General features: G+C 42.6%; 3 protein-coding genes across 15 annotated transcripts; all 3 read right to left on the bottom strand.

The window, feature by feature from the left end:
- Positions 1 to 809: 809 nt before the first annotated feature.
- LOC115606589 (SERTA domain-containing protein 2-like) lies at positions 810 to 15,431 on the bottom strand. Of its 10 annotated transcripts, none has more exons than XM_030482762.1 (5): positions 15,252 to 15,420; positions 12,498 to 13,372; positions 12,166 to 12,284; positions 8,622 to 8,746; positions 810 to 4,468 (listed from the first exon to the last, which is right to left on the bottom strand). In XM_030482762.1, exons 2-5 carry the CDS (start codon positions 12,502 to 12,504, stop codon positions 3,613 to 3,615), a joined length of 1,107 nt encoding a protein of 368 aa, XP_030338622.1. In that variant the 5' UTR covers positions 12,505 to 13,372; positions 15,252 to 15,420; the 3' UTR covers positions 810 to 3,612. The 10 variants fall into 10 exon arrangements, 9 of the variants coding, with proteins under 9 accessions (XP_030338622.1, XP_030338625.1, XP_030338623.1 ...); XM_030482765.1 differs by having other exon boundaries at positions 12,498 to 12,652; XM_030482763.1 differs by lacking the exon at positions 15,252 to 15,420 and adding an exon at positions 14,220 to 14,741.
- An 8,657-nt stretch (positions 15,432 to 24,088) lies between these two features.
- On the bottom strand, positions 24,089 to 32,479 carry CDCA4 (cell division cycle associated 4). Of its 4 annotated transcripts, none has more exons than XM_030482757.1 (3): positions 32,366 to 32,479; positions 26,400 to 28,626; positions 24,089 to 26,253 (listed from the first exon to the last, which is right to left on the bottom strand). In XM_030482757.1, exons 2-3 carry the CDS (start codon positions 26,442 to 26,444, stop codon positions 25,498 to 25,500), a joined length of 801 nt encoding a protein of 266 aa, XP_030338617.1. In that variant the 5' UTR covers positions 26,445 to 28,626; positions 32,366 to 32,479; the 3' UTR covers positions 24,089 to 25,497. The 4 variants fall into 4 exon arrangements, with proteins under 4 accessions (XP_030338617.1, XP_030338619.1, XP_030338618.1 ...); XM_030482759.1 differs by having other exon boundaries at positions 28,546 to 28,626; positions 32,374 to 32,473; XM_030482758.1 differs by having other exon boundaries at positions 28,546 to 28,626; positions 32,366 to 32,470.
- Positions 32,480 to 47,080: 14,601 nt separating this feature from the next.
- GPR132 (G protein-coupled receptor 132) lies at positions 47,081 to 50,488 on the bottom strand. The gene is made up of 2 exons (XM_030482971.1): positions 50,404 to 50,488; positions 47,081 to 49,339 (listed from the first exon to the last, which is right to left on the bottom strand). The coding sequence occupies exon 2, from the start codon at positions 49,313 to 49,315 to the stop codon at positions 48,233 to 48,235; it is 1,083 nt and encodes a 360-aa protein (XP_030338831.1). The 5' UTR covers positions 49,316 to 49,339; positions 50,404 to 50,488; the 3' UTR covers positions 47,081 to 48,232.
- Between the last annotated feature and the right edge of the window lie 21,012 nt (positions 50,489 to 71,500).

The raw sequence follows: 71,500 nt of genomic DNA, 5'->3' as shown, positions 1-71,500 counted from the left end.
TAGGTGCTAGCAAACATATGGCATGTGCTCACAGCAGTAATCCCCCCACCCCACCAGCCTGAGGAAGTGTTCTCTGGGCCATCCCTTGTTCTATGAGGACAGGACACACAAAGGGATGCGATGTTGTAGAAAAAGTTAGTCGAAACTTAGAGCTAACAGCACTAACATTAGTAACAGCTAGAGGAGACACAGGTAGCAGCTTAAATATTAAAAGGTGAAGTAGGCAAAGCCTGTAGATCGTGGTATATGAACTACAACAGCCATGTTACAACATGCCAAATGGCAAAATACAGAATTGGCCAAAACCAACCCAGGAGGATGCTGACAGCGTGTAAGAAGATGACAACTTGGCAGCTGCTTAGTAATGAGACTGCAAACAAATAAAACCAATAAAAAGCAAGATGACCCCAGACTATAATATTGCTATTGCTCTGAAGTAGCATGAGGGGTGGGGAACTTTGACTGTGAGGGTGCAATTACCCAGGGATTTCTTTGTTCAGGGTTTTTCTTCAGAGGCACCCAGCTCAAGCTGCAGCACTATTAATATAAAGTACTTTCATAAAGGAATCTTTCTCTTGCCTTAGGTGGAAGACATGTCGGCTGGCATGCCTAATTTACGTAACAGCGAAGCTGTGTAAGGTATCTAGTATTTCTGGTGAGAAAAGAAGGGTGTATGTGTGTATACAAGAGCAACAGCCTAGGGAACCCATTACATCTTCATGAGTGAAAGACCAAATGAAGTGTGGCAAGGTACCATGTTTTTCTGGTTTGGTTTTAAAACAGTCAAATACTGAAGGCTTCAGAATATAAATGGTTAAACTACAAAACTGTGGCTTTTATTTCCAAACGTACAATAAATAGGTCCACCACAACTAGCCTCTAACTTCATTTTACATGGAAGGATTTTAAAATTAATTTGTGCATATTTAAAAATTAAACTTCCCTTTGCACATAATTCCATACATAACCGAACTGCATTACACACCAACTTACGGTCTTGGCACTGTGATGCAAGCAACCAATTAGAAACAGAGCTTTGTAGCAAGCACTTCAACAAAAAATGCATTCTTAATTGTTGATAAAACATTTACCAACAATCTATTCTTTTTCCAAATTATAGGAAAACCTTCAGCATGTAAACGCTGAAGAACAAGTTGTCTTCTCTCACGTTTCTGTAGGGGCTGCAAGGTGAGTCTGTGGATTTAGTAAGTGTTCACTATTTGCTACATGATACAATTTTCATACCAAAATATCTTTACTGCATAGTAACATTCCATATTTTCAAATGCAAAAGAAATTAGATGCAGTCTTTTTATCACTCATCACTGAATTTAAAGACATTTTTAACCACAACTCTGTTTCATCACAGTGCAGAAGGCCCTTAATATTTCAAGGATTTATTCAGTCATATCTTTAATACAAAAGTAGAGGCTGAGGAAAAGCCAGAGTAGTCTATACACAATGCACAATCTGTGTACATTCTGAAGCTGTACCTCTTCAAGAACTATTTATACACTCTTCAAACAAATCCCTTTATCCAGCAATTCAAAATACTTTAGATCAGAAGTTTTATATTAGAATCAATACATTATATGCATATAAATACATTTATACCCTTCGGTTGCTAAACAACCCAGATGGCTGCGAGGATGTGACCCGAACTGGTTCTCCATTGGTTTGGGATACCAAACTGTAACGGCAGCTAACTGTTAACCAAAATAGTCACAGTAAAAAATAGAGATCTTTGCACAGGGTAGGTGTGCCACAGCATCAGTTAAGACTAGAAATAACTAACTCGGTGACGCCCTGGTCCCTTCAGCAGGGCCAGGATTTCAACTTTTGTAAGATGCAACACACAGGCAACAGTTTTTTCCTCTGCCCATGCCCCATTAATGAAAATCTCAGCAGAACAACAGAAAAACAAACCCAAAACAACAAACCAAAGCAAAGCTTTTACAACTGCAAATTTTCTTACAAGATAGGTGCTGCAGCTTTCAAGAACGAAGTAAAGGTTTTATAATTAAAAAATAGAATTAAAAAACAAACCCAAAAACTAATGTGCAAGTGTGTAATTCAGAAGACAATATGATCAATACAGACCTCAGTTCAAGCTGAAACAAATATCCAAACTGCCTTACAGAAAAATAGTTCTCACTGCAAATCTCATCTTCAATTGACGAGCGCGCTTATATATACTTATATACACACCTGCCATCCACACGCACCCCTCCTTCCCCGGGCCAGGCTGCAGCAGCAGCAGCAGCTGCCACTGCGACGTTCCGAAGCCCATGCAGGCCCCAGCCCTGGCGCTGTGCCCAAGCGGTCAGACCCTGAGCTCAGCAGTACCGACACAGCGGCACGATGGTACTTAGTCATCAGCACTGACTCACCACGCATCCATGAGTATTTCAGGAGCATTCAAAGCAGTAAGCACTGGCGTAGTAAGAAGTGTTCTCAACTTTGTTTCTTAAAGGATACAGCAATGTTGACTCTCTTGAGTATCCTCCAAAGGTGCTAGAAGTTTTAAATTGAAGCGTTTCTTTCCACAATACCAGGTATACAAATGTGTATCTTTTTAAATAATATTGCACATAAAAATCATCTTAAACTTTGTAGTGAAAGCAGGGTTGAAGGACAGTGTTTTCCAAAACAGATTAAAAAGCTACCTGTACATAATAAGTTTTAATTTAAAGAACGCCAAGATTATTCAAAATCTAAGCACGTAATACTGACAGAAAAATGTTAAATTGCACAATCTACATATAAATTACATTTGTAAATACTTAAAAGTTTTTAAACATTGAATACCCTTGATTTCACAAATCAGCTAGGTCACTGTCAAAAGATCACCTTAATGAGTTAGAAGTACTTTCCCCCAGAAAAAAAATAGAAACAAAAAAATCTGCAGTCTTAGACGAAGCACTGGAAAGAGTTAAAGCATTTCAGCTCAGAGGTAGTGCTAAACACATCCAACTAGAAGTCCATTATATTTGAACTATGATGAAATAACGTAGTAAAATGTAGAAAGACTATAAAATTTACAAAAATAAATAGTTCTGAATGCTTTAGAAAACGCAAGAGACTTCGTTGGCAAGTGTCTTGATCTGCTTTTCTGACCAAAAGAAAGCAGTGCGTCTCATTTTTAAAATATACCCATCTCTAGTAATGCATCTGCAATCCACACAATCCAACTACGCAACTTGACGGATGCCAACTTGGCATAGACTCTGATATTAAAAATAAAGTGGAGGCTTTGTAAAAGATCATCTCATATGAAATTTCTTTTGCATGTAAATTTCTTCTGACAAATTAAAAATTGCACATAAAAAAGTTTATTGAAAGAGGCATGAGGGGTGAGAAGGGTATGTGCCTATTGTTCCACACATGCCCTGGAAGGAAAATGATGATTGCACAGTTCTGATAAATAAATATTTCTTAAAAAAAAAATTTAAATCTGCCACTCTTTTGGTTTTGAAATTACTTAGAAAATCCCACTATGGACAAATTATTTTAGTTTGTGTTTTAAGGAATTCTTTACAACTTTTCCAGTGGCTTTTATCCTGAAACCAAACGAAAGTGGCAGTTAAAAAGTATCTTTGGGTAAAACAAGTATCAGGATCCAACAAGAATTTCCATGATGTGGTCCAACTCACTCAGATCTGTTCTACATATCTGAATGTTGCTTGCTGAAGAAGAATTACAAGATGGAAAGGTTTTCAATGGTTCTTCTGTAGCAAGAGATGGTGGTCTGGGCGACATTAGTGGAGGGCAACAGAAGTCTGAGTCATACATTGAAGTGTCAATATCTTCAAAAATGTCATCTATTGCCAAATCCTTCAAGTAACTAGTTGAATTTGAAATCTCAAAGGAACCAAACACACATTCAGCTCCCTTCAAATCCTGTCTATCATCTTCTAGTTTTAGACCAGTATTTTCTGGAAACTTTGGCTGGTCATCTCCAGTAGGAACCAGACAAGTAGGTGGGCTTATATCTTCTACAAAGTCTAAATCCTTCAGAATAGATGAAATAGCAGATGACATATCATCATCTGAAACTATCAGCAGGCTATTTTCAATTGGGTCTTCTACAGACCGCAAGTCGCAACAGTTAGACTCTTGCTGACTAATACCTGAAGGCAACTGGAGAGAAATCCCAGATGATTCCATCCCTGTGTAGCTGTGAGAACTAGGAGTAATGCCAGGGCAGACATTAATTGGCTGCTGATTACTCTCCTGTCTCATTTCCTCTTGTATTTGCCGTACTGTGTTGGCTATGAGGACAGAGCGGTGCAAGTTCGGTTCCACCAGCATTTTGTATGTCTGTAACTTGGTGAGGCACATATTAAGCACCAACTGCCTCTTAAGTGGGTATGGCAGATTTCGACTGGAATCAAAGGCACTCGAGAGACCAGCCATGTTCTCCTCATAGTCACTCAGCTTGCGTTTTAGACCTCTCCCCAACATGAACCTGAAAGAGAAAATTATGAATTAACCTTGGGCAAGACTATCACTTTTTCAAGATCTCAACACATACTTTTGAAAAGTCTGTGCTGTGCAATGTACAGGTTAACTTAGACTCTAACGCCATAGAGTATTTAAAGAATTTCATTGAGAAGATGCACTTTCCAGCTCTATTGTTTTGGAACAATTTATTTTTTTGTAAGAAAACATGAAAATAAACATAGTAGCTGTTTTGTAAAAAAAGATATATACTTCTAAGTTTTAGGTTGCAGGTTTACTTTTAACTGCACTATGAGAAAACAAATTTAATTATTTAAAATCTTTAATAGGTAAGCTTTTTAGACTCTTATTTAAATTACATAGCATACAAATTCATTAATGAGAAACATCTGAATGTCCACATGAAATAAATGCTTACACTAAGGACTATAATAACCATACAGACTATTTCAACATTTTCATTTTAACATTCATTCCCAGGTACAGCAGGTAAGACTTTAAAGCTAGTTTCAACACCCATTTTAATCCCTCTGAGGGTCTTGCTCAGTGTGTCTCCGAGAACTCTCTATAGACCTAATTTCTCTCCCTCATTGGTAACTTAAAGTTGTTTTACTGCAGTTGAACTGCATAGCCAGGCCAGCAACAGGGCCTCCCATGGGATCCGTATATCCATTCCGTAGCTCAGTAGTTTATCTAAATGGGAGAGGGAATTTGGCTGGACTACAGAGCTCACAGAATGATGCTCAGTGCTCATGGCTGCCGATTCACAACCTGCTACTGACTTAATGCTACGGATATCCAGCAGGAGGCTATCAAATGGCATTTTACAAGTGACCAATCTTGGTAAATAGCTAAAAGAAAAGAAATAGAATTTAGCTGCTTTCAGTCTGCTTTGTGTGCTTTTGCATTGAAATATGGTAAGCCTAGAACACTGTGGTACAAAAAACCTGTATGCACACACATCTAAAATACATGTTATCCAAACAATTGGAAAAAATGAAGCAGTCGTAACTCAGACACCCAATGGTGGATTAAGGGCAGATCCTTCACACACAATGATCCAGACCCTGCATGCTGCAGAGGGCCTCCCAACTTCCTTTTCATGTGAGCACTGGATACTGCCAGCAATAGCTCAGCTGATTGCTGCAGCTGCCAGCTGCTAGCCTGTTGCTACACTTTTGGAGACAAGGAGGAGGCAGCAGGATAAAGCCTCTTTTGCTTTTGGGACTCCTCCAGATCTGCAGGAAGCACGGCAAGGCTCCATGGCTACATCCATCTGCCTAGACAAGACTGTTGGAGAACTCAGCTCCTCTGGAGGAACAAAAAGCAAGCAAGCAGTGCATACTGCTCCACAGAACACACAAGAAAAACCAGACACTTGCTATAGGAGTTTAAGACTTCTTGAGCATACCCACTTTTTTTGGGGGGGGAAAGGGCAGAAGGAGAAAGAAGGAGGCAGACATAGCTGGATGAAATTAAATTTATCATAAAAATGCATTTATATGTAACAGGTCGTAGCAATCTGGCCTACAGTTCGGTTTACAACATGTTCACTATTAAAGCAGAACAAAAAAGCTTTCATTGTAATTTTACCAGTTCTGCATTTTTAAACATCATAAGGTGTCTGGATGTGTCTATTCACCTGGGTGATCTTACCACACCTATCATGCATTGCTCCCCCATTCCAGCACCCCACTTAGAGCAAACAGAACCAGACAGTACTGAGCACTCGTACAGTCAAAATCAGAAAGCTGAACACAAAGTTCAGGCACCAAATATAATAACAGAAAGTATTTTGGGGGGCAGTGCGTGTCAGGCATCTCAGTCAAACCATTGACAACACTGTCAGCGACTGATAATTTTAGATGCAATCTATGGAAAATCACAATTATGCAGGATTTTACAGTAGAACTGTTGCTAAATATACCAACTCATATCATGAAGACAATTAGTGTCTGCAAATCACAGAAAATTCACAATAAAATTAACAACTCTCCATTTGCAGTAGCATTTAAATGTTGCGTACTACATAAGGCACCACCCCATACCATTACTATAACGAATAGAAACATACATCAAAACGGCTATTTGGTCACTAAGCACCATCATTCCCACACACTGCACATTTGGCTCCACTACTTAAAGCAGACCAAAATTCACACTCATAAGGGAACAAAATTAACACCGTACAGGGAACAGCAATTCTGGCATGTTATACATTCAGAATACTTGGTTTTGACAATTTACTGCTTTTAATATATTTTAAAATACGTATTTACATTTCATTAGACACACACGAAATAACAGACTTTTCTATTTGAATTATATAAATACTGTTAATCTCTAACATCTCAAAAATGTGCTAGTATTAAAATTCTGTAAAGCAAGCTTAAAAAGCAAGCAACTATTGTACGCAAGGATATATAATTTCACAAAAACAACTTAAAATGAAATGCTTAACTTTTAAATTCATACAGCAGTCTAATGAAGCTAAACATTTCATGCTTGTATATGCAGCCACCCTCCTTTCCATTCCTCAAATCTTCTTTCTAAAATTTGTCCCAGAGCATTCTAGAAACATGTAACAAAGCTTGAGCTTGACAGCACTTTGAACTATAAAAAATGAAGTGCAAGAAACATTATTTGCTCCAACTTCAGATGTTTCTACTTAACAGACTGCCCACTCTCTAGATGTCAAAAGATGTATTTTGTTCTAAGTACACAAACACAGTCCTAGCTTATGTTTTAAAAATTCTGCCTGGTTAGTACGATTTCTGCCTAATTGCAAGGATCCCCAAGCCTCCCTCCAGAAGCAAGATGACTTCAGAGGTTACGTAAAAATTTGGAACAGGCTAATGAAAGCTAGAGTAGCACTGGTACAGTGGATTTAAAAATGACTAGTGTCATGGTTGCTACAGGAGACATTAAATTTCTGTTCTTGTCAAACACTCAGCTGCTGACCTACAAAAGATACAAAGCCCCTTTGTTACCAGCTAATCTACATTTTATCAGGCCTTTTGCTTTATTTTCTAACACAAAAATTTCTGACAGGGTCATATCCTTAACAACCTGCTCTGTATTTTTTAAGTAACTTGTCCTTTTGTAGCATCATGTATTAACACACACATCCCATATCCAAAATTCACACAGCAGTCAAATGCACTCTTTTGATAGCATTATTTTGCAATGTAGGATGTTGATCACATTATTTAATTATGACGTGCTTCTCCAATTTTTGGTACTAAGGAAAGCAAAGAGAAGTCCCCACAAAAATCCACAGTATCATGCCCAGACAAAATGACTGCTGCACAGTTGTCAATCCTTTCAATCAGCTGAGAGAACAGCACAGCCAGTTCAAACAAGACTAAGTTGGGCATAATAAAACACAAAGAGTGTCTAGAAACTGCAGTCTCCTTACTCCAGCCTAATTCCAGGAACCTATTCAGATCTTGAAAAAATTGGACCAAGTAACAGGATTTTGGAACGTGCCAATCTGATAACTCTGCAATTTGTAAGTAAATAAACTCAACAAAAATTAAAAGTTTATGCCAACTTCAAATGCGAGGTCTATACACAGCTGTCCAATAATAAAACAAACTGTAAGCCACCCTTCTCTTGAGCTCTTTCTTAAAGTTCAACAACCAAATTTTTTTGAGTTCAGATGCTCTACTTTAGAATCTTTTGTCATGAAAAACCCAAGAACAATGAGGAACACCACATCTCAGTAATTTTTTTCTGGCATTTTCTCATCTTCTCTCATCATAGTAATGCAAACTGAGCCATAAGCCATTTACGGCAGAATGCTTTTTTAATTACAATTACATTGCAGATACAGAGAAAAGGAAGAAAAGTGAACTCAGTGTTTAGTAGCATCAAACTCTCCGCTCATGTCACTGAACTACAAAGGAGTCTGCACGCAGAAATTCTGCCTGTGACACCATGTTCCTCAGTTCCTTCCAGTTCTATGGAGGACATTTCACAGAAACTCCTCCCTGCTAAGATGGGAAGGAGCACCCATGCACTGTAATCCTACACCGTACCCGGGTTTGAAAAAACTTGGAGGGAAGAGGCACGTCCCTGGTTGGCAAATCCACACACAATACCAAACCAACAGGCCTGGTCAGAGCGTGCAGCTACTCAGAAGAAACATTCCACGCTACCAAGAAATGCGCTGTGGACAATACAGGACTCGTGCCACCATTTCAGAGCAAAAAACACGGCTCCATCTGTCACAGGGCCTGATAGTGCAGTGCAGCTGCCACTGCCACATGGTTAGGAAGTACATCTGGAAACAGTCACAAAAAAGAATGCAGCATGTGAAACCCCTCAATTACTTCTATCTGGGCAAACTACTACTTAATTTCCTCTTCCTCACCTTCCAAAAAAGGTTTTAAGAGCAAGTTAAACAATGTTTAGAACTCGGAACCATGCAGAGCTCTAATTTTCAGTAGAGAAAAACTTCAAATGTAATGAGTATAAAAAATACGACTGGCACAGCATTGGCTGAACGTGAACTTTTCATGCACAAAACAAGCACTATAGTCAACTACATAAGACTTATTCATTTACCATTAAAGAATATATGTTTAAATAGCAGGATCATCAGTAAGGTACTTGGTCTGCACTACACAGGTCAAAATAATTCCACTGATGGTGGTCCATTCTGACTTTTCTTTTCAAGATGTTACTAAATTCAGACTTGCTTGATCCTTTTCATACAGCCACACTGTTGCGTTTTCCAGCCTGTCTGGAAAAATCACTTTCCCTGTAGGACAGAAATACCAGATTTGAATAGCTGTAAGCACCTCATGAGTGAAAGCTGCCTGTCTAGTTTTTAGTAATGCAACTTATGTATTAAAATAAAAATTAGAGACTCCTTGCTACTGTAATTTGGGGAATTCCCTTTCAAAGTCTCCTTTGGCTCATAACTGTAGAAGCCACGTAACAGTAAAACCAAACAGAAGTCTCTTTGGATTATCCACTTGTGTTAACGACTGACTGAAGCTGGCTGAAAACCTGATGTCCTGCTCTCCTCTCTCTTCCACAGATGCACATTTCACAAGCACGCATTTATCTGTGGGAAGTGCAAAGGAAGACAAACATCCTTGCAATTATGGTTATTTGCCAAAATTACCTGATGTATGTCGCATACTATTTTTAATGATAACCTTTCTCCTACCCGACATAGATTTTGGCTTAGACAGTACAACTTCATTTTAATTAAGTGATGGACTGGCTCGACTACTATTCCAAGCAGCTGCACAAGAAAAAGGTACAGCTGAAGGTATGGTTAACAGACACAGTATAAATCCTTTCCTCCCATCCGGACTTAGCACTGATCACTTAGACATGACTTACGTAACACAGTAAGCTGTCAGACTGCACAGAACAGTGTATCTGACCTGGTGTCCTCAGCAAGTGCTGGAGATCCCCATATAACATCACATCTTGAGTGTTAGCAAATATTAAGAGGGAGTGAGGGAAGAAGGATTAAACAGCTGAGAAAACACCATTGTAAAAAAAAAAAAAAAAAAAAAAGTAACCTGGACCTGAAGGCACTTCAAAATACACCAAAATGTGTTTCAGCCCACTGCCTCCCCACCCCCTCCAGCCCTGCCCCAGTTTAGCCAAGATGAGTAACTGCTCAAGAAGGCACAAGTGACTAAAAGTGTGCATACAGGGAGGAGTGCGGTCCTACCAGCTTACTCCCATACCTAAACTCCTATGTAACGACTTCTTCACAGGAGTCACAAATGACCAGAAAACAGCTGCTCAAAAGAAGGGAGAATAATGTTAACTTTTTGATCACCAAATCCTAACCTATAATACACATAAGTCTGTTACTAATAAAGGAACTGGAACACAGAATCAAGATATGCCGCTGTTCAGACTTCAAAACAAAACAGAAAAACCCACATACGTTCACAGAAAGCAAACCCCAAAACCACATAGAAAAAAACCCCACACCTATGGATGTACCTAACATCCTTCCCCACACTTTGAAAATACGTAGGCTGAATAGTATTTGTTAAGTAGAGGAAAGGATTGAGAGGAAGACTGAGTCCAGCACAGAATTAGTCAGGAATTCATAACCTTCCCACCGTCACTTCACTATTTGTGGAAGCAGAGAATAACTGTGTATCACACACCAGTATTTTAGGAGCTGATATGATGTTTACAAAGCCCTTGCAGTAAGTTTTACCTTGACTTAAAAACTAGTTTGAACCCCCGCCTTCCCAAACTGTTTATGTTATGTCTACTGGGATCTGCAAAATTCCTGCATTTAAAGGACATCTTCCTAAACTCCTTTCTCCCATTTTACTTCATAAAGCACTGGTAGTAAGAGCTTTGCTTTACACACTAATGCAACTAGATTTCAGAGCATTAACATTTCACTCTGTTAGGATGTGGACCTTATACACACTAAACCAAGTGGATGTGGGCTCTTTACAACAGTAAATGAACCATATTCTCAGCACTGGCATCTATCACTAGCAGCTAATACAGACCACTGCTCAGGCAGCACCAGTCTTTGCTTTTTCTCTACTTAAGTAGAAAAAAATTCCATCCTTGAAAGAAAACAAATTAAATTACTGTCACTCTTCTCCTTCTTCTCCCCCTCTACACTTGTGTATTTAGTTCCACATTTACAAATAAAACTCACAGCTATATATTTTTAATGCGAGTGTGTTTAGCAGATTTCTTTTTCCTGTAATTTTGGGTGGCTTTTACTAATTTTTTTCGGTGGAAGAAGGGACCAGAATAATTTAAACCAAGGTTCAACAGTAGTTAGCAAAAGCTAACACATGATTGAGAGCTACTAAATCTAGAAACCCTCATAGTAAAACTAAACTGTAATTAAATGAGAACATGAAGGAATCCAAACAAGAAGAATCAAACCACCATGGTTCTACCAAAGTATCTCACTGGAGAGAGAAATGATCATTAGAACTGCAAATGCAATGATCCACCTCTTCACAGCTTGTTCTAATCAACTGAACAGTTCTCAACCCTTTTTCTTTACAGTATCTATTTACTTCAAATACAGAGATATTGGATGTATTCACCTACATAACAGTGACATATATTTTAGGGTTACAGTGATCTAAATAAAGATACATTCATGATAAAAGTTATAGCTTATTAACTACATCAAATCAGTATGCCCATACTGTAACAGAAAAATCAGACCATTAACAGTAAAAGTAACAACAACAATAATAAAGAGGTGCTCTTTTCCTGGTACAGGACTGTGCACTTACTCTAGCTCTCTGGGATATTTAGGTAAATGATTTTCAATATCCAAATCAGAAATCACTTTAAATTTTCTCTAACAGAGTAGCACACAATTTTTCCCCAGTATCTGAAGTGCCTTCTCCTCACAAGACAGAACTGTGAACTCAATTTCAGCAGCTGACCAGTGGACCTCACTGCAAGACTGAGGCCTTAGATACCAAATTTCCAACAGACATGATCTGACAACAACATGTTCTTTGTAACAATATTTTATTATAAATGGGAAAAAAAAGGTAAATTCAGAATATACAAATCAAAGAACTTATTCCATAAGCTTCAAGCACTTCACTTTATATTAAATTTATATTTTTTAGTTTACCATTCTAACCTACAAAAATAACATCTACAGCTGATTATCAGAATATGCTTTATGCACATATGATTTCATAAGAACATACAAGTAGTTACCCTTAGAAAACAGAAAGGAGTCCAGGCAGGAAGATTCCAGATTTTGCATAAAGTGTAGTCATCCAATAGTCTTGAACTATTCACGAGGCCAAGCCATCCACCGAGGTAGGATGATGTGACTTAAGCGGAAAAAGAAAAAAAAAAAACAAGAGTATTTCATTACTATGTGATTTTTTTGTTTTAACCAGAACTATTAAGCAAACTTTTTAAACAATTCGTGCTAAATCCTATTAAAACAGTTAAACTGTATAAGAAAAACTGAAGTTCATGAATACACAGAAATAAGAGGACCTAAGAGCTTCACCTATGAACATATAAACCATGGAAATTACCTTTCATAAATGAATACTACAGAATAGAACGCTGATCCTCTAAGTGTTAGGCTTTAGGATAAGAACTTGCATTCATACTTCTTCAGGTTACTGAACACCCATTTACAGTTGGAGTCATCTCAGTAATCACATATCAGGAGAGACAATACCATGAACTGTAAAGAAATACATCTTAGAATTACCCCTAACATTTATAGGCTGCAAAAGGAGTTTGATTTTTCTTAAATTCCCTCATTTCTCTAGTTTCAGCATACACAAAGCCAATACAAGAATACAGCTGGCAGCATATGCTATGATTGCATATAATATTCAGTGAGACATAATTTTCATCAAAACCCTGATAAAGCAGCATCTGCAGTTTGGGTAGAAACTACATGGATTAGATCAAGGCACTGGAAACTCTACGAAATGTGAAAAGGCTGAAGTGACATTGAACTATGGACTCGACTAGGAGATGTGGAGGGAATTGCATGATCCGTGCTCTTGAGGTCTGAACTCCACCTAAAGAAGTAAAGTTTTTTAATTCCAAGAATTAAAGGCCTTATATAAGCTAACAGCCGACTGTCTGGATTGTAAGTAAGGTTGTTTGTGTACAATACATACACACACATACAGAGACACCTGCCCCCCAACTACTGCAAACCAATTCACCCATTTACCACAAGAGCAAGGATCAGTACTTATCCAGATAAACACAATCCTTCACGATCCAGGATCAGGAGTTCATACGTTATTTTACAGATCTTAACATAATACATAGTGAAAGGCAGTCTTACATTTGAATTGATGGACAAGTAAACAAACACAGTTCATCTTACATAGCAACTCATAGCCTGATGCTAGCAAAGGGCTCCTCCGCTTACAGAATCTTGGAACTGTAAAGATGCAGTAAAACAGCAGTAAAATGCCCATGATCTAAGAACACCAAATCTAACCCACAGCAATAAACACAGTAATATCTCCCTCCTCCTTCTAGAAGCTGACTTCTTCCCCATCATAAGGGGATCCATGCTATTTGTAAATGAAAAAATAAAACCAAATATACAAATGAAGATTCACAACCTATCTGCTCTGAAGCAGCCGGACTTCAGAAGGTCACTTCTGAGGTTTATTAAAGTGTACTTGTTAGGTCACAGGGGGAGGTGCGCATTCACTGCATTTTCTATGCGATGAATGTAAAACATCAAATGTTTTAGTATGTGAAGTCTTTTCAGTACTAAAAAATCCTGGAGAAACTAACAAGCATTCTAATTGTGTTGATTTTATGTTAGAAGTCCAACCTTTTAATAGAAGTCCAAGAAGTTACCAAATTTAATTCCTTTATTACATACTTTAAAGGACTCTTGCAAAATTAATTGTTGAAGTTATGATTTTTCCATTATGATTTCACACTAGGAAGAGTGTCAGGAAGAACTACAGATGTAAGGTTACGAGGTTTAGATTTTACAATCTGATTTAAAAAAACCCTAACAAATCCAAACTACAGAAGACACACGGTAGCTGCAAATCATTATAAACTGTATGTCCAGTAGATTCTTTTTTCTTTTTCTTTCACTGTCTCAGAAGTTTCCTAGTACCTATTTACAGATCACTTTAGAAATTTGAGTTTACAGCATTCATTTCAATGTTAATACTATTTTCCACATTGTAGTTCACTGCCTGAACTAAAGAATATTAGTCGAACCAAAAGCAAACCAGAAAACTACTGCACCGGGCTCCTACCTATGTTTCTGGAAATGAACTGTTCCAACACAGTTTGAAAAATTCCAGGCCTATCTAGGGCAGACATTATTAACTGCATCTATTAGCGAGATGAATTAACGATATGCGTAGAAGAGGTCAAGCTTATGCACCTCCAGACTTACCCACCTACTTGCAGCCCAGACTAAGATATATCTTTATTAAGTCGAACAAAACCCGCTATTAAAAACCTAAGTGCAGCGAATACACAAGTCGCAGCTACCACAGAGGCAGCGGTCACGAGTGCCAGAATTAAAGAGCTGCGATTCAGGGAAAGCCTCCTTCCTGCCACCCTTCCTGCAGCCACTCCTGCGAGCGCACACGTACTGATGAAGCCCAAGGGAGCCTGCCACCATTTGGCCTTTGTGGAAGGAGACTAGTTGGTACTTCCTGCAGGCGGCCGCCCGCGCCTCCCCCCCCACTCCCGGCAGCAGCGGGCAGCAGTAACCAGAGACAACCTTGGGCTTCCCGAGCTGCGAAAAGTTACACTCCTCCCCCTTCCTCCTCCCCGGCTTACCAGAGACCCCGGCCAAGCTAATTATAACTGCGCTAACAACTTCCACCGCAGTCCCCGCTCCCAACGCCCTGCTCCCCGGCCTCCCCAGCCCCGGCCGTGCTCCCCCCCCAACTTCGCCCCCCGTCGTGCCGCCTCCTCCGGGCCCGCCGTGTCACACTCCCCCTCCCGCCGTCCCTCCCCACCTGTCTCCGCTCCCCGTCCCCGCGCTCCGCCGGGCCCCCGCCCGCGCCCTGCCCCCACCCCCGGCAGGGCCCACTGCTCCCTCAGGGGGCTCCCGACGGCCCCCGCCGCGGCTGCCCGCCCAGCCCAGCCGTCCCTCCGCGGCTGCTGCTGCTGCCCTCCCCCCCCGCGCCGGGCCGTCTCCCCGCACGCAGGCTCGCAGGCTCGCCGGCCCCACGCCCGCGGAGGGTTGAGGCTGCCCTCCCGCCCCCTGCCCTCTCCCGGCACCTCCCCCGGAACCGCCGCCCAGCCCGGCCCGACCCTGCCCGGCGCCCCACCTGGGAGCGGTGGAACCCCCCGTTCCTCCGCAGCCTGCCGTGCCCTCCCTAGCCAGCCGGCCGGGCTCCCTTCGGCGGGGCTGGGACTCCGACCGGGAGGAGGCGGAGGTAGCGCCACCTCCGCCGGGCCCCGGCAGCGTCCGCTCCGCCCTTCCCTCCGCCCGCGGCACCCACAGCGCCGGCGGGGGGCAGGGGGCGCTGCGTGCACCGCGCCCGCCAGCTGGCCGCCTTCCCATTGGCCAGCGGCCCTTTCAACCTGCCCAGCAACCATTTTCTCACTGGCCGGCCAGCCGCGGAGGGGGGGTTGGGCTCCGGCTGGCCCCGCGACACCCCCCAATGAGAAAACCGGGAGAGCTAGGGCGGGCGGGGCCGCGCGCCGGCTTCGCCCAATCGGAAGACGGGCGCCGCCGTGGAGGCGCTCCCGCTCCGGGAGGCGGCCCCGCTAGCGCGGCGGGGGAAGGGACGCGGGGTCCGCCGGAGCCGGCCCGGCCCGGCCCGGCCACCCGCTTTTCTTGCTGTGGTTTGAACTCGGGGTCGGTCTGTGACCGGCACTGCCAGGTTTCAAACAGGGGCCCCGTAAAGCGCCGTCCGCGGTGCTGCCGTGCGCAGGGCGTTCAGGAAGCGGCGCACGCACACGCCTGTCAGCCGGCGCCGGCCCACCTCAAACATTGCACAATCCTCCGCGCTCAGCAGAGCGCCTTTATCCTTTAAAGATGAGGCGGTTTGGGCCACGTTCAAACCTCCTGTATTTGCTTTCCACGGGCATTTGCGTAAGCGAGTTCCATCGGCACAAGCGCTTGTGCAAACTGGATTTCAAAATCTGACAGGGAGCGTTTGTAAAGATCGATCCAGAGCCCTTGCCGGAGCCTGCCGCGGGCTGCCTGATGGGTCCCGAAACCATGGAACGCGGTTAGATTAACCCGTAAAACAGTGAAAACAGAACTGGGGCACGTCTGTGCAGGCAGGTCCTTCCCGCGCTGGCTGTGAGCGCAGGCCAAGCGCTCGCACAGGTTGTGCGTTGTTCTTGTAAGTACCACAGGAACACTCCCAGTTGTCTGCTGAGGAGAAACTGCAACTTCAATGAAATACCACTTTGAAACCCCTCAGGTCCAATGGATTTTAACCTCGCGTCCTGGCAGCAGAGGCTTGTGAAGGGGTAGGAGTGTGCTGGGGCGAAGGGCAGAGGCGCGAAAAGCCACAGCTGACCCCGCAGGCTCCACGGCTGGAGGCGAGAAACGGTCTCTGCGGGCCTCCTTCCTGCTGCAGTGTGCCGCCCGCCGCCGGTTCCTGGCCACAGCTGTGCTCTGACCGCGCTGCCAGGGTCACAGAGCACAGAAGGGGAGCGAGTGCTGCCGCGAGAAGCATTAATGAATCCTTTTTGACACGCTGCCGGGGTTGTGCCTGCGAGGAGGGTGCCTCCGCGCACGGCTGAGGAGCGACACCCCTATCCCCACGGTCCATCTGCTCACCAAACGTAAGCAGGGGACCAGTGGCAGCGCTAAAGGGGAAAAGCGGGTCGAATATCCCTTCCCCGTATCCCTTCCCTTCCCACCACGCACTGTGGTGCAAGTGGAAGAGTAACTCCAGGACGTTCCGGATTCTTCTGTCTGCTCAAACCAAGCAGGGACAACCAGGAGGAATGCAACAAGACCGACCCCTGCCATATGCTAGGGATTATCTCCAAAGAATAGATAGATAGAAGAGAGGCGTACAAAGGGAGCTGGTATAGAAGGGACAGATCTGGAATGATTACGTCTAATACAGTGTATAAAGGGGTAATATAACCAGCAGCACCACCAAAGTGTTTTAATAACTTGAGCAAAAATTAGGTTTCTGTAGTTGGCCCCCGCTGGCCAAAACTACATGATTTTCAATCAACCCCACAGCACTGGTACAGGGGACAATTTGTTCCTGTGTACAGCCTCAGCAGGTTAGTGCAGTAGCAGAGCCACCCTGCTGTTCTCACCCTGTGCAGCTGCCCTCACAGAAAGACATCAGCACCAGCCACCCTGCTTTCCCCACTCTTCCTTATCAACCTAACGTGGTCAGTTGTTTTGTAACCCATTTTTGGTTTGCTTAGTAGAAAACGGGGCTTGTGCCTTCTACAGCAGGCATTTCTAGAAAGGTCAGCTCTGTTTCATAGATGCTCTGACAAGATCTATTTAAAAAAATTAACATGGAGGAGTTTAAATACACGCATCAGAACTTTGGATTTATGGCCTAACATTTGGAGAAGTTAATAGAAAGTTAAACTGATTTTTTGCAAAGGTTTTTGTCACTTTTTCACTCATGTCAACGGTGGGATTAATAGAATCATAGAATAAAATCATAGAATCAACTAGGTTGGAAAAGACCTTTAAGATCATCAAGTTCAACCATTACCCCAGGACTGCCAAGACCACCACTAAACCATATCACTGAGGGCCTCATCTACACGGTTTTTGAACACTTCCAGGAAGGGTGATTCCACCACTTCCCTGGGCAGCCTGTTCCAATGCCTGAGCACCCTCTCTGTGAAAAGAACTGGAATCTAGTTCTGTTTAGCAATGTTTATGTCCCATGCAGCTTGCATCTTAAGGTAGAGGAGCCATGCTTTGTCTCACAGGCTCAAGAATTCAGAAGTCTGAGTTCGTATATAAGGTCTTTCCTGACAAAAACTTGCTTAAAAGGCCCTTACTTTCTCAGATGCAGTCTTGTTCCAGGAGACTTTCATACTTTCCCATTCTGCCTTAAACTAACTTCGAGGCAAATGGCAGACTTAACAATATAATTTCTTTTTATGATTTAAACATGATCTTTCAGTATGACAATACTCGCCACAGCAGGCCAGGATACCGTTTTCATGAGCAGCATTTTTTGCTTTTGCAGCAAATTTCACATAAACCAGAAAAAACCAAACTCCAAACCCAATCAGGGTCTCTATATAGAAACTCAACTGAAAGGGTTACTGGAGGTCTGCTACTTCCACTTACCTTCATAGTAGGCATCTATTCAAAAACACGGTTCCAGGAACACAGCATCTAATGAAGACTGCTTTCCTATGGATTTATGCCTGTGATTAATTGCCTGTGTGTGTAAGGTACGAGCTCTAACTGAAGCTGGTCTCATGCCTGGAAACTTACAGATGTCTCTCTTATCTGGATTACTGAGTATCAGTACAGAATGCAGTTGTCTTCTGATCTCTCTTTCACCTCCACACTTAAAAAAATGTAGTTGCTGTGAGATCTGCCAGATTTGTTTGAAATTAGCTATTCTGAAGCTGGATGACAGAACGATCATGTATGCTGTATTTCCATAGGGAAGTCAGAAAGGGTAGCACCTGCTGCACTAAAGCCTGGTTAGTTTTTCCACCTCTTTTTGGTGGTGAAGCCTCTGTGAACTACTAATTAATCCTACATTTACTCAAGTTTAAAAGAAGCTATGACTCAGGATGGTAATTTAAAAAAAAAAACCAAAAAACCCACATTATTGAATATTTGTCAGAAAACTAAATAAGCCATTATTCTATTTGGTCAAAAAAAAATCACAATTTACCGGAAAAAGCACTTTCTCCCTATACCTTTCAAACAAAGCAGACACAAAAGCAAATGTTACTGGGCCTCAATTAAAACAAATAACCATTCAACCATTTTATCTTAAACTTCAGTGAGCTCACTGGACAAAAAAAAAGAATCCCAACATCCATTACTTTCTGTATCTAGCACTTCTCTTGGTGATGATCTCTGACTGAAAAGCAAGTTTGTTCTAAGTACTGTTTTTCTCCTCTGAGTATTAAAACTCTTTCAGGGTTTTTGGGGATTATTTGGGGGGGTTTTTTGGTTGTTTGGGTTTTTTTGGTTTTTTTTTAGCAACATACCTGCTTTTCCCTTCAGAAGTCCTGTTTTGGAAGCTTTCACAACCTGAGGTTGAAGTTACATTACATTGTCTTGATCTCCAAAACTTGTGTGTAATTGGCACAAGAAAAATACAATATACCGTTTCTTTGTTGTAGGATTTTACTATTGCAGTATGTACTTGCCACTTCCCACATGCTCCTAGGGGACTTCCAAACACAGCAGACATGTGGGTACCATTTCTTTTTATTTCTGTTTTTGTAAGAAGTCATGTAATCGCCTGCATCTTTCATTGTTCTTCCCTAAAAAGATGACCGTTGAAATTACTGAATGTTCTTCCTGCAATGGAAAGTTGCCTCTACCTTTATATTTTCCTGCTGACAGCGATGGTTGTGCATCAACACAATAACTCTTCAGGTCATAAAACACTCATTTTGGGGGAATCTTGGTTAAGCAAAGGAGTAATTGTTCTTTAAAAAAATCTACCATACAAAATTATGTCATGTCATTATCTGACTACCATGTCAGATAATTAAATTTTTAGTATTTTTCACTGGCTTAAAAAAACCCCTGAAATCACTGCATCTGAAGTAAATCTCTTTTCTGACAATTTAAATTATTCAGCAGGATTTCATCTCTTTGTGGAAGTTCCTTGAAAAAACAGGAAAATTTATCTTAACTGTCAACTTTGCAAGAGAAACCAAAAGGAGTTTAGACAGTCCTTGTGAAAGCTTATAGTTGAATAAGCCAAATTAACAGAAATACATATGTTCGTGAAATGTGTATTTCATTTCTTTGGAACTCAGTGTTTTTGTACTTTTAGTATTAGTCACAGTGTGTGAAATCACACTCATTTGAGTTGATGAGCAATCAAAATTTGTCATGACCTGTCATGTTTTTTTGCATAAGGGACTATACATCGTAGGCCTGAGACATAATCATACTTTCACTTTGAACAGAAGTCACTTTTGAAAGTATTTTTATTTGTCTTATCCTAGATGTCAGCAAATAAATGCCTTTTTTTTTTTTCATCCTAGCTTTTGACACGAGTTTGTTTAGTTATATGGGAACATGGAATAAGTTGCACAACTGTAAAGCAGTCATACACTCAAATCAATAATCTGAGGCACAAGACCTCTTAATAGTCTGATAATTACAATATAAAACTACACTATCAGTCAATTTAGCATAATATTTTTTAAAATGCCTACTAAAGCAGTCCAGACATACGTGAGACTTCAGAAACAGTCTAAGGACAGCTTCGAAAAAAGGTAATTCCTGGCTTAGGTGCAGGCTTGCACATGAATCCCTACCCTGCTCAAGGCTGGAACCCCTCATTGCTGCGCCTCTGAGGCAGTCTGGAACGGCGCTTTTCATCCAAAGAACTCCCTCTTCTCGTTTACCAAATCTGTCCTTTAGGCAAATAAGGCTACATTCATAGACACAGGCAGCATCTGCTAGATAAACTCACAGAGCTGTGGAAGAGTGTGAGGGTAAAAAAAAACTAACCAGCAAACACCACAAAGAAACAGGGAAGCAGTAAGCAGACAAGTTTTCATGTGCACAAGCATTAATGCAGCCTGCTTCTCACACTTGCATTTGCAGAATGCCCGAGCTCCAGAAGCTTGATATGTTCTGGATATTCTGGCAAAGGAGAAGGAGAAATAAACCCACAGGCACAGAGGCAGAGGGGACAGATATTCAAGGTTACCTGAAAAGGAAGCAGATTTGATGTTAGCTGTTTGCTTGAAAGTACTTTCTTTTGTGCAAGTCTGCAGCTGAGTTACATCATTCAGACCAACAGCCTTGTTTCAGACACAGTATTGACTGCCCTGCAAGTTCCATGACCCTTTTCCCTAGGAGCACAGAAAAGAAAAAAGGATGCTAGAAGTGGTAGCAAAATCTGACAGAAGCCTTTCCTAATTTAGCAAAGGTTAGCTTATTGCCCATTTATATGTAGAAATTAAGAATATCACCACCAGCAAGTACCATCTCTCACCATTTGTAGTAACAGTTCACAAAATAAGTAATTTAAAATTCACCATCTTACAGACACTCTATTATTTCTGATGTCTCTCAGCATCTTAGGGGAATAGATAGAGGGGAAGTATAGTGTATTAACCTTTAAGTGATGCATATGTAACTAAGACCTCTTTGGACTAGCAAAAAAATGACAATACAAGGTAAAAAAATAAAGTTTAAAAAAAAGCCAAAAAACCAAAAAAGAAAAACAATCCCCCCCCCCGAAACATCCTACCCCGTCCTCCTCCCCGCCAAAAAACCTCACACAAAGCACACACAAAACCACAAACCAACACAGAAGTGCAGCTACCCAGCATGAGCAGCTGAATTAGACTGAGGCATGCCAAGAAAGCTGTAGGGAGACAAGCCAATTTGACACTGACCAGTCTTCGCAAAGTCAGACCAGTTCCAGGCACATGTCAGTTCTGTACAGTGACAGTGCAAGTTTCAGCAATACAAATTCTTATACCTGCTGAAGGCCTGAGCCAAGATAATCAGGCATGTGAAAGCACATAAGGTTTGGCATAAGTTTTAAGAACGTAATAAAACAGGATATATATTTCTGTTTAAATGCTGAACTACATAAATGCATACTTACCTAATACTTTTCCTGTTAAGCCAAGTAGTCTCTACAAATTGCCCTAACCAGGCACGGCTTCCTCAGCAAAGAAATGCATCTGGCTAGACGCTTCGTACAGTGCGATACAAGATATGTACTTATACACACACTCCCACATGCGTTTCCCACATAATTTAAAAGTTACAGACAAATTAAACAAATTCCTACCTGTACCATGGAGACTGATGCACATTAAGGAAGCAGGGGAGAGCATCTTTTTAAATACCTTAACATGCAATTGCTCACTTAATGAAAATGGAGAGTGAGGAGGGGCAGAGGGCAACACCCACAGCTGTTCAAACCTGTGCGTTTTCAACCACAGTTCAGAGCAGGTTTTGGGAACTTTTCCACAGGGACAAGAAGATATTTAGTTATTCAACTCAACATTGATGTTCCCTTTATAAAACCTTGAAACTGCCTCGCATTCTGCTTTACCTTAAGGCATCTGCTGCCCGATTCGACAGACCTATTCACACACAGAAAAGCATCAAGGAAAATATTTTGAAGAAATATCCGAGACTGCAACAAACACTGCCAAATAAAAGACTGTTATTTCGCTGGGAGATGTGACAGTTCACATCAATATTTGTATCCTCCTGAAGCAGGATGTATGACTGCAGCACCTATCACTTATGAGTGATCTCTCTATTAATTAAAACATGTAATACAGGCTTGTTTCTTTGGTCCCAGCCACATCATATGGACTGAACTGGCAAGTGTCTATATGGTATTTCATCCTTTAAAATGAAGTTATTAATCAAGCTTTAATTGAGGAAGCAGCATTCAACTACTACAGCAACTACACATGATCTGATGTAATACAAGAAATGTTCAAATTCACTGAATACTCACACTGTGTGGTGTCATTCGACTGAGCTAATATGTATTCAAATAGCAAATCTGAAAGGTGCTCCAGCATTTAGCAAAGTGATACCATTTTTCTCCAAACCAGATGATTCTGAAGTACTTGTTGAAACTCTGAAGTTCAGCAGTCTCCTTTTGTGGAGGTGACAGTGAAATGTCATAGTCATAGAATAGTTTGAGTTGGAAGGGACCTTAAGATCACCGAGTTTCAACCTCCCATGTTCCACTAGACTCTATGGTCTCAAAACCCTGTCCAACCCAGCCTTGAACACTGCCAGGGATGGGACAGCCACAGCTTCTCTGGACAACGTGTTCCAATGTCTCACCACCCTCATAAGTGAAGAATTTTTTCCTAAGATCTAACCTAAATCTACCCTCTTTCAGCTTAAAGCCATTGCCCCTTGTCCTGTCACTACATTCCCCTGTAAAAAGCCCCTCTCCAGATTTCTTGTAGTCTCCTTTAGCTGCTGGAAGGCCGCTCTAAGATCTCTCCGGAGCCTTCTCTTCTCCAGGCTGAAGAATCCCAACTCTCTCAGCCTGTCTCCACAAGATGTGCTCCAGCCCTCTGATCATAGAAACATAGAATAGTTAGGGCGGGAAAGGACCTTAAGATCACCTAGTTCCAACCCCCCTGCCATGCACAGGGATGCCTCACATTAGACCATGTCGCCCAAGACTGTCCAACCTGGCCTTGAACACTGCCAGGGATGGAGCATTTACCACTTCTTTAGGCAACCCGTCCCAGTGCCTCACCACCCTCACAGTAAAGAATTTCTTTCTTATATTTAACCTGAACTTCTCCTGTGTAAGTTTTAACCTGTTACCCCTTGTCCTATCTCTACAGTGCCTGATGAAGAGTCCCTCTCCAGCATCCTTGTAGGCCCCCTTCAGGTACTGGAAGGCTGCTGTGAGGTCTCCACGCAGCCTTCTCTTCTCCAGGCTGAACAGCCCCAACTTTCTCAGCCTGTCTTCATACGGGAGGTGCTCCAGCCCCCTCATCATCCTTGTGGCCCTCCTCTGGACTCACTCCAACAGCTCCATGTCCTTCTTATGTTGAGGACACCAGAACTGTACACAATACTCCAAGTGAGGTCTCACGAGAGCAGAGTAGAGGGGCAGGATCACCTCCTTTGACCTGTTGGTCGTGCTGCTTTTGATGCAGCCCAGGATACTATATATATCACATTTTTATGACCGTCCTATGGAGATGCTCCAACAGGTCCACGTCCTTCTTATGTTGGGGGCCTCAAATGTCCTTAATGCCCCTTTGCCCCCACCCTCCCCTTTTTAAGGGTTTGAGAATCTGAAGAGGATCATGTGTAGGAGGTAAGGTCACTTGTAAGAAGGCAAAGCCTGTCAGATGCAGAAAGGTACTCTTCATGTTCACCGACTTGCTTGGTCCAAGACTACAGAAAACTAGTTACTAGCAGGTGTCTTCCCCTGTGTTAGCACAATGACTGCTAACACATTCCAGAAACAAAAGAATCTTTTCCCTCTTCTTGTCTACCTCACTTCTATTTTGGGGCTCTTCCCCAGTACCAGCTTGTGAAGGTAAACATTTGTTGTTCTATAACAAAACCATACACTGCGCTTGATCAATTCCTTTCCCTTGAAAATGCCTCATAGGAATAAGCTTAATTATATACACTTTACAATGAATGTGAGTACTTGAAGAAAAGAACACCGTCCCATGTTGTATTATCTTTTGTTATTAAAATAAGCCAAGAGGAAACCCTTGGTAAGAGTGGAGCATATTGATTACGACAAGACATCATGACATACCAGTTGAGATTTAAAGGCCATTAATAACACTTTTTGTAGTAATTAGTGCAAGAGAGTTAACCCATATAAACAAATATTTGATGGTAGACCTCAGTGATAAAACAATTCACTTGATGACATTTACATATAAATATACATAAATAAAAACCTATGTAATTTAGGTTCATAGTTAACAAAAAGTATGGTCTGAAGTGAATTAACTGCATCTAGCTGGATCAAAGCTCTTCTAACGATACTGAAGTATATGGGGTGTGAAAAGCATAACTGTACAATTCTCAATTTAGTAAAGTACTACTCTATAAAACAGAATAATGAAAACAGCTCTTACATTTTAATGTAAAGTATAAAATCATATATTTACATTTACATACACTTTACTGAACTACATTGGGTAGCTCACAGTAAAAAAAAACCATCCCTTTTTGAAAACCTTTCAAAAAATACATCAACTGCAGGTATGATCAAAAGTTACTAAGTTAGCAGCTGACATAACATCTGTAGTAAAAATATATTTTAGGAAAATACCTGGAAAATCTAAACACCAATAAACACTTTTAAACTATTTTTGAAGTAAAAATTGTAGCAAAAACCAGAATAAGCTAGCTAGGATAACACAAACTATTGCATACTGCTCTTTAAGAGCCATGTAGCGACTTAGAACAGAAGCAGCAGATATGGTAGGAGTTTTGTGGTATAACAAAGTGGAAAACCGGTGGAAAATAGGAAACCAGTTATCCAACTTGTCTCCATTTATTACCATTTACTGGACGAAGTGTAAGAAAAAGATGAGAGAATCCCTCTCACTGAGCATATCCTCCATCAAAGGCTATAACGATTGGTAAAAGGATCCCAATTTCAAGAGCCTTGGACCAAAAACTTAAAACACATTTACTGTATGTACTTACAGTTCAATGGACAATAGATTGGATTATTACACTACAAATTGCAAGTTAACTTTAAGAGTTAACACTATTTTGCAATATGAAGTGCTTTTTAATATATATATCTATATAATATATAGATATTTGTAAAATACATGTGCAGATTTGATAGAACAAACTGTGGAAACAGCTTTCTTGAGTCTTTTCTTCCCATTAACTGATCTTTAGCTCCTAGATAAGGAGTTTCAGGATTCAACAAGGATTTCCACAATATGATCAAGCTCATTAAGATCAGATTTACAATTAGAGTTAGAAGCTGTAGATGTTGGAGAAGCAAATGTTTCCAGCCCATCACAGTGTCCCATTTTTGTATTGCTCATCATGCCTGTTAACATAGTATCAAGATCATAGTAAGAGTTGTCAACTTCTGAAAACAGATCTTCAACAGAATTAGGACTTTTATTCTCCAGTGTCTCAAATATTTGATCTAATGATTTTTGAAAGTTTCCTTTATTTTCTTGTGCGTTCTCCATTTCCCACACATTGCTCTGCAGGTTTCTCGGAGTTTGCACTGAAGAGGCTGTTGACATAGTTTCTGAATTATCTTGTGCCTGATCACCCTCAAAGTCTTTATCGAAAGTACTATAGCCTGGAACGTGCTTTCCCTCAGCTTGTTCCCGAGATGAACGACAAAGGATATCTGTTGAAACAAGACGATCCAGGGATGCCTGCCCTGTACTCTGTGTGTTTATCATCTGCCAAGTCCCATCTTGAGTCATTTCCTCTTGGATCTGCCGTACCGTGTTGGCTATAAGTACCGAACGACAAAGGTTAGGTTCAACCAGCATGTGACACAGCTGAAGTTTAACCAAGGACATATCTAAAAGTGACTGTCGCTGCAGATTATATGAAGGAATAGCCTTAATACCAGCCAGAGTTCCTTCAATGTCTTCTTCACCATCAAAACATTTTCTCTTTAATCCTCGCACAAACATGGTGTCCTGATTAAAAAAAAAAAAAAAAAATACAGAATTCTTATACAAGGTAAACAGCTCAAGAGGGGTAAGGAAGGACTGAAAAACAAACCATAAAAATCTCATCTTAAACAGCAAATTCTTTTAAGATAGAAACATCAGAATTGTCATACCAGGTTATAGAATGGCCAGTGTAGTACAACAGGGGTCAGGAACATACGAACTGGGTCCCAAAGACGGCACTCGGGAACCAGGGGTGAGCAGGTCCACAAGTCATGGCATCGGAGAGCGGCAGGGGCTCCCAGCTCCTGGCTCCCATTAAGCTCTACACTTGATGGAAGTCAGGAGCCACTGCTTCGCTCAGAAGCAAACATCTCAACGGCTGTATTTCACCTACTGGAGAGGCAGCTTCTCCTCGCTCCTCCTGAGTTTCTACTGGCATGCTTAACTTCTAATTTTGGAAATAAAATACAACCTGGCACACCATCTTCAAAAGATCTGACCCTCCAGAACATCAACATGCCTAACAGAGGAACATGAAAAAAAATAGAATGGGCAGCATACTTGAAAAGGTTAGCTTATTTTCTCTACAGAGAGAGTAAGATCTAGATTTGTTCCACAGAACTTGAGACATTCAACTGAGGTGCCTAAAGCAGTCCTTCCAGTTCCCTTACTCAGGTGAGTAAATTAACTGTGTAATTCCAACATGAATTGTGCAAGTGCCGAGGGACACGCACAGCCATTCTCTCTATGGGCTTCTGTACTTCTTTCCCAGTCGACTATAAGAAAGCAAAATCCCTGTACTCCTAATTTAAGTTAACCAGCTAGAAAGTGGGGTGCATGCAGGCTTCTCATTATTCACACCTCACCTAAAAATCACTTGCTCAATTTCCCAAGGTATGACTGTGAAGCACTAGCCTCCAGGTCTTGTTCTGATCTGCACTAATTTTGGCTACGCTGCCCCAGGCACATACAGCAGATGATCTCTTGAAATGCAGAGAATATTTATTTTTTTTAAATGTCGTAGACCTCACTTCTTTTAGTCTTTTAAAAATTAGGCTGAAAATGAAATCTAGGAGCTGATCTTTACATTTATTCACCTTTGTTATGTCCCTTCTAAGTCTTCTGTGCTTAGAATTCCTGTTTGGCCAGTATTTGGGGAATTTTTTTTTAAATGTAATGACCCAAACTAACCAAAGTTTTTCAACTAAAAGCTGATAAACCCAAAATACTATTGCAATGTCTTTCTGTATAATTTTCCATTTCCCTCGGCGAGCCCTAACCTCTGCCTTGCTTTTCTGGTTGCTATGGTATGTTCCACATATTTTCAGAGAGCTCTTTCAGCTTTTTCAGTCATTAAAAATCCACCAAAGTGCAACAACATCGTTCCTTTCAAATTACGTTACATACTTATCTACTCTGAAAACCTGGGGATAGCACAGTAGCTAGATAAACATTTGGTCTGACTCTATACAACACTTCTTACATTTCTGTATATATCTATGGATTAACCTTTTTTGGATTTTCTGACTCTTGAAGATTCTTTCCACTAAAGGTACAAAACTCCTCAGAAATCATAATATGCAGACATCATAATATGCAGAGACTACAATATAGACTTGGTCTTAGGTCATTTTTCATAGACCTTTCAAAACCTATCCATGTTTTACATTAAATGCTTTGAAGTTTCTTTTAATTTTTTCTCCTGTAACCTAACATATTTGCATTATTCCCATTAATACAACCCAAATTTTTACTTTTTAGTGCCCTTTCCAGCAAACCTCCTATTGGAGGATATCCCATTTAATTTTTCCAAAGTCATATGTACAGTAATTTCTAAACACACACACACCTCCCCCCATGTAAAACTTGACCTCTAGAGACATCTTTTGGCACTACTAATCGACTGTGTATGATTATGTCATCAAACATTAAACACTTTGTGCAGAGTTTGAAGCTTCTTTTATTTCAACTTATATTCTTGTGAAGAGTAATTAAAACTTCAATTGAATGTTAAGCCGGTTTTCATACATCCACTATTTGGCATTTAAATGCCTTCTAAGGCACACCAACAGAAGAACAGAACAAAGCAGAAAACTTGAAAACCTAATACATCACACACACTTGGGTGTGTACAAGCAGAGGAAAAAATGTTTATGGATTCTGAAAGATACTCCTTCCACAGGACTCACTGGATTTTTTGCTGTAACACTCGCAATCAGTATCTCACATCATAAAAGCAGTTCTTTGCCATCCTGTTCCTGAGATTGCACAAAATATTAGATTACAGCTTCATTAAAGAAGCAAAATATTACATACCAGTAATTGTGTTTGATGTAGTCCTTCCTCTTCTCCCATGCTACTGAGCAAGAGTCCATACAGTAAAAGTTAGAGCACCACCTACCAAGTACGGGGAAGCAAGATGTCAGGCAAGTACAGGAGATGCAGGACAAAATAGTTTCCAGATCTCACACACCTCTCTCTTCAACTGGTCTATCTTCACAACGCTCCTACAAACTTGAATAGTACTATTAAACCAAATTTACAGCTAGAGCACAAAAGTGGTTCGCCCAACAACACCCCAAAAATTTGCAACAGGAGGCGGAAACTGCTTGTCTAGTCCCAAGTTATTACCCTGACCTTCGGACCAGCCTCTCCCTTATCCCTACACCTTTGCTATTTAAAGAGCAAACAAAATCTTTAGTGATCATCTGAAAAATTTAAACGCATACAAAAGATTACTGAAAGCAAGTCCTCATTACTTTTATCACAAAACTATACAGTTTTCACCTCTGTTGTACAAAACCACATCTCTCTCTAGCATCTAGAGAAAAAGAGCAAGCACGCACAAATACAAAACTGAAACATAGCAAACCCAGGGAGAATTTTCCTTTACCAGCACAGAAACTTTATGACTAAGATTTACTTTGAAAGATGACAATAATGAAAGTAATGACAGTAATTAAATTATTGTAACTATAAAGGCTGAGTTTTTAAAACATATTTAAGACAAAATAAGATTTGATATACCAAGTACAAGTACCAAACACATGGAACAATTCCTTTAATTACTGAAACAAAAAAAAAATGCTCTGTTTCAACAGGCTACAAAATCTTATACAATAAAATATGACAACAATTCAGATACTTTTCTAGACATGTCTGTACAGTACAAGACAGTTCAGTGTCTGTACACACTGAAGTACACACCTAGCAAAGAAACAAGTAAAGAGGATGCATATGGACATCTACTTTTGTTTTCTATTGTGGCTAGTAGTAAATTTTTTTTGAAGAGTGAGCACTCTCAGAACTGGGGGGGGTAGACGGTTGTCAAAGGACTTGGGGGGGGGGGAGGAGGCACAGAAAACATATTTTTTTTCAAGAAGCTACATACTTGTTAAAATACCACAACTTCCCCCCCCCAAACCAAACAAAAAACCCCCCACAAAATAAAAAACCCAAACAAGCCAAAATATTTCTACTTAATCCCAAAATATTCCTACTTAATCCCAAAATATTCAGACTAAAATGTTGTTATGTCATGGAAACTGTATTTTAACCAACCCATAGTCTCATCCTCTTTTGCGACTAAGCTCAAGCAATATTCAAGACAGGGTCATGAGGCATCTGAACTACCACTCTAGTGAGACACCACGATATCAAGTCAATAAAAGTATTTCACCTTGATGATGGTATAAAAGTTGTGGTTATGCTTTCAGAACATTCTATAACTGAAGTGCAATCTCTTCAAAAGCCTCTACATGGTAACCGAATTTCTATTTTAGGGTACATTTCTATTTTAGGGTACGCGACATGGGAATAAGCTTTGTTTAAAAACCTCAACCCAACATCCCCCCCTCCCCAACAACTACAGATAAAGATGATGCAGTCATGAGAAAAATAACTTAAAATATCTTCTGATGCTATTTTGTGTATCTGACGATTTTAGAGGAAGAGGATTTAGCTGTTTGCCTCCCAAAATAGCAGACTGATACAGGAGGGGACTGTTGATAGAACTCATGAGTTCTTGGTAAAAGAGCCATTATCACATCCACGAATTTAAAGACATAGGGGATGTTGGCAGACCAGACCAGACCAGTGTGTAATCTATTAACACACTAAAGAAGGAAACAGTTTCCCATGCAATTTAACAACATATAAGGCCTGCTGCATGTGATTCGAGGTTCTTCCCTAGAGCGATAAATAAATCATGTGGACTCCTATTAGTATAAACTTAAAGAATATACCCATCACAGCAATTATTTCCTCAGATTCTATTAACTAGCACACGAGTGTGCCTCAGAACCCAAGTTCACAGTTAAAAAAAAAATATTAACTTCATAGCCATTATCAGATGCAATTAAAAACCTTGCAAATAGATGACCTCCTCCAGACTTCGCTGCACTATCTCCAACAAGCACTCATCTCAAGAGAATGCTAAATTTAAAGCCTAATTAATTAAAATGTAAGTATGTTTCTCTATTGATTTACATATTAACATACTCAAAAAGGCATTAGCCATAGCGTAAAGCCTCCTGGTACATGACAGCAAGACCGCTGCTGCTTTAGGGTCACGGTGTTCAAAATCCCCTGCTAATTTCAATCAGCATCTGTATCTGTCCAAGAGGCAATATCTAGACCAGCCATATCATCTCCCTTCTTCCGCTACTATCGGAGAGCCAAGAGCTCAAATCTAGTGTGTTAACCTTAACCACTGTTTGAAATAGCTGTACAAAAAAAAAAAAACTGTCAAGGAGACAACAGCTATCCACAGCATAACGCCGTAGGAAAAAATGAGTTTTCGGAGTGCAATATTATGGAATTCATTAAAAGCTTTGCTTTTGGGACTGACAATTTCCCAGTCTGCTTTACAAAGAAGCTGCTTGAAATTTGATCCAATTCTTACGAAAGCATCAGCTTAAACATTCCAGATTTACACTCAATTCAGATTCATGTGGTAATATGCTGCCAAAGATATACTTGAGTGCTTAAAGGAAAAAGTAACTTCCCAAGAGTTGGGGTAACAGGAAATTTTACACTGTTCATCTTTATGAAAAAGCAGACAAGAGCTACCTTGGCTAGTGCTGGAGGTTCACTTAAGCAGAGTGCTTTTTCTTTTTGTACAGCCATAAATACAGTGATAATAGTTAGCACAGGAAGATAAGAAGGTATTGTATCTCCTGTCTACCACCCTAATCCTCACTCCAAAACTGGCCTTTATAACAATGGGAGAAGAAATCAAAGCCGTGTGCAATAGTGAAAAGAAGATGGAAAGCCAGGTACTCCTCTACAGACATGCATATGCGTGCGTACGGTGGTGTTCAGTTCTAATTTGGGTTACAGACACAGCAGAGGGCTGGTAGGGCCAGAAACATCCCTATTCGGACCGGGACAAAGGCACCTATAGCTCCTGTAAAGCACGGGGGTTGGGTGTCTCTCTTCAACCCCAGCATAGGGGGCTGGCAGGCACCTATGCACGACCCAAGGGCTTCGAGAAGGAGCACTAGCTCCAGAGGAAGGGCAGGCTGGGAAGCTGGGGCGACGGCAGACGGTGCGAGGGGCAGAAACCTCGTGGAAACGCAGACGCCCGAGGCCGGGACGGCTGAGTGGGGGGGGCAGCCCGCAAGTGCCGGCGGGGAGAGGCGTGACCGGCGGGCGCAGCCGAGGCGGGGAGCGAGCCCCGGCGCACACAAGCTGGGGAGAGAACGCGACGGGGGCCGAGGCGGGATCGAGCCGCGATGCGTGTGCCCGGGGTGCTGGGGGAGGTCCGCAGTCACAGCACGCCAGCGGTGGGCTAGCAGCGGCGCCGGACGGGTGCGCGGAGGTGGAGGCGCGGGGCGGCGCGGGTGCCGCGGCTCGGGAAAGGTCCGAGCAGAGGAGAGAGGCGCCCGGCGCCGCAGGGGAAACAGGCTCCCTTGGCCCACCCGCCCCGGCCCTGGCCCCGGCCGCGAACGGCCCCAGGCGGCGGTTACTCATCGTCCCGCGCTCCCGGCAAACGGCCCGCCGCCATTTTGAATCGACTCCCTCCTCCGCGGGTTCCGCCGGCACCGGCTCTCCGCCCGCGCCGGCTCCACGCCTAGCCCCGGGGAAGGCGGGGGGCCCAGAGCCCCGCGCCGCGCCCGACCCAGCTCAGCCTTACCTACTCACCGCCTCGCCACTGCTGTCGTCGCCGCCGCCGCCTACCAGCGCAGGAACCCCCGCTCCCGCCTCACGGACCGCTCCGCGCTTCAGGGGGGGGAGGCGGGGCCAACCGTGGAGAGCAGCCCCGCCTCCCCCCGCCCGCCATCTTATTGTCAAAGCCCACAAAGGAGCTCGTTTCCTCCCCCTTCTACCCGCTGAGGGGCGGGCCTTCCCCGGAAGCCACGCCTACGAGGGAACGGCGGCTACTATTGGCTGTCGCCAAACCCTGCAGCTGCCGCTCGGCATTACGATTGGCGGCGCGGTTGCCATGGCTTCCGGGCTCTTCCGCCCCCAGGCCCCGCCTACGGGAGGCTGCAGGTTGCCATGGCGCCCGAGCCCTTCCCCTCGGCCGTGAGAGGCTGGCGGCAGGCGGAGGCGGGGGGCGAGGCGGAGCCGCCCCGATTTCAAACGGCGGCCAAGGCCCTGCGGCGTGTCTGGGCTCCCGGCCACGGGCTCCAGCGGGAACAGGTTCAGGCCTGGCCCCGCTGCAGCTCACGGGGCGCTCAGGGAGCTGCAGGTGGCGGGAGAGCGCCGCCTCCCCCTCTGGGTCCAGTCGCTTTCTGCTGTTGGGCGCCGCTTCTCTCCAGGCCGGAAGCCCCCAGCGCCAACGGCGGCCGCTTCCTCCCCCTCCCCCCCGGAGCTGCCGCCCTGCGGGGGGTGCCAAGCCTCATGACTCCATTAGCAAGGCTTGTGGCATTTCCTGTTTGGGCCTGGCCTCCCAGCCCCAGGTCTGGGAGTCAGAGCACGGGGAAGCCGCTTCCTTGGGGAGAGGGTAAAGCTTCGCACCCCTAGGGAAGCTGCCCCTCCAACCGCCCTGCTGAACGAAAAAACACCAAACAAACAAACAAAACAAACCCCCAGAACACCCCCTCCCCAAAGTGCTTTGGGCGCTGCTGTGACCTCCAGCTCGATGCTGCTGCACATCTGCAAGTACTTAGTCTGAGCGAGCGTTCTCGGTCGCATTCCCGGTCTTGCAGCTACGTGCCGCTGTCTCCGAAGCAGCCAGAACGGAGGGGGGCCGGGAGGTAGCCGCAGGAACACGGCAGCTGCTGCTGCAGCCTCAGGCCGGGGGGGTCTGCTGCCCGCGGTGGGGCGGGGAGAGAAAGAGAATAGGGAAAAGGGAGGCTAGGAAGCGTGTGTGTGTGTGTGTGTGTGTGTGTGAGTGTGTGATCAACTGGTTTTGGGCGTGAGGTTCAGTAGGAAAGGCTGTAAAACGACACAGCAGTAGCGTGATACGGGAAAGCAGGAGATTAACACTTCCATAGCAAAGCAAGATCTGCTTTTAGGGCAATACAGGTTACGAACTGCACTGTTTTCCCCTTGGGTAAGTTCCCCTCACAGTTTCTTGCAGTGGGCTTATGGCGTCATGGTGCAAAAATATGAGTCAAAACTTTGAAAGAACAATACCACAAAGAGAGATGTTCTCATGCTCTGTTCAGCTTGACATTGGCTTCTTCTAGTTGCGCTGCAAAGAATTCAAAGAGGTAATCCCACAAGAAATCCTGAAAGAACCTTTGAGCCTTTCTGGACTTCCCTTTTGAGGCAGTGTGTGGGGGGTGTTCCCTGGAGGAGCACAGCTAGAAGAATTCATTGGTATTGCTCTTTCTAGTGATAGCATCATCTACATAGTAAGGTACATGATTCCCCTTTCTTTACATGTTCTTTATATATATATGTACAATGAGAGTGTCTTGTCCTTTTTGTGTTGAGTGTCGTTGGATTTTTTTTCTCCCAATAAATTGTCTGGTGAAACGAGAGGATTTCTGATGGCTCAAAACCTATATCATCTATGTTTTTGATTAAGCCACTGAAAGAAAAATTGTGAAAGGTTCTCAGCACTCCATCTTCTTTGAAAAGCTGCAGGACTATGTCTTGCCGAGGTATGACAAGATTTGATTATTCTCAGGCGGAAACAACTCTCACATCTCACATGTGAGAAACAAAACTTGAAAAGTCAAAATGGAAAAATCTGGACAGACCTATGCAAAACAATACAGCCCTAGAAAGCAAACAATCTCTGTTAAGACAAAGTGTTATAAATAATTTAATGTAATTGTAAACACAATGTGACAAAGAGAAAGATCAAATTTTAGCTATGCACTAAAATCTTTCATCCTGGTTTTGCTAAACAGAATTTTAACACCACAGTTAAACCAGGTGAAAACCTGGTAATTTCCTAAACATAATTATATTTTGAGAAAGCTACCTCAGCGCATGGAACTCTCACAGCTAAGATAATCTGTGAGCAAAAGCAGAACTGATGTCTATGTTGAAGTTCTAGAGACAAAGCATGGAGCAGAACTGAAAAGAAACGTCTGCAAAGCAACTTGATAGGGGAAACTGAAATGAAGACAATAGCTGCATAACACACACGCACACAAAAAGGGAAATTAGTGGTCAGAAATGGCAGGAGACTTAACTCGAAAGGTGTTTCGGAATGTGTATGCAAAGCTTCTAGACAACTGAGAGGCACTGCACCTAGTGAGACAGTGTAGAGCAACCTGCTTGCTGATGAAATGGGTATTACAGGTGATGGGGAAGAAAATGATGCAAATCAGCTCAGCAGATCTCTCCTAGGAAGATGGGTCACTACTGGCACCCAGCAAAGTCTCCAGAGCAAGTGGCAATCCCGAGGGGATTCAAAAGGACTGGCAGCCTTTATAAAAGTGTGATCATCAAAGAAGGGTGAATGGGATGCCTTTTTTGTCTGAAAAGAGGAGATACAGGGCTGATTTAACAGAAACAGGCATTGCCTTGACCTCTCTGAGCAGGTCCAAGGTGCAGATCCATCCTTAGCACATGGTGGGGCTTATTTGAGCTGGAGCCCCTGCCCCATAGCTGGAGGACTAAGTTAAGTGGAGCTACCCTGAGCCCCTTCCCTTGGCAGGGCAGTGGTTATCTTCTGCTCGGGGTGAATGAGAGACGGGCCCAGCTTCAATCTGTGAGAGCTGCATGTGCACAGGGGCTCCAGCCATGCTGCCTTCCCACAGCTGAGCAGCAGCGGCTGTGCTGGCAGCCAGCTCCGGCTCTCCCCATCCCACAGCCTGCCTGCGCCGGCAGAGCCTCCTTGCCGAGGGCCCTGGCCTGCCTCTTCCTCCGGCGGTGGCTGGTACTGGGTGGTGTGACCTGCGTGCCATGCTCATTGGAAAGCAGCCAGTGCTCCCAGCCCCCTTCCTTCCCTTCTGGAGCAAGCCTGTGCTGGGCTGTGCTTGATGCCTCTGGAGCTTTGCTGCTCCGTTCTCAGAGCTGCTCAGCCCCTGCTGAGCTGGCCGGACTTTTGCACATCGGCAGTGCCGGGAAGGCTGGTTTAGAGTTGGACAGTGTTTATAAAACCACAGAAATTAATACAAACTCAATGGCCAGGAGTAGGGCTGAAACCGTGCTTTTGAAGGAGAAAAATAAAGAACCAGACATGACTCAGCCCTGAACTGGAAGCCATGAGCTGTTGTCAGTGCTGTGCTGTACTCTGGCTAGTGAGTCTTCTTGAGAGACAAGGTATGTTAGCTCAAGCTCTGTGCTGTACCAGCATGACTGTGTGAGGTTTGGAAGAGTTTTGGCTCTGATCCTGCTGGTTCAGAACAGGGACAGAGCTTGCTTGCCTCTGCCTGCTAAAGACGACATGGACTTGCTCTGAGTCTGTATTGTTTCTCTTGTAATTACGGTTTGATTAAAGCACTTAAGATATGTTTGTCTTTTTAATTTGGATCCAGAGTAGGGCAGGAGGCCCAGTCATTGTGTGCAGTCTGCCATCAGGGTGCACTGAATTTAAGAGAAAGTGATTTCGTATTTTTACAGCTTGTTAGTGTGTGGACCACCAAAGGTGGCTGGAAGTTCTGCTCAGCCTTCAGTGAGGATAAGCTTCTCCTTCACTGCTCTGAGCCTGGGAAGGCTGTTGCTCTACCTGTAGGAGGGTGTTGGACAAAGAATAGCGAGCATCTGGTGCCTGTAAAACAAAACAAAGCATTCATAGTAAGAGAGTGAGCATTTGTGGGCTAACTGTAGCTTGATGTTGGATGATAATGATGCTGGCATCAGATGTTAGTGGCTTACAAAATGACAATAGCATAGTCAGAGCACTCATTACTCCAACTAATCCAGGCACCAGATAATACATGTCTGAATATGGCAGCAGTTGGCTGGCTGTATTGACTGAGCTGGGTATTTGTGCTGGCGAAAAACCTAAAAGCAGTAGTAAACAGGTGATGGGAGGGAGGGTATGTGGCTTTCAGTACAGCAGTGGCAAAGAAAATCTGTTCTTAGGCAGAAATCTGTCTGCCTCAGGCAACCAGCCTCAGGTGTTAGGTTTTATGGCTGTGGTTATCTGATCTATCTGCTAGGAGGCCAAAGGGATTGAAAGTGACATGAGCTAAGAAATGAGGTTTTTTTTAAGAACTTGTACAGACTAAGAAACTCTGTGAGCTAAAACCACTAACACTGTTTATCCAAGTCAGCTACTAACTTTATGGAATCGATAATAAATTGCTAAGAAAAGGTATTAGTATGTTTTGACTGGAGGAAATAGAGTGGAAACAGGACACAGGAAAGCTGTTAGGCTTGTATTAGTTCACAAACTTTTAGCCTGCCTGGCTAAAGTGGTTGTGTTGGAGTTAAGGACCCTTTGCAGTCAGCTGCAAAAGTTGCTGACCATGTTTCCTCTTATGGTGGAAAGAACCGGAAAGAAACAGTGCCCTCATATTAGAATGTTTGTTTATGCTCAACCACTGAGATGTTCAAAACAAAAATAGAAGTGTTTTCAGCAAGATTTACGGTTGCCAGCTAGTTCAGAGTGTTCTCTGTGATGGCTGATACGCAGAACTACAAAAGCCAAAGGGGCGCAAAGCATGCTAGAGAAACTCCAGCCATGAAACCACGTAATGTGTATGTGCACTGGCAGGCAAGGGCCAACAGCTAGTATGTGCATTTGTGTTGGTAGTGGACATCTGTGGTAGGAACAAAGCCCAGATGAGAGGAAGACTTTCAAAGGAGTACCTAGTGAGATGCTAAACTAGAATAGAAACCTCTAATGGCAAAGCACCATGCACTGTACCAGACAGCAGAAGTCTTCAGATTATGCAGTGGCAGTCAGCAAAGATGGATTTTAAAGTGCTGAATGTTGTTTGGGGTTTTATTTTAAGGCTTCTAAGCCCTCTTCTGGATCATCATGGTAGTTCCGTTTATGTTTGTAAGGGACAGGATTGTTTCGTTGTTACAAAAGTGTTGCATTATTATAAAGGTTTTCTAATAACTAGAGGAACACACCTCCTTCCTTCATAACAGGGATTTTCTTTTAAACATACATTTTGGACACTTGAATGCCATGTTGTCTGGTGCTGCTTAAAATACATGTTCCATATCTAAGCATAAATACCATAGGGTATGACAGTTGCTATAGCAACTGAGCATCTACTGTTAAATAGCACCCACAAGCTCAAAAAGCATGTGCAGCCTGTCACTACACGAGGTATTGCTTTCTCTGCAGCAAGCTAAGTAACGTATTTTCATCTCAGGATAGTCTCTTTCTGATGAATGTGTTTGTGCTGTGCATGTGAAGATCCTTTTCCCCCACCAGCTCTACCTTTCTTTGAAAACCGCAGATACTGGAAGAACAAAATAGCCTGAAGCAGTTGCAAGCTGAAGAAGTTAATGAATAATTCCTTTTTCATATATCCTTGAATATACATTAGAGTGTGGCTTTCATGTCTTTTAGGCCAGATTTGAGGCTTACACCTTTGCTGTTCTACATCTTTTCATATTACAGTGTTTGATTCTTGAAACCAGCCTTTTGGAAGGCACTGTGCTGTTTCTAGAAGCCGTGTCCCTGAAAATTACAATACCAGTGGGAAACAAATCTCTGCTGTAGTGGCAAACTGGGGAGTTATAATTCAAAAGCACAGTTAAAGCTAACAAAACTTTTAGGAGTATGTAGGTCAGTTGTTTATTTTTAGGCTTGCCTTAAAGTTGTTAATCATTTGGACCATGAAAAATAGAAGAAAAAAGTAGAAAAATAAGAATACTGAGTTTGTTACGCAGTAATTTAATTCTGGTGGTTGTGACTTTAGTGACAAGCTGTTGGCAGCATTAGTTGTTCTGTATTTTCCAAAACAGAAATGTGATTTTCCGTTGAATAAAATTAAACATTGGTAAAAGAAATATGCTGGTTATAGAAGTTACTGCTTTATCTGCAAATTAAAATGATCCTCTTCACCTTCCTTGGAAGAATAGGTGAAGGCTGTGATGGCTTGTTGGAGTGTTTGGATTGTTTCCAAATTATGTTTTAGAGTCTGGTGAATTGATAGGTTAAACTGGAAAACATACTGTATCCACAAATTATTGCTGTTGTTGATTTGATGGTGGCTTATGCGAATTATACATTCTATAAGAAAAAAGTCATAAATTATAGTAGGAACATCACAATTATAGTTTAATGAGGGTATAAAAAAGTGAGCATAATTAGTTAAACTAAGGTGTGAAAAACAATATTAAAAATGTGGGGTTTTTACCCTATTTTTTCCTAAGAGAATGATTGCTGATGCTTGTCTGCCTTATCTGGTTGAAGGGTTAACCCAATTACAAGCATGAATATGAACACAGATAACAGGCTGTGAGCTGGTCTTGTTCTTGCTCTCATCCTGTACCATGGTGGGAATGACAGCTTTGACTTTTATAGCAATAAAGGAATGTTAACTCATGTCTGCTGGTGCTCTGTCAGTAGCCAGTGGTTTCTCAGCAATCATTTCAACATGTCTAACGTTAATGGAATAGTAAATCTTTAATTGGCCTTACTTAATCTGGCTAACAAATAGCACTAAATGCCAATAGACTTGGGAGAAAGTCACCTGAGCTGCAGTGAGCAGTGGTGTAGGACCATGTGGAGAGTGGTTAGCTGAGGCAGGGAGGCAAAATGGGACTCCTGAAAGAGTTGTTTAGAAATTGCTGGGTGTTTAGCTACCATATGGGCTGAATGCCTAAGATGTATGTTTATGCATCCTGATGCTTGCATCCTTTCCAGGGAATCATGGACAGATCCCGGCAAGTTCCATCATCCTCTATTTTTTATTGTGTGATGCAAGGGAATTCTCTCTCTCTCTTTCCTTCTGTGACTCTTCTTGCTTGCTTTCAGTTCTGTTTTTTTGCTTCTTGTTTTTCTGTGTTTGTAGCCACCATTTGAAAAAAGTTGCATATTTCTGTCATAGCTGGAGAGGTATTATAACCCAACCTTGTGTCTACTCAACAGCTGTACGTATGGTAAGCATGAGCATAAATACACACAAATCATCTGTACGAACTGATTTACCTAGCAGCACGATGTCTTACAAATTTATGATTACAGGCTGCGCACTTAAGAGATACAAGAGAGACTGATTTTTTTTTTCTTCCACTGTGAAGTCCATTGCCAGCAGGAGAAATATGGTAGAGTCTGGTGCCCTCTTGTGACTACATTAAACTCCTGAAAAAAACATCATCCCCTGTCTTAAAAGTGGCCAAGATTGAATTACAGGGGAAAGCACAAAGAAATTTATCCAAAACAAAAGCTGGAAGTATAGCAAAGGGGAATTAATCTCTCAGTATAATTTCTGAAATGAAACTTCTGCTGCATGGTTCAGAATAGAGGCAGAAGACTCACAACTCATAGTTGACTGATGTGTTGATTATTTCATTGTTTTGTTGCTTTCATGGAAGCTTTTCTTCATGCTAGTCAATTCGACATGATACTGAAGCATGGACAAATCAGGATTATACATTAGAATTGCTTTACATCATGGACCAATTTGGTGGCCTTCTATGATGGAGCCACGGAACTGATGGACAGCGGCAGAGCAGTTGATGTCATCTACCTGGACTTGTGCAAAGCATTCGACACTGTCCCACATGACATCCTTGTCTCTAAATTGGAGAGACATCAATTTGATAGATGGACCACTCGGTGGATAAAAAACTGGCTCGATGGCCGCACGCAAAGAGTTGTGGTAAATGGCTCGATGTCCAGTTGGAAACCTGTAACGAGTGGTGTCCCTCAGGGATCGGTGTTGGGACCTGTCCTGTTCAACATCTTTGTCGGCGACATGGACAGTGGGATTGAGTGCGCCCTCAGCAAGTTTGCCGATGACACCAAGCTGTGTGGTTCGGTTGATACGCTGGAGGGAAGGGATGCCATCCAGAGGGACCTTGACACGCTTGTGAGGTGGGCCGATGCCAACCTTACGAAGTTTAACCAAGCCAAGTGCAAGGTCCTACACCTGGGTCGGGGCAACCCCAGGCACTGCTACAGGCTGGGCAGAGAAGAGATTGAGAGCAGCCCTGCAGAAAAGGACTTGGGGGTGTTGGTTGACGAGAAGCTCAACATGAGCCGGCAGTGTGCGCTTGCAGCCCAGAAAGCCAACCGTATCCTGGGCTGCATCAAAAGAAGCGTGACCAGCAGGTCGAAGGAGGTGATCCTGCCCCTCTACTCTGCTCTTGTGAGACCCCACTTGGAGTACTGCGTACAGTTCTGGTGTCCTCAACATAAAAAGGACATGGAGCTGTTGGAGCGAATCCAGAGGAGGGCCACGAGGATGATAAGAGGGCTGGAGCACCTCCCGTATGAAGACAGACTGAGAGAGTTGGGGCTGTTCAGCCTGGAGAAGAGAAGGCTGCGTGGTGACCTCATAGCAGCCTTCCAGTATCTGAAGGGGGTCTACAAGGATGCTGGGGAGGGACTCTTCCTTAGGGACTGTAGTGGTAGGACAAGGGGTAATGGGTTCAAACTTAAACAGAGGAAGTTTAGATTAGATATAAGGAAGAAGTTCTTTACAGTGAGGGTGGTGAAGCACTGGAATGGGTTGCCCAGGGAGGTTGTGGATGCTCCATCCCTGGCGGTGTTCAAGGCCAGGTTGGACAGAGCCTTGAGCCACGTGGTTTAGGGCAAGGTGTCCCTGCCCATGGCAGGGGGGTTGGAACTAGATGATCTTAAGGTCCTTTCCAACCCTTACGATTCTATGATTCTATGATTCTATGATTCTATGGAAGAATATGTCCAAGCTACATTTCTACATAAAAATAGGATAGATTTTTCTCTAAATTCTGGAGGTTTGAAGTCATTATGATCTGAAACTATGGGCCAGCAAAAAAAGTTCAGATTCACATTTCAGTTTCAACAGCTAACTTCACAGCTTTGATTTAATTTCATGTTGATTTATTTTTAATGGTTTTCAGTAACTTTAGAGGAAAAAAAAAAGTTTTTGGGTTTTTTTCCTTGCACAGTGTTATTTTTAATCTTGGAATTTGACTAAAAAACTGTTCTAGTATCTGAAATTGAATGCTAAGAAAACAAAAAGACAAATACTTAATATAATTTCCAGCTTCTTCCCTCTCATTAGAGGGGATCATTTCTGGTCAGAAGAGGGAGTGAATCATCCTTGGACAAGCAAGCAGAGTCCACTCAGCCTCCTATTAGGGAAAGCCCCTTGCTGAGTTGTAAAATCACACACGCCTTTGAATTCTGCTTTTGTGGATACGGAAGTTACCTGCTGACCTTTAGTTTCCCTTTCTGTTATTACATTACAGTCTGTCAGTATCTGCTTCATACTGGTGTGTGCAAAGGAAGTTCCACATTCGCCCCCTTTTTCTCGTTTCTGATAGAAACTTCTCATTTGTGCTTGGCCTTCCTAGAATCTCATGCCTTTTGCTGACAGGCCATTCCCACAGTAATAATCAAGAAAACAAGAAGTCAGTCATATTCCTGAGTTCCCTTGTTATTTAATGTACATTTTTCTTCTATTTTGCATATTGCTGCATCTAGTCTTGAGTTTAGTTTGAGGGTTGTGCATTTGTTATCTTCCAGACACAGCTATTACTGCAAACAGTGCAGTTAAGTGCACCATTCCACTGACAGCTATGAACTGTCTATTTTCATAAGCCTTATTTTAGGAAATATTTGAACAAAAGAATTAGAGGCAGACAGGAACCATACATGCAGCTAAATGGAAAATTATGGGATGCTTTTGTTACCTCATTAAATGTCCTTTATCCAACATATTGTCAAGTAACCTATAAATGTCAAACATACAATAATAAAAACTACCTGTAGTGGGTAGTGTGAGCCTACTCTTCTCAACTACATTAAAGAAAGGCACCTCTACTGCCCACATTAATCAAATAGGTAAGCAGTAGTGCTGTTGCGTCAAGCATATCAGGCTCACACTGTCAGAAACCCATTCCAGAAATCTGGTGCTAAGAAAGTGCTTCCCAGCACACATAAATAGTGCCAGGAAGGGAAGAACTTGAGAGGCAGCATCCATATGGATAGGTCTCAAAGCACTGAGGATTTGAGAGATTACTACTGGTGGCCTACTGTGTATAGAAGTTGCAAGAACAAATGCTGTTAGTGTTACTGACTGTAACCTCTCCTGTACCTGGAGAGGTACTATGAACCTTGTGAGCACTTGCCCTGAATGTTTCCAGTCTGAATTGGTATTACTTTTGCCTTTTGGAAGCAACAAAACACCTCCAAACACCAAAATATCCCAGTGAGAAAAAATCCCAGTGAAGTCCACAAAGGCTTAGTGCCTATATTACCAGAAGCAGACTCAAAGTTAAAATGAAAGTTCGCATTTTTTTTCCTGATGCTCCAGGGTAAATAGAAGAAAATAAAGTGCTTTGAATCTGCCCCGAAAGTGCAGACTCATTAGAATTTGAGTTTTAGTACTTTCTATTTGCCTCCATGCTGTTCACTGCTCCATTGCAGTAAGCTCTGAATATGCATACGACACACCTGCTCATTCTTTCTAGTATCTCCTGCAAAGGCTTGTATTTTAAACTGAGAAGACAGACAGTGCTCAAGGGAAGAAGTGTCCCATTTTACCGATGGGGAACTGTGATACAGCTGGGGCATTTCTAAGTAACTTTCTGAACACTCGGATATTTGCATACTCATTCAGAACATCTGCGACTTTGTTTACAAGGCTTTTGAGGACTTTGTGTATCATACGGCACTCTTTTCCCACAGTATCTCTCTCTGCTCTTTGATTCTTCACCTCCCTCATGAAAATATTTCAAGACAGACCTTTGAACATGCAGGGGATGCTCTGTGACCATGGGCTGAAATGTATGAGCCCTGTCACAGACTGAGGCTGCCAAACAGGATGGATCATTTATTTCATGGTGTACCAAGAGGGCTTATTTTGAGGCTGCTCATGTAGATGGTATTCATGTGATGTTTTGTGAAATTCTTACCACATAGCTTATCATCCCTTCTCAGCAGACTTTCCATCTGTCTGCAAGGCGGTTTTTGATTTGTTAGCTCTGAGCATTTCTTACAGGAGTAATAGGGTAAAACCCTGAAAGTTTTCAGTGATCTGAATTACTGATGAGACAGTGAATTTAGAGCGTACTTTTTCTTACCAATAGCTCATGATGGCAGCAACTAACATCTATTACGAGGATATTAGTATTAGTCTAATCTGGGATAACAGATTTCTCTTCTTCATGGTCCACATTCCTTTCACTTGAAGATTGCATCATGAGGCCATGCTGCACCCCTGCTACAAACAGAGCGTGTGAAGCGCCCTCTCCTGTGCAAAGGTTAATTGTGCAGGGGAAAGGGAGCGCAGCGGGATGCAGACCGCCTCAGGAGGCACAAGAGATGGAGAGCACTGGTAGGTGTCACATCCTTTAGACACTAGTTGCAGAAGACATGTTGGGAGATCCAGTTTTGGGGATGCTGCCACCTGTAGGCTTCCCGGCACATCAAAGACGTTAAAAAAATGATTGCACCTCTCTGATGGGATCCTCCCTACCCTTTTTTGCTAACTTTAGCTTGTGCTGGTTTGAAAACAAGTCAGGTATTCTGGCCTGCGAGACAACTTTGGCATCATTTCACTATATAAAGGATGTTTCCCATAAGACCTGTCCCCCAGTGTGACCTGTAGGATGACAAGATGCTCACGAAGAAAAGCCTTTAGATTGTGATTGTTTTTGAAAGCCTAGTTCTGAGTTAGGTTTCATCACTCACTACCCAACAGAAATTCGGCATTGGGTTGTACATCACATCAGAGAAGAAATCAGACCAGCTATAGGGCCACCAATTGCAGAAGAAACTTTATCATGCATAAAGAATCTCAGTTCATTTGTATCTGGTTTTGCCTGTTTTGTGTAACTATCATAGAATCATAGAATCGTAAGGGTTGGAAAGGACCTTAAGATCATCTAGTTCCAACCCCCCTGCCATGGGCAGGGACACCTTGCCCTAAACCACGTGGTTCAAGGCTCTGTCCAACCTGGCCTTGAACACCGCCAGGGATGGAGCATCCACAACCTCCCTGGGCAACCCATTCCAGTGCTTCACCACCCTCACTGTAAAGAACTTCTTCCTTATATCTAATCTAAACTTCCTCTGTTTAAGTTTGAACCCATTACCCCTTGTCCTACCACTACAGTCCCTAAGGAAGAGTCCCTCCCCAGCATCCTTGTAGACCCCCTTCAGATACTGGAAGGCTGCTATGAGGTCACCACGCAGCCTTCTCTATCCTCTTGAAGTAAAATTTAGTGGTGAACATGAAAGCATTTCTTTGACAGGAATAGAGTTTTATAAGTGAGTTACCCCAAACAATTACTTAAAAAATGCAGTCTTTAAAAATAATGTAAATTTAAAAATAATGTAAAATTATATAATGAATGAAGAAACAAACAGATATATTGTCTGCAAAACCTAGTTTGGCCAGCTCTAGTTCATAGCCAGAAACTATTCACTTCATGCTTCACAGTCATACTCAAAATAATCAGCAATCCGGTTATTTCCCAGGTACATTATGAATATCTGGCACATGCAAAAATAAAATAAGGTTTTATTTATTGAGTAGCCCACTCTTCTTTAAATCAAATTATGGAAGTTATACCTGAGAAAATGCTGAATATAAAAGAGTGAAGTTTTCAAATCTTGCCCCCTTACTCTGGTGAATGATTTACCCATCCTGAACCTTACGCGTGGAAGCCTGGCTGAATAAAGACTGAATTGAGAAGCATGGCCTAGGCTTGGTTCTGTAGTCTCTCCAAGTCATCTTATAGCTTAGGCTGAGTTCAGGAAGTCAGGGGACAGATCCAAATAGCTGTGTTGAGAACTGCAGATATGGTGTAGTAGGTGAACCTTTCTTCACAGCACAAAGCAGTCCCTGCAGGCTTACTGGTAATGTTCTGGAGGAGGAAAGGATGGAAAGACCCACACAATCAATCCACTCTTCAGATCTGCTCAGACCTGAGTAGTGTCTATAGCATGTGTCCCAGTGCTGAGGCCTTTCCTTTGCCTGTATGGCACAGTCAAATACTATGTGACAAAACAGATCACATGCTTCAGTTTATCAGATGAGAAACAATTGGTTCATCTGATGGGATATTTTAACAATGTGGAAATAGCTTTTCTCAGTGTCCTCACTCAGATGTGAAGCTGCTTTTCCATCTATCCAAGAAATCAGGATTTGGAATTTTCCCATGTGGATACATTGCTTGGTACCTGACCTCTAATCCCTGCAGTAATTGGTCACAGAATATTTTGGTTTGGAAAGCACCTCTGGAGATCATCTAATTAGATGATCCAAGTTAGATCAGGCTGCTTAGGGCTTTGTCACTTCTAAGACTTTTGTTTCAGAATGTGTCTGAACAAAGAAGCTCCAAGGATTTTCACTAGGAGAAGATGCATAATGATATAGTAATTTAGAACAGCATATAAATTAGGCAAGGCAAAAGAATTACAGACTCTGCATCAGGCCCTGCTAATCCCTGTCCCCTGCATCTATGGCCCAGGGCTCCAATACTGGTTAGTCTGAAGATACTCACTTTTTATCAGAGGAAAAGCATCAGAGAGATTTCTAAATTCATTGAGGTGAATATCTATTTGCATCCATTTCAATCAGTTCAGAAGTCTGTACCTTTGGTTTCCTCTAAATTCACCACTATTATTCATCAGAGTTTATGTTTAGACTATGAAAATCCAGAGGTTGAGGCTGTTTGCATATGCATCTCCAGAGATTAATCACCAATGCTCACTTGGGCTGTTATGAGCAATGCCTGCTGCTGAATTTTTTAGCAACGGAAAGTTTGATTTTCAGCAAAGTTACAGATATTCAGCACTTCACAGATCTCTTCTTGATGCCTTAGAGAGTTTGATCGCTGGGGTGCATATGAAAATAGAAAACCACAATTCGATGATTAGTATCACCACAGAATTTCACGTTTTTCCAAGAAACAATTTCCTATTAAGTATTATGTGAATTACTTTTGAGGACACAAGCATTTCTTTGGTAGATGCCAGAGGAGTCATTAAATAATACAAAAATTAAATATGTCATAAATATCATAACTTGAGGAAATGCCATTTTGGCACAGTGCTTTTTGTCCAAAACTGTATAGGAATAAAGCATAATCTATAGAAATATCTATGACAATTTTAACATATTAACGAGTATTCTATTTACATTAACATTTTGTTAATATTAGTTCAATTCAGAAATGTGAACATTAATAAGAATTTTAAAATATTACAGGTATTACAATTTTTTATTACGATTTTATTTAAATTTTTGTCACAATTTTATTGCAATTTTATTGCAAATAAAACATTACGGATGAAATAGAATGATGCTGTGAAACACTTTACAAACTTGTACTCAAATAAACATCCAATTGATTCATGGTATTCGTCTGTTTTACTTTGATGGCATGAAAATACAAAGAAGCTGCTTAGATAAATCTTGCCAGTTTCGTATCTTTCTTATTTTTTAAATTCTGGTTTGAAGGCACAGGAAACTACTATCGATAATTTATTCATAGTGAAAGTGGCAGCAGCAACAACAAAATCTATCCCAGCATAGTCTCATGTGTGCACCACCAGCGTGTTTCAGGGGCTTCCCCTCTGTGGAGAGATGGGACTGTGTCCTCCATGCTGCCAGCCCTTCCTTGTCAGTAAGGCACTTAACTCTTGCGCAGACTCCTACACAGCAGAAGTTGGATCAGTACCAGAAGGGAAGTCAGAAATGAAAGCTTAGGCAGAAATGAAACACAAGTTCAATAAATGTTTGGAGATGGCATAAAAAGTCCCTGACTCCACTTGGAAATGTGGAAATTGTCTATATGCTTCAGCGCATTCTAGATTTAACTGCAAAACAAGTAAAATTTACGAATTATAAAATATCAAGCATTAGAATTGTACATTTTAAGAATTTCAGGACAGTGCAGGATCTTGACTAACACTGAAGTACTGTTGGTCTGCGTTACCAGGCCACTGTTTTGCCCTCTAATTCTTCCCAGAATGTGCAAGGTAGATAAAGCTGCATACTGCAGCATTAGGAACATTTTGAAGGCTCTTGTTGAAAGACTTCCTCAATTTTAATATTTGCCATTGGTTAACCACAAACGTTAACAACAGAGTATGTGTATGAGAATCTGAACATGTACCTCCTCAAGAACTAAACGTTTCAACCACAAGAATGGGCCCTACATTTTCTCTTCACCAGGTACATTTTTTGTTGTCCAGCTCTGAAGATAAAACTGGTTCTGAATATTCATATGAATAAGAACCAGACCCAAAATAAGTTTTAAGATTTCAGTGTGAGTCAAACTAAATGTCCTTAGGAAAGCAATATTTTCACCAATGATACTGGTGGGCAAACCGTATTGTAGGAGACAAGCAGAAATAAGAAGTATCTCTTCCATAGCATCCTCAAGGAGCTGCTAGTCCATGCACTGCGGCAAAACTTCCTACGGACATCAGCATATAAGTAGTGTGCTGCAGTGTACAGCCTGCAGCTGGTGTTGGGAACAACTTATTTGTGTCAGCAGCTGACTGCTAGCTTCCACCTTACTGGTCTTTGCCACTATTACAGGTTTTCTGAATGTCAGATGAATCTGTTGTTTCTTTGTGTTCTTCTCTTACCCCTCCTTCCTGTGATTCTTTTGACATTTTCCATTTTATGCTATCAGTCTTGTGATTAATGGATGAATTCAGTCTGGATGAGTTCAGTCTCCATCTTCTCAGACTCCTATAAAAGTCTTTTCTGACATTTTCACTAACCAGCACATAGATGATTGGATCAGCAATGCTGTTTGCAGTGGCTAAACACAGAAACACTGTAAAAACTGAATAGATGTCTTCTTCAAATGGACATGAGCAATTTTGATGAAACATGAAGTATATGGATCTTATTATGAGTACCACATGGTAGGGAGCAAAGCACATCAGGAAAATGACAATGATGGCAATAGCCAGATACTTCACTTTGGCTTTTTGGCGACAAGTCAAGCTGCTGCTTGTTTTTGTACTTTGGAAAATTTTATAGTTTGTGAAAATGAGGATTGTGAAAGGTATGGCAAATCCAAATAGGAATCTAGCAAAGCTGAAAGAAGCCAATTTTATGTCAAGGGGCAAAGTCTCAAAGCAGGTCTTATGACCTGGATTATCTTCCATGTAAAATACTGGAACGTGGATTATTGCAACCACAGCAAAGAGAAAAAACACTATTATGATTGCCTTTTTCTGTCCTCTTCTCCCCCTTGATTCCAGAGCATACACCAGTGCCACATAACGATCCACAGAAATGCAGCACAAAAGCAGAATGCTGATGTATATGTTGCAGAAAAAGATGAATCCTGTTACTCTGCAAGCTTTTTCGCCCATAGTCCAGTGGTGCTCATCTTGCACATAGAGAATCCAGAGAGGCAAAGTACTTAAATACATCAGCTCACACAATGATAAACTGAAAATGTAGATGGCAATTACTTTATTCCTTTGGATTTGCATGAACGTAAGCAGGGAAGTTAAGCAATTTGCTGGAAGGCCTATGGCAAAAACAATGCTGTAAACAGCAACCAGAAGTGTCTTGCTGTCTTTGTAGGGAATTCCTGTGCAAATGGTGCTATTATTTGTGTCTGTACAATTTTCCATTATTCTTTTTCTGGCTGGTTTTTCCTGAGAATCAGAAGACAAGATGGAAAGTTAGCATTTGCATCACATAAAAGTATGTCAGTAAAGGTTACAGTCTCTTAGGTGCTAACAGGGTTTCAGGGGAACAAGTGGCATGCTTGTTTTGGGGAAGCATCTAAGACAGTCACTCTGGGCCATCTACTGCTGTGTAGAGGGGATAAAAAGGGTGCTTGATTTCAGAGTCAGCAGCAGTTCTCTGCCCAGACATCACCTGGGACATGGCACGTGACAGCTTGACCAATGTGAGAGCTGCTGTACACCTTCATACCACAGAGCAGTCTTGAAGACCTCTTCTATGGTAAAGCACAGCAGGTGACTACACCTTGTACGAGGCAGATGGTGGCAGGGACACAGCACAGCCACACGCCATCTCAGTTACTCAGTGGCTGTCTACACCAGTCACCTCAACAAAAAAGCCTTCAGGAGTGGCTGAAGGTTCGCTTTCTCCCCTCCCCAGGCTCTGCATACTTCTCTTAACCCTGTGTTTGTCTGCATATTCTCCTTTCTGCACTGCCTATGCCTGCTGTTTGTGCTTGTTGTGTGAAGGCATGCTTCCCCCACTGCAGCTGACAATGGTGCGGGGCAGGAAGGAAGTGGTAGAAGAGTTCTGTAGACACATGGTTCCCAATATTTCTTTCTCTTGCCTCCTTCTGTTACATCCTTCCTTGCTGCTTTGCTCCAAGTCACCTTCCTGTGCTTAGCACCCATGAGTGAGCCTCAAGAAGGAGGTGCCTGTGACTTTTTAAGCTGCCTGCATGGAGCATGCTTTTCTTTCCTTGGCTTTTGGTGTACAGCCTAAGCCATAGGGCTGAGGCTGAGCTGGAGAGACCTTCACCCTTAAATGACTGTTGGCCGCCAAGCTCAAAGCCCCAGCTGACAAAGTGCAGTCATAGGTGTGAATTTACACTTGGAGAGAAAAAGCATGAGCTGAATGACTCTCCTGGCCTGTCAGCTCAGGAGCCTGGATCCTTCCCAACAGTGATCCTCTGTGTCCCAGCCCTGTATCTGGAAGGAGTAGAGGGGGGCATCTATTTGTTCCCCTACCTCACCTTCTCCTAGCTCTCTGCCCTGCCCAGGGAAGAGTCTTCTGGCCCTGGCCACTGCATCCAGCCAGCCTTCTGAGCTTCAGTTCTCTCTGCTCAGCTCTCCACGCCTGCAGGAGGTTTCCTCCTGAAACTGAATACCAGAAAGCAGCACTCAGCAGACTGTTTATGAAACTTCTCCCTGTGACATTACCGCTCTGTGACTGAACACACACTTTTATCTTCTTCTCAGGCCTTTAGAGTTTGCTGTTTTGATATTTGGCTCAGACCAGAAGATTCCAAGTTCTGTCTTCTTCTGTGGTGGCTGGGCCGTGATGGATGTATCCTCACATCTCTCAAATATAGCATTCATAACTGTACTGCTTTATCTAAAGAGGCAGCTGGTTACCTATGAGCACTCTGTTGTTCTCCCACACTGGTGCAGGGCTGGAGCAGGTTATCCTGCATCTGAGATACTCACTCAAATAAAAAATAATAATAATTACACAGCTAAAAAAAATAACCCAACAAACCATACACCATTTCAGGGTTCATTTTCTACTAATATTTGTGATGAGCAGTTTTAGTGATTGGTTGAAGCATCTGGCCATTTGGGTCACATGGAGATGGGCAGCAGCTCTAGCCACATCTCTCTCTTCAGTTCTTTTGCCTTGAAATGCCACTGCTAAACCTGAAAAGCATGTGGACTTTTCTGAGTCTGTCAGCTTAGAGCTTATAACTTCAGAGTGAATGTAAAGATCTTTCCTGGCGTCTGGTCCCTGAATGAAGCAGAAAAGGGTCCTGGGAGGTGCAGAGACTTGACTGATGGGTCTTGCTGCTCATTTGGGCCAATTGCAATAATATCTGGTCTTCCCTCAAGAGGCTGAAGTGTTTTCACTAACACTGAGGAGTAAGGAGGGAAGTGAAAACAGTGAGGAAAGCAAAAGGCTTTTTTGGGGGGTTTGTTTTTTCTTTTTTTTTTCTTTCATTTGTCTGTGAGCTGCTAATGTAAAACCGCTTCAATTTCCGATAGAGGAGTTCGAGTGTTAAAAGTAAGCCCTATTATGAGAAGCAGAAAAGAAAATTGCAGATACAGTTGCAAGGAGGAGAGGGAGAAGTCAAAAAAAGAACAGTAGCTGAACAGAGCACTGGTTGAAAGTCTTTGGATTGATTCACCTGAGATACAGAGGGACAGAAGAGAAAAAAGACACAGTGAATTCCATAACATGAGTGTAACTAGATTGGCAGAGCACATTATTTAATATATTTTTAATCATCCAATAATTTTCTGATCATCCTTCTATGCCAACGATTATTGTTAGAGCTGAAAGTTTTGAGGGGTTTGTGTGGGTATTAGGAATAATTTTTAAAAGCTCCATCCTTATAATGGTTAAGGTAAAAAACAAACCATGCCTTCAGACCTTCCTTCCAGCCTCAGTGTTTGGAAAAGGTAACAACCTACATGTTTTAAAGCATAAATTAACTTCAATGAAACAGGACCTGAGTTTCTCATGAGGGATTTTGTGTGATTTCCATAGTAGCATGTGGTACTGTAAGTATTTGACACAAGTGCTAACATGATGTCAGCCTGACCACTCAAATCTAGTACTGTAAGACATCAGTTCCCAGATATGACAGATATGCCGCCTACAATACTCATCACCAGCAACATCACCCCTCTTCTGAACTTGGGCTTCTCTTCTCATGCAGAACCTGCATTGCCTGCCTGTGAACTTTGTGAACAATTAAGCTTTCTGGCCACTAGAATTTGTGTCTGTTAACTTTAATAGAAAGTAAGAAATTGCTGTGAATTATTTGCTCTGCTGTTCTTGAATGTATGAAAAATATTTGTGGTATCTTTGTAGATAAAAATAGATTATGACCCATTAGCCCAGCAAGTCAGTGAATTGGCTTTTTTGGTTTTGTTATTGTCTTTGTTTGTTTTTTCATTAGAAATAAACAAATTAGTAGATGAAGCCACTCCTACAAGAAAGTCTCAGCATACAAAGGAAAGGCAACAATGGCTTTACTTAGCCACTCTACCCAGCAGACACACGCAAGATAGTGGGATTTGAAACAATGTATTTTGAAATTTGAATAACAGAATACAATAGAAGACAATATATAATTTTGAAGCTATTTTGTTTCGAAACTCTGTAGAGAAAAAAGGGTAGATTAAAGTTATAGAACTATGCTGGGAATGCAGCCTGAGCACAACTCCATCTTAAAATATCTATCTTCATGCTAGCTTGATTGGAAAGAAACCACTGATGGGATTTGAATGTAGAGACGAATAAACATGGTAAAAAGCAGCTTTAATGCCTAGTCAGGAAAAACAAAAATTCCATGTGGTTCCTGAGAGTGGCAAGTTTCTTGTATTTGCTAGACTTCTGCTTGAGTTTTACCCTCTTTTGAATGTTCCCTGGCTGCTGCAGCAGTGGAGAAGACTCTCAAGAAACAAGACAGACATCTAAGCAGCCTCCTGCTTAAAACAAGTTATAGAGCATTTGTAGGCTGAAAATAGCTACTGTAAGGAAGCAGCAAGACCTTGGGATTAGTTAAACAGCCTTAATATTTAACTCTATACTGCAGATACAAGAAATCTTATATAAAAAAGTATTTGTTAGAAGAAAGGAGGTATTCATCATCTGCCTTTCAGGAGGGCAGCAATCATTTCTGATGAGAGGAAGGTGTTTGATTTATCTCCTGATTCATAGAGGTGAATGCTCAGCAACTAGAAATTTTAAATACCCATGTGTGGGCATTTATGTAGATCCACATATCCACTTCCCTCTTCCCACAATGTACAACTAAATGTACTATTTTGCTAAAATGAGCAATGAATTGTTATAATTCAGGGTTGACAAAGGACCTGGCTTAAAATAGTGGTCCTTCCATAAATTGTGTGTGTTATACTACCTGGTGAGAGACCGCATAGGAGACAAGAATGACAGATGGATAAGAGAGAAATGTGTAAAAGAAAGATTCTCCTGCAAGGTTTGAAACAATCTTATTCAACACATATTAAAGTAGGTAAACTACCCAAGTGTCAGATACAGTAAATTCACAGGTGAAAAATAAACTGCAAAATCACCCTGTACCAGTGGACTTTTTTCGTTAGTCTCATGAATCAGAGGCTGTGACTCACGATTTTGGGACTTTTGGACATGGCAAAGTTTTTCAGTCCTCCCTGAGAGCATCAGAGAGTGGCTGTTGCAGGGCAGATTTGCTACCTGGAAGGTACCAGCTTGTCTAGAAAAGGTCCTGGAGCCAGAGGAATGGCTTCATGGCCAGGGAGCTATCAGGAACCCTTGAAATGCCATCATAAATTTGCAGCTAACTATATAGCCTGTCAATTCAGAGGCTGAGGAAAGCATAGGTTTTGGAGCAGCAGCAGTGAAAGTGAACATCTAAGAGCAGCCACAAGATTGAAGACTTTTTTGCTGCTGATTCACCTCCTCTTCTTCACACTCCTTCACACACGCAACTAACAGGCCCTCATGCTTGATGCCTCTCTAAAGCTGTCACAGCTTAATTGACAGCTTTGGCAGTGGGGGCTATTAAAATAAGTCTTCTGTTACTCGAGTGGGTCATTTGGAAACCTAACAGACTTTCTTGCTGGCTTGTGTTTGAACTACGAAATCTTGGAAAAAGGAGATGAGAGGAGGGATTCTGATGCACAGTTTCTCTGACCCATCCCAGGATGCTTCTGGATGTCAGAGCATAGCCAAGTGCCAGCAAATTTGACACCAAGGCTTGACACCGCTCTCTGGGCTCCTGAAAGAGCAGGCTTAGGTATCAGGGAGTAGGCTGTTTTTACAACGTAAGGAGATCTGGCCGTGCTGGCACACTGCTAGAGCTGAGCATGTCTAATTACTAGATGTAGGGAAAATCTGACTTCAAGTGGCAGAACAAAGAAGCACCAAGACCTGTGTTCAAACCCACAGCTGTAACCTTTAAAAAGTCATCCTTTAGACTTGAAGATCTCCCCAGCAGCTACTTATGAACATGTTTCCTCCTTCTTCTTGGTGTTAGTCATCCAGGCCTTCAGACAGGGGACTCCTGCCAAACCTCTGGCACCTGCAGTTAGAAACACACTAGGAACCACAGGCCTGTACTAGGAGCCGTTTCCATCCCAGACTATCGTGACTCAAAAGCATCTCTGGGGCAGCAACTGTCCACCTGGAGCTGCTGGAGATTTCTGGACTGAGGCCATACATCTTCCCACCCTTCGGTGAATACCAGCAGCTGGCTACATGTGACACCTGCACCAATGCAAGGCCTAAGTAAAGCCTTCAAGTCCGCGTATGAGCAGGTGAAGGATAGCCACAGCCACCCTGTGTCCAAGAGAGAGACTTGTCTCTGTGTCCTGGGTTCAGCAGCTGCAGCTGAACCCAGGACACCCTGCTAGGAGGAACGTCATGTCCAGAGGTGTGAACGTTTGGTCTCATCACCTCTCAGGTAAGCCGGATGGTCAGCATGGAAATGGCACAGCCATACCTATGGCTCACGGTAGCCCTTCACTGGCACCCAGCACCTCTGTGCTCCTGGACCTACAGAAGCTCTGGAGACCTCAGATGATCACTGCCACACATGAACAGAGCAATGTTGTTGTAGTAGAGCTGGGTAAAGGGTATGTGTTTTAGAGACCATGCAGTTATCCTACCTTGTGGTAAGTTTCTTTGCTTGTTTGTAAGTTGGCTGTGGATTGTGGCTGGCCAATGGTTCTGTTTGTTTCCCTATATTGGTTTATTTTTATTAATGGTCAAGGGTTGTGTCTTGCATGTTGTTGGCCTGTTGCTGCTGAGCCCTGCCCAGGCTCTGTCCTCCACTGCTGGCCTGGTTGCGTCTTGCCAGCCCGTCATCGCCTGGGTCTGTCTTTCTGTATATGTGGTCTCTGCATTGCCATGGTTCACTCCTGCCTTTCACCTTCGTAGCAGTGCTTTCTCTCCCTCTGTCCCAGTCAATCAGTGTTTTTCAAACCACTGCTGTCCCAGCAGATCCACAAATCATAGAATCATAGAATGGTTTGGGTTGGAAGGGACTTTAAAGATCTCTCTCCCACAGGGGACCTACTAGTCTCGGCACTGCCTTTCTGAGTCTGTGCAGGAGCTGCACTGCTGCCGGTAGCATCATCAATACTAAAGAGGTTGCTGGGGAAAAGCAGAGCAAAAAGATGCCCAAAATAATTTTGTGAACTGCCAGGCTTGGCCTCACCAACATATTGTTTGTCACTGAGGGGTCTAGCTAGTTTCCCCTCAAAATTATTCTGTCTAAAGTGAATGTGTCTCAGCAGGTGAGATCTGCAAAGTCTTGTGAAAACCACAATGCCTTCTGTACTTGAAAGAATCCTATTTTTAACAGAGCAGTTAAAGATGGTATTTGCAAGTGCTCTGAACTCAGACACCAGTATTTCCTTCTTTTCCATTTACCATGAAATTCAATTTCTTTGTTCCTTCTTGTCCTATGTTTCATTCTCAGTTGGAGAACTACCGTTTTCTTTTTTTGCCATCTAGGTCACCTCCTATAGCTAGCGAGCTCACATAGTGGCAGGGTTTCCCCCTTAAGATCTTAGTTATACCAGCAAAAACTGTGATGCTCAAAGATTCCTCTTTGGCCTACGCATGTTTCTGACGTCTCTATAAGCCCACTCATGTCTGCTAAGTCTCCTGTAGCATCTTGTCCGAATCCTCAGCTGCAATCTCTTCCAACTATTAGTACATCTATCACAACGAGCATCTCATTCTTCATCGGTACTCTTAGAGTCTACCTGAGAAGACATTAATGTAAAAATCCCAGCTACCAGATATTCCACAAAGTGTCTTTCTTTAAGAGTATAAAAATCATATGTTGTTTCTGATGGACCTTGTTCTGAATTTCTCACTTCTCTCAGACTTTTCCACTCCAGTCAGGCTTTCCTTGACTGTGCAGTGGTATAACCCACTTCACTTTCCACTTCAGTTTTAATACTGAACCTTTGGTGTTTATGGACTCCAGGTCTGCAGCAGGATACTTGTTTCTTGGAGAATGTTTTTGTCACATGCTCTGCTCCACCAACAGCAGCAGCCAGGTCTGAACTTTAGACTGTTTGGTGAATCTATTTGCACTAAATACCCTGCTTTAAAAATAGCCTTGATTCATGAAGGCAGGTAAGATCAAAGTAGCTGTAGTTTGAGACAGATTCTGTCAAGCCTGACGTGCTCTACAGAATGTAGCTGTAAAGATAATGGGATTTCTGCCAGTACAGTGGGAACCTTGACCACCTCCTCCTCCACTGCTCTGTTACAAGCTCGATATAAGAGGCAGGGCTAAGTGAAAATAGTGTTCCTGCATATACAGTGGGCCCCAGGGGTTCAGTTTAAAGCAGTGATTTTTGCACAAGGAGGCCCATCCCACTCAGGAGGCAATAACATGGCAGAGGGATGTGAGAAGGTGTCTTGTCTGCTAAACCCTGCCAGACCTGTCCTGGCTCCATACGTAAGACATGCACAGCAACCCTGGAGCCAGCAGCAGTGGGGACAGCAGCTTTTGGACAGGCAGTTGAGTCTATACATGGATGGAAAGGAGTCAGAGGACAAAAAAACAACATCAGGTGGAACTGCACTGGGCTGCTCATTGCTAATTACACCCTATGGCACACTGAAAACGCAATAGGTTTGCACTGAGGATCAAGAAAAAGCAAGCAAAACCTGAGCTTGTGCTGAGCTCAGGCCAGATGTACAGGCACTAAGTCAGAGAGCAGCCACAGAAACCTGTGTTCATGTTGTCTGGTACAGCAGCTACTGCAGCTGCCACTCCAGCCACGTTCCTGCTGCACTGGGACCACAAGTGCTAATGACCCACTGCTCACATTGTAACTGCAGCAGTACTGCTCTCCACTTCCCCACTCCCAGCTTTTCTGGTTTGAAAACCACTGGCTTGCATGCACTTTCGTAGCCTCTTGTATACAAAAATAAAGGAACCTGGCTGGGATGGCAAAATCATTCTGTACAGAGCTGTGAAATTTCCATTTCTGCTCCAAAGTGGGACTGAGCTTTGTCAGGGCAGCCTGAGATAGATGAAACACTGCCTTCAGGCACTTCTAGTTTGATGGAAATGCTGTTTATGTGATCATGATGAGGCTAGAAGATCAATGTCTCCCCAAGAGACATGGGAAATGCTGAACCTGAAAGAGCTGTGTGCGGTTTCAGGCAGAAAGCTGTTACAGAAGGGGTGCTCAATTCAGACTGAGTATTTGTTTAAAAGTAGTGTCTTGTGCACAGAACTGCGGAAAAAGCCTCAGAAGAAAGTCGGCCTTGCCCATTGAGTGTGAAAGAGCAGAATAAGTGTGTGGTTTTTTCCCTCCTGCCTTTCCCCCTCCCCATATGAGGTTACTGGAAGTTAAGGAACTGCTGGTTTAGAGGCAGCAGCTGATATAAATGGGATTATGGGAAGAGGGGGTTAAAACTAAGCCTAGATGCTCCTTGGTCTTTGTCAGAGTGGCAAACTTTATATTAAAAATTCAAGAGAAGTCAGTAGTTATAATCTGCAGTGCTTTTTATTGCAACACAAACTCAAACAAATGGGCAAGGTAACAGGGAGAAGAAAACCAACCAAGAAGACCCTATGAAAAACTAAATTCAGGAAACAATTCAGTTTGATCAAGCCAACAGGTCAGCCTGGCTGTTCACCCTTTGCTAAATCTTATTTGGGATAGGAAGGATCCTCTCCGATTTCTGAATGTCTCAAAGCAAAAGTAGGCTTCTTTAAAGTCTCAAAGGAAAGAACCCAAACTGATTCATTTTGGCCACCTACCAGTGTGGTGCGATTGCTGTTACCAACCTGTGACTTTATAACAAGACTTGTCTTCTTAAAGCTGCAGCTACTACACAAAGTAACAGCTACACTAAATGCAAAGAAGTATCAGCTTTCATTTAAAAGCAAGGTCTTTGGTTTGCAGAGGAGAGCATTAAGCATGACCCCAGTAGTTTTGAAGTCACAGAGAAACAAGTCAACTCCCAAAACATTTGACGAAAAAGAATAATCTTAACTCAGACTCCACATTTCTGTGTGCCAAAGATCAACAGTAGTACGCAAATAAAAGACAGAGAAAAAGAAGAAATGTAGTGTATCCAATTAGCCACTGTAGGCTAGCAGGGAAACATCACAATAAAATGTCTGTCTTGCTTTTCCAGCAGAGTAAGGATAAGAAGAAAGGCGTTCTCCTTATGGTCTACCAAAGGAAGCCCAGCATTCGTGTTTCTAATATAGCATGTCTCATGCTTTGCAGTGATAATTAAATCTAACCTGACAGCCACCTGTATCCTGCCAAAATCCTTCAATCCTAATTATCATCTATCCCTAACTGGAACTAAAATTGTTTTGTAAGAGAGAAACATGTTTTTTATAGGAAAGGGAATTCATAAGGAAAACAGGTAACAAAGATTCCATCAACTGCAATGAACTGTAATTAGTACAGACTCAACAACGTTTTATGTCTGCTATATCAATCACAGGAAGTTTAGACTATGGTGAAACATCAACAGAGCCTGCATTTCTGAAGTACAAATGCACAGCACAGAGAAGTAGTATTCAAGCAGAACAAAGCAGAATACTGCTTAGTAAAAGTAATGCCTTGCCTCAGGGACAGAAATCACTTACCTACTTTTTCTCTGGCTTTTGCAGAGGAGTGGATGAAGGGCTCCAACTTGTGCCGTACCCACAGGCTGCTCTGTAAACACTGCAGGAAGTTGCTAACGATACGGTGAACAGTCGTAAGTGGTGTGAGCTGAAAGAAAGTAGTCTGCTGATGACTTCATCAGTCTCTCAAGGTGTGTCACTTGTAGTTAGGTGCACAGTTATAGATAGGGGGGTGATTGGAATACCCCAGCCTTGAAAATCTTAGTCCTGCCTCATTTGAGAAAGATACTGTAAAAGGACATCTATAGTAAAGAATATCTTTGGGGAAGATCTGCTCCTGAAAATATACTGAAAGAGTGAAAAGAAGCAGAAGAAACTATTTACTAGTTACTCTAAGTGAAGGATAGTCAGAAAGGTGAAAACCCAAATGGTCAGAACAGGAAAATGTGGAATTATCAGGCAGACAGAAGGAAAAAAGAGCATCGTGGTGGTGGATCTGTGTGTAAGTGCAGACCAGCCACTGAGGGCTATGTTTCTACTGAGCAGAGCACACAGAGAGTATCAGAGTTTCTTCAACATTTCTGCAAAGCCAAAGCTTTCGAGAAGTCTCTGAAACAGCCTGTTCTCATGCTGTCCCCTGTATTGCTTTCAGATATGAGATAGCACCCGTACTCATGCAGAGTGGGCTTGAGCAGCCATACATGGCTGCTGCCTTTCACAAGTCAGTGGCTCAGTAACCACAGCCGCATTTTAGGAGGTGGCCCGTGAGAAGGGCAATGCTTCCTGCCCCCACGTGCCAAGCCAGACAGCACAGCCTAGCTGGTGGGAGTTTGGGCTGTTGCTATTTGACCTCAGTGTCCATTTAATCTATCTTTCTTCCTGTGCCAGCAGAGCTGGGAGACATGCATAGGTATGCTTGGGCTATTTACTGGGTATATGTAGCTGTGGCACGATGAGCTGCTATGGCTGGCTGATGGAGAAAGCGAAAGCTGACCAGTGCAGTCAAAAGATTAGCTAAGAGAAAAGAAAGCCTTAACAAGGGAAGTGATTGCTTTCAAATTCTGTCACTTGTGGCAGGGCTTGAGAAAATGTAGGTTCAACTCTTGTAACTGCCAGACTCCATTTGTGACCAGAAATTTAATCTCTTGGACTCCTGTTCCAGGTATACTCCTTAATCATTGTGCTAATGTGCCCTGGAGGGACAGGAGACCAATGAACTTGGGCTGCCAGGCCCTGTCAAGAACAGGATGCCCTCCTTAGATGCTTATTCATTCTTTGTACAGTGGAGATAATACCTGCTCTGGGTGCTACACATATATACACTTGAATATGTATGAAATGGCTAGGTATTTAAATGCATGAAGAACAGTATTAGAACCCAGTAGAAGGGAGTAGTGATATGAAGGAAAGACCATTCTGGTGCCAGCCGTGCTAGAAAAGGCTAAGAATGCTAAAGAAGACAAGACAGTGGTTTGAGCAGCTTTGAGAAGAAGAGTTCATTTGCAGGAGCTCCTTAATGGCAAAGAGTACTGATATGAAGGAACCTGTGAGCTTTACCAAGTGGCCTGGCTCAGGCTTTAAGCAAAGGAGGAAGAAGATCCCAATGTTACATTGCCAGCCTAGACCTTGTATGTGAGAGCTGTTCCATGTGCCGTTTCAGATGCTGTGTGTGACTCTGTGAAAGTCAGTTATGAATGGATTTATTAAGTTGTCAGGCGACTTCCTGGTCTACTTCTACTAGTTCCACCTCTGGTGAGGTGCTTACAGCAACCCATGAGGGTCTGTCAGTGCTTACAGACTGCTGGGGGCTGAGGTAGGACAGGGAGAAACTGGGTGGCAATCCAAGGCAAGCAGATAACTACATTTGCTTTTGATAACTGTATTGAAAGTGAAACATTTCTTCTGTAAAATTAAAGAAATGCTTGGTGTGTACTTTCATTCTGGGGTGAAAAAGTCACTTTGGTTCAGTTCTGCTGGAAAGGGTTTCTGGGGAAAAGTCTTTCTGTGAAGAGAAATTCATTCTCAGAGGCCATAAGTAAAAGGGGAAGAAGAGCCTGAAGGCGGCTTGGTAGCCTCCATCTGTGGAGAAGAACAGGTAAAATTTTTCTCTGTAGAAGCTCAGCCTGTCTGGGCATAGTGCTGGACCCAGTCTCTGCACTGCTCCAAACTCATGATTTCATCATTGTCTTCCTCTGCATCAATATAAAACTAAAAGGAAACCATAAAGAAGGGCGGGAATAATGTTTTTGAGATAGATAGAACTTATTTATCTGTGTAGATGGCCAATCTTCATTCAGAGATGTGGGACAGAAAGGAGGGGAGTGCTGTCCATCCTGTAGAACTGGAGTTTTCAGAGAGACAAATGGGCTCCTCTGTGGTATTTCTAATGTACCAGATGACAGTTCCCTACATCCTAATTTGGATGTAGTCAGCTGTGCAGTGAAATACCTGCCTGATTATGCTCTCTGTGATGCTTACTTGCACACACTCATATAGGGTTTAGGATATTCAGAAAAACATATGCATTTGCCAACTAGATTTTATGATGAAACACTGAAAATTGTGTGGTCCTCCATAGAGAAATGGAAGACAACACATCTCTGTGCCCTTGAATCTTCCAGACAGACCCGAAAAACAGTACTATTTAGAGTCACCGCAGCTTCACGCTTCTCTCAGTAATACGGCCCCAATCAGCATCACCCACAATCATTGCCCTAGCAAACTGAAGACTGATGCCAAGATTTCACATTGGAAGATGCTTTCAAAAACTTTTGACAAGATCTTCTGTGACTGGAGGTGAAAACAGACTTGGTGCTTCCATGGGTGGCAAAAATAAACCAAACATTTCAAGTAAGTTTAGTCTGTATTCAGTAGAGATAATACAAGCAGTACAGCAATATAAATTTTGGCCTGAGTTGTATTGCACTGATGTCATATCCAGGCAGAAAAAAAGATCAGATAAAGAACCATTTATAGCAGAAGGCAGAAATCCTCTGGCCTCTGTCTAAATCCAGTTGAAGCAAATGGAAATGTTTCTTTGAGCCTTCATGAGTTTAGATTAGGTAATTTTGAGCATATTTCTTTCTACTTTTTAGCTGCTGGGTTCTGTTTAGATAGTCACCTTCAAGGTATCATATTTAAGCAAGGTAAGCTGCATACGAGATGTATTGTCTGCACTCTTCATAATTTTCCTACTGGGGACCATCCAAAGAATAGAGGAGGAAAGAGTCCAAATTTTTTTAGCTCACTGCTGCATAACACAGATCTTTTGGGGGGATTTTCACAGCACTATGAGAGAGAAAATGCTTGTGCACCACTGGCCAGTAAACAGAAATACCTGTGGAAGACTGATGGGGTCCAATGTCTTTGAAAGACTTTCAGACTTAGTTTTTTATCCCCCTTTTTAATTTAAAAACTGTCAAGAGAAAAGCTGGTAGGATATTTGGCATTTTTCTGTTCCACTGCACATGAAAATGCTCTGTTAATGCTATCTTCCTCTGCTCATGACCAACGAGAACCTATGAATGGAGGATACCTCAGATCATCTGCCTCTCCTATGTCCATGACAAATGAACAGTCACACTCACCTAATAGCTCTGCAAAAGATTATCCAAGAGTACAGTGTTTGCACAATTGTGCATCTTTTTATTGTAAGCAACTGAGGCTCATTTTTCTTGGAAAAGGATGGGCTTTAAATTTTGCAATGTGGAAAATGAGGAAATGAAAACAGGTCCTTGAAAGTATGGGTTTTGGTAGGAAAAAGCCAAAGATCTGGCTCTTCTCTTGTTACCAGTCAGCACACCGAATGGGGACTGAGCTGCAGACTTGTCTGGGGAATGCAGTATGTACAGTCTCTCTAGGACAGCAGTGGCCAGTGGCTAAGAAGCATTGTGGGCTGGAGTCTGCTCAGCTCTGTGCTTTTCTGTCCAAGCTCTGTGCAAGTGCCCCTGTACTGGTATGATATACAACTGTGGCTAATAAGGAGTCTTAGTAGCTTGTGGTTCAGACTTGGTTTGTCTGTGGCTGGCTGTGATGGTGTTGATCTGGGACAGGGACAAAAACCAGCCATGGTGGTTTTGGCAGTTGATATCAGGATCAGTCACAGGTTAGATCCCTCAAGCCAGATAGTGTGGGATGAGCTCTGTGCTAAAACCAAGGCTCAGCTTCCCCCCAGCAACTGCTTACTTGCAGATTCTTCCCCCTACACATGCAATGCAGCTTCACTTCACCCTGGCAATCAGGCCAGCCGGGTGGCAAAACCATTGGGCTGAGCCCAGCGCAGAGCTTACACAGCTTTCTGACTTCCCATGCATATGCATTTCACAGCATGCAATCTGCAGGGAATGCAGAAACCTTCCTGTTCTGTTGCTAGAAATGAAATGCAAAGTGTCAGCTGCTAAGATTTTTGAGGCACTAGCTTTTCTGCATGTGATGCATGCTGTGCTAGGTGGGATGACATAGTGAGATTCCTTCTGGCTTGTCAGGCTGCATAAATGCCTGCATCTCACATGTGCTTTAAAGTCCTGCATTTGATGTGCCTGTATTTGTGAATGGTGTGTAGAAATTTAGTCATTCTCAGTTTTCACTGATCCAGCGATGTTCTGTGTGCCTCAGGGGTGGAAACCTGTTAAGTCAAATTTGCAATTGATCATGCCCTCATCAGAGAAAGGTCTCTCACCCCTAAAAGAAAAGTCCTATCATGTATGACAGTCCTACCCCTTCATGCACTGGAATTAATATGTGCCCTGGCAGGAACTCCTTTGTGTAGTGCAGCTGTTGTCATGCAGTGCATCTGAGACATCTTTGACTCGACTTCACTGGGGCAACAACAGATTTGTTTTCTGTATGGTAAGAATCTGTATGGTAGGGTGCCCGTCTGTATGCTGGGGTCCTTGGGGCAAAGTGGGGTACACAGCTATGTTGTATCCAACAGCCTCTCTGGGAAAGCCTGCTGCCAGTGATGCACCCACAGCTGAAGCTGAGATGAGCGAGTGTGCTACAGCCACAGCAGATTTGGCTCCAATCTTTGAACTCCATCTCTGAACATGCACGGTCCCTAAACATCCCAGTCCATTCACATCTGTCTTTTCTTCAGCTTGAACTGCCAGAATAAAAGGCAACTGAAAACTGTGAATAGAGTCAGATGCAGATGCCAATCACTGCCTGGTCACCCCAACTGCCATTCTGCACGCCTTGCACCACTCTGCCACTCATGCCATGCTTGGCCCGGTCACAGCCTTTTGACAGATACGTCTGGCTTTCTTTTTATAAATACCCGCCCTTATACTAGGGAACTAACACCCACAGGGTTACAGAGGTTACAGTCGTTAGTGCATGGTGCAGGAAAAGGTGTGGTTCAAAGAATACCCATTTCTGATTTTTTTTTTGACAACCTCAAAAGTAGCAGCAGCACTGGGCCAACACCTAGAGTTTGGTTTAGCCTTAGCAAACTCATAGGGAAGAACCAACTGCACATCTATAGCATGGTCTACACTCCTGAGAACCAGATTTGTCCTGTGGTGCAAACATACAGGAATTCAAGCTGGTTTTGCACTTTCTGCACACAGCGCTATAATTTCAAGCCTCGCTTCATTTTTAACTGGGAAGGCTTCTGTGAGAGAGCCAAAAGCTGATGAAATTTGGTATTTCATAGACATGAAGGGGATGATTTACTGAGGAGGCATGACATTTTAATATGGCTACCCAGAGCTCCGTGCTACTGCATTGCTCTTATTTTTTGGTGATTATATCTCAGATTAATACAAAAACTGTGTCAAACATGGAAACAAAGTCATTATATTTGTCCTCTTGTTCAAAATCCCCAGTAAGGTGAATGGCTGAAGGACAGGGAATTGGCATGACAGAGGAAGTGCCTTGGGAAAACCTGGATTTTGGATCAACCAAATCCCACTCAAAGAGCTCTGCCATATATCCAAAATATTTTTTAATTCCTGTTGTTTCCCCCTTAGCCAACAGTTTGCCCTGCAGCTATGCTTGACCAAGCTGATGCAGCAGAGCTGGTGTTTACATTGGATGAGCTCCTGCTGGGGTCAGGGAGTCTCACTGGCAGGTCTTAGCAGCAAAGACTCTGACAGTCTGCCTTGGAGAGCTGCACCAAGTCCTAGGAGGGTGAGTGGCTTTAGGACCTTGTATGCTGCTAGGGAAACTGCTGCTGAACTGGCAGGCGCCCTGGCACATCTGCACTGGGACTTCATTGCTGAGGGGCACCTTAGAGAAATGCCACAGACAGGAAAGCAGGAAATGTTTTGCAGAGCAGAGATAACATTGAAAGTGATACTCTGTAAATGGTTTGATTTACTGATATGCATGAACAGGAGCTGCCATGTAAGCATCTCAGGAAAAGGAAACGGGTTGGAGGAGGAGTGGGAGGAAAAAGGCAACAGGACAAGAAAAAAGGTTGGCAGATTTCATTTGGGATGGGACACAATGTTCTGGGTTTTCTCCTGAGCATGATGTGTTGTAGAGGTCTGTGATCGCACATGGACGCTGAGGATGTGAGTTCTCCGATTCAAAAGGAATTTTTATTTTTAAATCTCAGATTAATTTAACTGTATTTATTTAACAAAATGAGCAACTTGCATAATCTTGGGATTCTCCTGCACTGGGAATTCCCTCTTGTATGTAGCTGGAATCGCCCTGGGCATGCTAGCCCTGACCTAGAGCAAACCAGTCCCTGAGCCACTGATCTGAACTTCAGCGCCTCTGTGTGACGGAGAAGGGGTTGCAGAGCAGGTGTGTGATGGTAGAGTTATCACCCCTGTGCTCCACTTCTCAGATTTTCTTGAAAGCCCCTTTTGCAAGAAGATCTCAGAGGTCTGCATGACTTCATGTGAGGCGAACCCCAGCCATAATATGAACCTCTGCAAGCAAGGGGAGACGTGCCACCTGCCAGCAGTATGTATCTCCATAAGAGCACCAGGGAGAACCTCTCTGCGTAACTGAGTTTTTGGGCCCTTGCCAGACATTTTGTGATGTACCTGACTGCACCTCAGTGGGGGAGCTCGCAGAGCTGCACCAGCTCTACTTTACAATTATGTGTTTCTTCATTTTGCTCCACTTTCCTTGTGTCGTTAGCTTCCACTGGGGAAAGTGAGGCTCATATGTGGGTGATGGTGTGGGTGATGATACCACTGTGCAGTGGCCAGGCCATTGAAGCACCTTCTGCAGATGGTTACCTCAGATACCTTTCTTGAGGCATCTTCTCTGAGTCTTGAGGGATGCTGGTAGGTGTGAAAGACCCCTTCCAGTCTCTGCTGCTGTATTGTCAGAAGCAAGTTAATGTTTTGGAGAAAGGAAAGTGCCTGATGAAGGCATAACATTCAGCCTTCAATTAAAGTGAAATATTTCATGGGCACATATCTTGAGATATTTGCTTTGCCTTTTCTCAAATAAATTCCCTGATACAGTCTGAAAAAATAACTACGGAGTTCCTTGAGATTTCTAGGTATGTATACACACTGAAGGGAGAAAATCCAAGCTTTCTCCCCCTCCTTTCCCATCAGGCTTTCAGATCCTCTTACTCCACCATAAAGATGGAATGAACAACAGAAAAATCTACTGGAAATCACCCATGAAAACACTGACTTTTGAGCTCTGGCACAATTTTCTCAGTATAAATAGATCTTCCTATAAATTGGTCTTCCTATAGACTCCTGGGATTTTGGCTTGTATTCAGCAGTTTCCAGTCACTTAAACAAGGCATTTACAGGCTCATTTTCCAAACATTATTTCCATGCCCTACTTGGTGACAGGAATGTATTTTTTGAAGATGCATTTGTGAAACAACCATATGAATTGGAAAGATTATTTCACGCTAAAAGACATCCCTTCCATCATCTTTCCTCCTGACACTAGTGGCTTTGATCATTTTGTAAATAGAGCTACCCATGGAAAGATAAATGGTGTAGCTTTACCTGGTGCTGGTGTAGTACAGACGTATTTTAACATGTGAGACTGGATATGGGAAGTCTGTCCACTCTGCAGGCTGTAGTGCATGAGAGTGATACCTAAGTTAGCTTTTCTAGAGTGAGTTTGCTGAATGGAAGCAGGTGGACCTTGACATCACAAAGCTCTGTGTACTCCAGGTTACCCAGATGTAGGGTGTTTTTGAATGAAACTTCCGTGCAGGCAAACCTGCAGGATTCAACATTTTAAGAAATGCAAATATTTGATAATTCTCCCCCAGCTTTGGTAAAGTATGTGGGCAAATAACAGAAGGAAACAGGTACAACTCAGTTCTGGACTGATCTTGGGGGCTCTTTTCATTAATCTAATCCCTGTCTCAGTCTTTTTTTTCACTATTTAAAAAGATATCTGTGATGTCTACTTCCTTTAAAGACATTTTGAGATGAAGTGACAAAAACATAGTGTATGAGACTCAGGTATTATTAAAAATTAAATATATATAGATTAAATATATAGAGAGATACCTACATGTAATGAACACGAGCGAAATTCACACAATTCTACAGAAATAAATGCCAAGACTCCTGCTGACTCGTCTAGGTGGAGGGTTTGGAACTACATGATCTTTAAGGTCCCTTCCAATCCAAACCATGGTATGAATCAATGAATCTATGACTCTATGACATTGTATAAACTACATACAGCCAGGCAGTCCCTTTGCTCAGGACTTCTTTAGAGACCAGGAAAGCAGCAGCCACAGTGTTGGTCATCAGCCTCCTGTTACCCACCTCAGCGATTCATGCTTCATACATTTTGCTCCGTATGAAAACAACCACTTGTGCTCTCAGCCTGCTCTGCAGCAGTTTCTATTAAGTCCAGTTTGCAATCTTTTCTATTTGTACTGTTGCAGTTGGCACCTTGCTGTGTGGACCAGACGCCCTTTCTTATAAGCACTGTGCAAAAGCAGCAGGAAGGGAAACCAGAACGCTGTAAGCTGCAATTTAACATGGCATCTCAATAACTGCTTAAGGGCACTGCTCCAGGAGGCAGGGCTAGCCAACATCTCAGTTTGCTTCTATCCAGAGGGGAAGGTTCCCTGATAGTGGTTAGTTGTAACAAATTATGACTCTGCCGTGATAATCTTAAATTTGTGCACCTATTCCTAGAAACAATGTTTTCTGTTAGGACACCATCTTTTATCTCCTTATTAGAGGAGGTCTTAGTAGAAGCACCGGTGGTAGGACAAGAAAACAATAAATAATCACCTTGAGATGCCAAAATCCTTTTGAAGAAAGGTGGTATTTACTCTTCAAAGTCTAATCCATTAATTGGGAATGAAGAGAAACATCTTGTAGTTAAAAACTTTATCAAGCTTAATCACAAAATCAAATGAAAACTATATTCAAATGCAACATACTTTATAAGGTGAATTATTATTTCATTGAGTAAGAAATTCTAAATAGTCTAAAATGAAAAATCAGATTCTATCTGCTCTTGGCCTTTTTTTTGTTAACCACTGGATTGCAAATAGTCCCTACTTCCATGTCTGCTACTGAATTTCAGTTCACTTTATTACAGCATAATTGAGGGTAGTTTGTGATCTAACTAAAGGGAATTTCCAGATGGAAAGGAGGAGTTATTACGTGTGAAGCTGTACTCTGAGCTTTGTTTCTAAGTTTTGTTTTTGGGTGGTTGTTTTTTTTCTGAGAAGGAAAAAAACCCAAAACAACAATCATTCCCTTTTACTGGTGCTTTTTCATCTGGCTGTGTAGGTGGTATGTTTAAATAATAGTTTGATAGAGATTAAAGGAAGTGTGACTGCTGTGTTAACTTCTATCGGGAGGGGGAATCCCAGCTCTTTAAAGAGCGTGCACAACTAGACATAGGTAGTGTTATTATAGGGTTCAAAAGAAAAACCAGCCCAAAGAAACCCCTTCTCCCAAAACCTCCCCTAGATTTCCAGTAAGTGTAAAAGTGGGCCAGGTCCTTGGCTGGGGAGGTTTCTGCTGGCACCGGTGTATGGTCACTGAGACTGAGCTCTGCATCTCACCCTCGTTTCACCCCATTGCTCTGCATTGAGTCTGAACAGATCCCACCACGTTAAGGCACATCCTGCAGAGATGCACAGCCTTGCTCCGGAGATGCAAAGAACCAAGACCCCACCAGCTGTGTTTGGTCACTTCCCATGGTATTTTGTCCCCAGTTATCAAAGAGCACTGCTGAAAACTGTCTCCTTTCTTCCATGATCAGTGTGTCTGGACTCAGCAGAAGCCAATGCATCATTTATGTACAGGGAATACACCTATCTAATACAGAAGAAATACCTATTTCAACCTTCTCACCTAAAGTAAAGCAATCTTTAGTTCCTGGTATTTTTTTTCCATGTAAATTCCAGGCACAAAAAAAGGCATAACTCCCAGAAGCCATTCTTAGTAGAATAACAGACAGTTAACATGAATCCCCCTTTCCGTTTAGCCCACATCTAACCCACAATCTGTTTCCTCCCTCTAGAAATCATGATTTTTATCATCTGTGACCCCTAGATACTTGCAGCTGAGTCTTCTCATGCCCAGTGCAGACCAGCAAAGCACCTAATAGTGGTGTGGGTTAAAAAATGTGCTGAAATCATGGTCCCCCATGGGAACCCCCATGGAGACTCCCCCAAGAGTCTCAGTACAGCAGATCTGCACTGGGGACAACCACCTCACATCAACAGGTCCTTCCAGAAAATGCTGCTGCACCCAGGATTTGCTTTTTACGTCCTGTTATCTTTTTTGCTATTATATGACAATCCAGCAGCTGTAGTCCTTGACTACATAGGAACTGTCCCTGTCGGTTCCTATGAGCATCTTGGTTGCTTTGGAGAAAAGATGTGATGAAGAGAGGAGGGTGAGGTCTGTACCCCTCTCCCACTGAAAGCAGGCCAAGTATATGGAAAATACAGTTACATCTCAGAAGGGAACTGGGCTGGCGATGGGGAACTTGGCTCTCAGCAGGAAGTCCCGGTCCCCAGTGCCAGGGCTATTTTTGTCTTTTAACTGACAGCTGTAGTGGGCCAAATGGAGACACGGTCCTGACAGTGGGGCCCAAAACACAACTGCTGCTGTGCATCCCGCCACAGGTCATGCGCAAGGCCACACCAGAGCTGGCAAGGCCAAAAGGCTGCTGTGATAGCTAGGAACTCACCAAAAGGTGGTTTTGTGCAAATATAGAAACACAGAATCATAAAATATCTGAGCAACTCACCTGCACGTGGTCACGTGGTCACATGGTCACAGGAGACTGAGGAGTGATTTAACGTGATGAATAATGGCTAAAGCAAGTAAAAGACCAAAGAGAAGAGCGAGTCCTGAACTTCACACAGGATGGTGTTTGCTCTGGTCTTTACAGGTTGCTATTGCAGGTAGTTCTCTGTTTCCTTTTTTGAGATTGCTCTGAAGAATGCACACATGGGAAGTGTGTGGACAACATAAGACAAGAAGAGTGTCTTTAGAGGGGGATCAAAGGCCTGTCTAGCTCAAGATCCGGTCTGCAGTGGTGGCTAAAAGGAGTCCCTGGGGAGAAGAAGTGTAACAGAGGCAGCACACAGTATTCTCTCCCCAAAGCCTCTCCCTGACTCCACAAGTCTGCAGGTGAGAGACTATTTCAGCATTGATCTTTCCACTGCTATGCATGAATGTGCAAAGATAAAACAATTTTCCTGCTTCTCTGCCTACAATGCACTGTAGCACCATATACACACTCATAGTTGCTGGATTTCCTTAAGTTACAGTGCTGTACTGGGAGCCCATGCTGTGGTCATTCATTTGTATTTGAAATCTCTCACTTCTCCAGCTCTCACATCAATTATAGGATAACTTTTAGTGTTTTATGGGGCATGTTTTTGTTTCCTGGTACAGCATCCAATGCCTTGGAAAATTCTGAATCCATCATGTCTGGGCCAGACATGGTGGAAAGGTGGTCACAAAAGCTAGAACTTGATTTGGCAAATAGATCATGTTGTCCTTTGAAAGATGCTTATTAGCATTTGCTGCATTCCCACCCTTAGCTCACAGTTTTTGCATCTGTCACTTCTATTTGACTGTATTTACCCAGTTCATCCTCTTTACCCTTTTGGATCATTGATACACTATGAGCACTTCTTCAAATGGGAGCAAGAGAGACATTTTGTCATGTCTTTCAGGAATGCTAATTAGTCAGAGTGTCATTCTAAATATTTTCCCTAGTAGACCTTTTTTATTAACCACTTGATATCCACTGAGCAAAAACATACATCAGCAGCCCCATGTTATACATGTACATGATCTTACTTCTTCCTGAATACAGCCAAATAGTTAAGTACTCTCTTTTTTTACATTACTATTAATTTTACTATCTCTCTTGAGTGATATACCTGCACTGTCGTTACGCTACTTTTGTTCTTAGTAGATGTGAAAATACTTTCTTTGCTCTGTTCTAAAGTGTTTCTAGATGGTTCTAATTTCACTTACTTATTTCTCACACTTGGTTACTTCTATTTGTATTAATTATCAGCCATTTCCCTTTTTCACACCTGTGATAGATATTGCTTTTCTATTCC

This window comes from Strigops habroptila, chromosome 4 (assembly GCF_004027225.2).
Source record: "Strigops habroptila isolate Jane chromosome 4, bStrHab1.2.pri, whole genome shotgun sequence".
NCBI lineage: Eukaryota > Metazoa > Chordata > Aves > Psittaciformes > Psittacidae > Strigops > Strigops habroptila.
The sequence above is the reverse complement of the archived record's forward strand: the minus strand, read 5'-3'. Positions and strand labels throughout refer to the sequence as shown.

Bases quoted from the DNA above. Each gene is read 5' to 3' on its own strand.
- LOC115606589 (XM_030482761.1), bottom strand. From the start codon at position 14,298: ATGCAGTTAATAATGTCTGCCCTAGATAGGCCTGGAATTTTTCAAACT. The intron at 8,747-12,165 runs GTAACTACTTGT...GACTGTTTCCAG, and splicing joins CTCCTTTCTGTTTTCTAAGG to ATGTACTTCCTAACCATGTG. The intron at 4,469-8,621 runs GTAGCGTGGAAT...TTTCTCTTTCAG, and splicing joins TGTCCACAGCGCATTTCTTG to GTTCATGTTGGGGAGAGGTC.
- CDCA4 (XM_030482757.1), bottom strand. From the start codon at position 26,444: ATGTTCCTGACCCCTGTTGTACTACACTGGCCATTCTATAACCTG. The intron at 26,254-26,399 runs GTATGACAATTC...TTTTTTAATCAG, and splicing joins ACTGGCCATTCTATAACCTG to GACACCATGTTTGTGCGAGG.
- GPR132 (XM_030482971.1), bottom strand. From the start codon at position 49,315: ATGGAAAATTGTACAGACACAAATAATAGCACCATTTGCACAGGAATT.